This window comes from Mirounga leonina, unplaced genomic scaffold (genome assembly GCF_011800145.1).
Source record: "Mirounga leonina isolate KUSES-001 unplaced genomic scaffold, KU_Mleo_1.0 Mir_200, whole genome shotgun sequence".
Taxonomy (NCBI): Eukaryota; Metazoa; Chordata; class Mammalia; order Carnivora; family Phocidae; genus Mirounga; species Mirounga leonina.
This window is the reverse complement of record NW_023270503.1, coordinates 15,133,795-15,203,046: the sequence shown is the minus strand read 5'-3', so window position 1 is coordinate 15,203,046 and position 69,252 is coordinate 15,133,795. Positions and strand designations below refer to the sequence as shown.

Sequence of the window (69,252 nt, the reverse complement as noted above, 5' to 3'; positions counted from 1 at the left end):
TCCACTTCCTGCCTGTGCTTTCCCCTAGCGACCTCTCCATCCGAGTGCCAGAGCAGAAACAGTGTGGTTCAGCATCTCCACAGAACCTGCTCCAGCGCCGGGCTCACCCAGTCACACGGCCACAGGCCACACTGAGCGCTACCCTAGACTGTCTTCCCCACGGGAGGTGCCCTTCCTCCACCAGACAAGGTGACCTCAACCAAGTGGCTCACCGAACCTGCTCAGGCATCCATCTCCCTGAGCACCGTCAAAGGCTCAAAACACATGATGAACCTCGCCAATCACACCTCCACCTTCTGGCTGTTCTGGAATAGAGCTCAGGAACACGGAGACCCCGAGCGAAGTAATAATCTCGTGCCCCTCCCCCCCCGACACACACACACCCGCTCACGGCTCCTTGTCCCTAGCTCCACATTCCTGAGGCAGAGCCAGCACTTGCAGTCCCAGAGCCACGGCATGTCCCGGGCCCTAGAGCCCATGTAGTCAGGAAAACAGCCGGCCCGGTTTTGAGTTAGCCCTGCGGAGAGCCTAGAAGGATGGAAGAGGCCCCACAACTCCTGCGTGCCTATCTGGGTTCCCAGGGGCAGAGGTAGGCACCAGTGCGGGGCTCAGAGAAAATCTTCTCCCATTTAAATGACTTTTGTCAAAGAGAGAATCTGTGGAATGTTTTTAAGTGGCAAGCCATCATTTATTTACAGAGAAGGGTACCATTAAAAAAAAAAAATCAGGAATCCTCTGGGAGCACCAAATTTTCTATAATACTGCTTTCATGATCACAGACACAGAACACGACACTAAGTGTTACACAAAATTACAAAAAGACTTGGGTTTGCCTTTTAAGGACACATGATCAAGAATCAGGCCTACTAAACAGAAGCGAAGGAAGAACTCTAAAAAAATCTTGTGAATCCAGGACCACTTAAAAGAGCCTTGCCATAGGGGCGCCTGGGTGGGTCAGTCGGTTAAAGGTCTGCCTTCAGGTCATGTTGTGATCCCAGGGTCGTGGGATGGAGCCCCGCATTGAGTCGGGCTCCCTGCTCAGTGGGGAGCCGGCTTCTCCCTCTCCCTGAACCCTCCCACCCCCCACTTGAGCTCTCTTGCTCTCAAATAAATTAAAAAAAAAAAAAAAAAAAAAAAGCCTTGCTATATAGATGATGGGAGATGTGGGATCAGTTTCCTTTGTTGACTTTCTTGTTCCTTCTGTCCCTTAACTAAGAGCATTCACCTGGCTCAGCCCCCAACATCCTGTGTCTCTCTACACTCCCCTTGGAGAGCTTTCATTCTCCTGGCTCCAACCCTTACCCCTGTGCTAGGGACTTCCTCCCCATCTCCCAGACATCTAACTCATTCCTTTGTCTGCCACCTGGACGATGCACCATCACCTCTCAGTATGTTGAGAACTGAAGCCCTCTTCCCAACCTTGCTGTTAGTGATGCAGGTATTCTGGTCACTCAATTTGTAACCTTGGCATGGCTGCAGAGACCAAAGTCTCCTCTTCCTGCCCTCCCCCCTCCCTGCCGGCTCCGCCAACGCCGTTCTTTGTATCACATCTGGGTCAATCTTCCTTCCACACAACACTGCTTTCACTATGTTACTTCCCTGCTCAAACTTTCCGATACCCAACTGAACAACTCCAGGTAGTTACTGAGGCCACCGTGGTCTGACTCCATACTACCTGTTCAAACCTGTTTTCCACTACTCAAGAGTAATAGAAGCATCTGTCACGTATTACAAGCGGGCTTTGCATTGTCTCAATTTTCACGTAACTAACTAGAAGCCAAAGAAGCAAACATTATCCCTATTTTGTACTCTGAGACTGTCACAGGCACAAGGTCACACCAACAAAAACTGGAGGAACGAGAACTAGTCCCAGAACTTCAAACTTGTCTTTGCAAACTGCACTGTAACCTGAACACATGCCTTTCTTGGCTTCAGCTCAGCAAACCTACATGGAGGGCCCACTCCAGAAAGGCTCTGTCTAATGCGTCAGTGGGTATGAGTAAGAATTTCTGCACTTGTTTACACTCTGAATGGAAAGAAGGTAGTTCCTTCCGGAACGGATGACAAGGGTGAGGCCAGAGTGCCAACAGCGGACCAGGTGTGCCAACTGAATGACATGCATGAGTGCAGCCCGGAAGGGACTGGAGATCTGATTTGAACATCAGGTAACATTTCCAAGCATGTACCATTTTTTTCTTTTTTTTTTTTTTTTTTGTAACTGAGTTTTATGCCCATGACCTCAGGACCCTGAGATCAAGAGCCACATGCTCTACCAACTGAGCCAGCCAGGCACCCCTGAGCAGTTACCATTTGGAAACGGCAGTGAAAATAGTTTCTCAAATCTGTGGTGGCAGGGAGGGTGCTCCAGGCAGAGGAAACAGCATGCCTCCTTCAACTCCCCCTGCCTTTCAAGGCTCTCCGTGCAGTATTCCTGGACTAATCTAGAGCTGGCTCCTCCCCCCGACTCTACCATTATTTTGTATCATAACTTGAAAGAATTCCTGTTCATTTTGTTTCCAAAGTCACTCGTCTTCCCAATTAGATTTTAAGGTCCTTGATGCAAGAATGAGCTTCCACTTCCATTCTGTCCAAGCATCTCAATGCCAACGATGGCTTTTGCCCACACCAACTGTGGGAAGGGCTCTGAATTCCCCAAAACCCTTCACTTTCACTGTTTTGACTACTGAGACTCAACATAAAGGAAGTTTGCTGTAAGGTCTAGTCTCTCTCCCTTCTCCCAGGCTTAGGTTCTCCTCAGGGAAGAGTCTGTCTGGTTTAACAAGATGGAAATGGAGGCGCCTGGGTGGCTCAATCGGTTAAATGTCTGACTTCGGCTCCGGCAGTGATCCCTGGGTCCTGGAATTAAGCCCTGGGTCTGACTCCGCGCTCAGCAGGAAGTCGGCTTCTCCCTCTTCCCTCCCCCCCGCCCCGTCCTGTGCGTGTGCGTGGTCTCTCTCTAATAAATAAATAAAATCTTTAAAAAACCACAAAAAACACAAGCTGGAAGTGTACTGGTGAGGTTGCGGGGATACAGGCATCCCTGTATATTGCTGGCGGGAGCGTAACTGAGCCGCTTCTATGGAGGACAACACCAAAATCAAAGGCATGCTATTCCAGCAGTACCGCTGTAACGGATACACCCACAGCAGCACGAGCCTGTTTGCAGCCCAAGAAAACACAGAGCCACTTCTGTCATTCGGGCACTGATTAAATCACTAGGCATCCACACAAAGGATCTGAGACATATTTTTTTTTTTTTTAAAGATTTTATTTATTTATTTGAGACAGAATGAGAGAGAGAGAGCATGAGACGGGGGAGGGTCAGAGGGAGAAGCAGACTCCCTGCCGAGCAGGGAGCCCGATGCGGGACTAGATCCCGGGACTCCAGGATCATGACCTGAGCCGAAGGCAGTTGCTTAACCAACTGAGCCACCCAGGCGCCCAGGATCTGAGACATATTAAATGGAAAAATGAGGTACAGGACAGTAAGCACAGTGTCCCCATGCATACGCCCAAAATATTCCTGGAAAGGAAATGGCCTTGGGGGAGAGAAATAGGTGGCTGGAGATAGGTTTTGGAAAGGAGACCAGCCTTTTACCTTTAAATTCTGAACCATGTGTCTGTGTCATTTTTTTTTTTAATTATGCATCAGGGGCATCTCGGTGGCACAGTCGGTTAAGCATGTGACTCTTGGCTTCAGTTCCGGTCCTGATCTCAGGATCGTGAAATCGAGCCCCACGTCTGGCTCCGCACTCAGCAAAGAGCCTGCTTCAGGTTCTCTCTCCTTTTCCCTCTGCCCCTTGCGCTCATGCTAAGTAAATAAATCAATCTTAAAAAAAAAAAAATAGGGGCGCCTGGATGGCTCAGTTGGTTAAGCGTCTGCCTTCGGCTCAGGTCATGATCCCAGGGTCCTGGGATTGAGTCCCGCGACGGGCTCCCTGCTCAGTGGGGAGTCTGCTACTCCCTCTGCCTCTGCTGCTCCCCCTGCTTGTGCTCTTTTGCTGTCAAATAAATAAATAAAATCTTTAAAAAAGAAAAATTAAAAAAAGAAAAGTATGTATCAAACAACTTTCTAAAAATGTCTTCATCATTATGGCAAAAAACTTCCTTTTAAACCCCAGAAAGTCTAAAGAAGTTAATGAGTGACCCCCACCCCCCCACAATTGTTCCTCTGAGAACAGAACTGTCTCATCCCCCTGCTTAAGTCCTCCTCCCCAAGCTCGGCATTCACTAGCTGTCTCTGGTTGTTGAATGGATGAAATTTACTTTCCCATCTAAAAGTAAAGCATTCCGCAAACAAAAGGAATCGCAAACCAGTGACGGGTGGCAGGGAGATGCAGCATGGCTGAGAACTGCTTTTGCCTCATGTACTATTCCCCTTCCATTCACAGAGCACCATGTGCAAGGCCGTGCCGGGGCTGAGGTGTGGGCTCTACCCTGGGTCTACCAGGAGACGGAAGAGACTGTACACAAAGAACAGAAAAGCTACATGAGTTTTAAAATCAGGAATTTCTGAAGCAGCTTATTATTAGTAGTTGAAAACTAGTGGCCTTAGGATCACAAATATAAAGGCTAGAAACTCAGAAGATGTCATTCATTCAGGAGAAGGTATGAAAATGAAGAAAGCAGAACGGTTGGTAAGGTCTCATCACCACATCTCCACACCAGGGAGGCAGGTGGATGCCGGTGGATCACGGCATCTAAATGAGCTGGCCCCCTCCTGGCAATCCAGTTATCTACAGATGTCCTCTGAATTCAGTCTTCAGCTGGATGTAATCATTTATTCATTCAAATCTTTACTGAGCAGACTAGGTTTGGGCCTATGCTAATTGTCTCCAGCACTCTCAACCTAATCTATGAGATTAAAGCTATAGTTTTGACCTTTGTCTATCAACAATGATAGGTTCTCACTCTTACCACAAAGCCCAAGTCAACTTGACCTCTCAAGTTGAAGATCAATAGTTCTATAACAAAACGTGAAGATTATCTGCAGACAGAAAGTTGGCCCAGGGGACATACCATATGCATAAGTAAAAGCCTGATGGGGCCAAAAAAGAGAAAGATACCCAAGAATCAGATATAGCCAACCCACATGTTAACACAGAAATCCAAACAGACCTACTCAGAACAAGTCCCATTCAAACCATACTTATAAAGGTTTCTTCATGCTATTTACAATTTTAAAGTAAATTTACTTTATAAGCAGCCAGGGAATTCTTTATTTAACACCGTCCTAACATAAAAGTTCATTCAAACCATGAAACTCAGCTTTATGACAACCTAGAAATAGGAACTAAAAGAAGGCAAACATAATGCCTTAGAGACTGGGAAACATTTACACAGTCCAACTGTTAAAAACAGTTCAACATTCATCTAGTGAATACAGTTTGGATGTCAGTATACACGGTATACAAGTTCTTCAGGGAGGTGAGAGACCTTTCGGCTGTTCTTCAGATGTCTCCAAATGCTGGTCCTGTGGAACTTCTTGTAGAGGCTGGTTTTTTTCCAATACTGTTTGCGGTTTGACACCCGTGGGTTCAGATTCCCAGGAAACGTGACTACCTTCCTTTTGCTTAAAAGACCAGACATAAATACATCACACAGATGTCATTTTCACTCCACTGACTGGCCGAAGCTGTATGACTAAGCACATTCTATCATGGAGTCAAAACGTAACATTAATATCCCAGGTCAAATTCTACTATAACAAGCAATACACGTGATAAAAATCTCTGGAGAACCATAATTTCAAAAGCCCTAATGACAACTCACTTGTTCCAAGTAGCAGTCACTATCACAAAATTTTAGTGTGTGTGTGTGTGTGTGTACACATTTTTTTTTTTTTTTTTAATTTCAGCGTATTTCATCTACCAGTATTTGACCTGGTGTTCAGGGACATAAACCAAGGTTGGAGAAGGAAAACCAAGTCTTCCTTTGACTTCTAACAAATAGACAACTAACCCTAATAACAATTTTAATCAAAAAATACTCACAGTCCTTGCTTCTACTCTTCTCAAAATGACACCTGCTGCCAATAAAGCCTTCCCTGTTTCCACAAATAACTTCTCTTCATCTGTTTCTCCAAGCTTCTGTAGCTCAATGTACTTCTCCACAAACCTGGAATTCCAAGCAGACCACATGTGAGGGCTGTATATTGAGAGTCATCAAGACATGCTGTCACACCGTATCAAGCATTCCTTTAACATGTCTTCCTAGAGGAGCGGCTTTTCCCTGCGGTGGACTTCAACAAAACTCCTCAAACCAGTAACTAAATTCCTTAAAAAACAAAAAAAACTAACCCAGGAATTGTAAAATGGCTTACTGTTGACAAGTAGACTTGAAATTTGGATTGAACAGATCAAAAGCTTTCTGACCAGATCCATAGGCTGAGTAAAATTTCCTAGAAAATATAAACAACACAATATAAATCTCCATTTACAGATCACGGCCAAGAACGGAGTAAAGAAAAATTACTAGTCCAAACATAAGCTCTTTTTTTTTTTTTTTAAATAAGTAGTGCATGCACATGGCAAATAAACCAAATATTACAAAAAGGTATCCAATGAAAAGTTAACATTCCTGCTCACCTCTGCCCCCAACCCCAGTTCCCTCCCAGGAAGCAACACTAACCAGTTTTTTGTGTATCCATCCAAGAATATTCTAAAGTACAAGCATATATGCATCTATCATTCCCTGTCCCCAGCCATACAGTTTAACTCCAAGAACAGAAAACACTATTGTACATCCTGCCTCTTCTACTTAATAGTTCTTAGAGATCATTTCAAATCAGTGAACTTAGATTGTTTCCAATCCTTTGCTCCTTTAGACAGTGCTGCAACGATTAACTTTATCAATATTTCTTAGTACACTGTGAAAATGAGTCTAGAATAAATTCATAAAAATAGTATTACTAGCTCAAGGTATGTGCATTTGTAATATGGCCTTCCAAACTGCCAAATACTTCCCAAACTGGCTGTGCCAATTTACGTTCACACCAATAATGCATGAGAATGTCTATTTCCCCACACCCGGGCCAAATTCTATTTTCCAACTTTTTCTTTTGTCAATTTGACAGGTGAAAAAATATAACTCGTTTTATTTTTGCCTTTTCTTATGAAATAGACTGGACATCTTTTCATGTTTAAAAGCAAACTGAGGGCGCCTGGGTGGCTCAGTTGGTTAAGCGACTGCCTTTGGCTCAGGTCATGATCCTGGAGTCCCGGGATCGAGTCCCCCATCGGGCTCCCTGCTCGGCAGGGAGTCTGCTTCTCCCTCTGACCCTCCCCCCTCTCATGTACTCTCTCTCATTCTCGCTCTCTCAAATAAATAAATAAATCTTTAAAAAAAATAAAATAAAATAAAAGCAAACTGAATTTCCTTTTCTGTGCCCTATCCATGTTCTTTGCCTTTCATTTGGTGGGTTTTTTCTACTGATTTATAAGCAAACTATACAGCAGTATAATATAGGAAATCAGCCCGTCATACTTGTTGCAAAATTTTTTTCCCAGTATGTTGGCTGACTTTTGTTTCTGTTTGAGGTACTTTTTTTGGGCAGAGAATTTTAATATTTTCATTTATGGCTTCTGGGTTTTATATTTACAAAGGTCTTTATCACTCAGATTATTTTTAAAATTCTCCCATGTTTTCTTCTAGTACTTTTATGCTTTCATTTTTTACATTTAGGTTTTGCTATATCTGGAATTTATTTTATTGTTATAAGTTCTTTAAAAATATTAAAAACACTAAAAAGAAGCCACAAAAATAAAGGTTCAAAAAATTACTTAAATGCAAGGTATTATTATTTTAACATTAACAGTAATAAAAGAAGCAGTAAAATATTCCACATTCTCCAATGACCTATCACCTAGTTCCTGCTATTCACACAGCAGAAGCATGAAAAAAAAGCACATTTTTTTTTTAATTTTTAGAGATAGAGAGCACAAGCAGGAGGAGGAGGAGAGGGAGAGAGAGACTCCCAAGCAGACTCTCCATGGTAGAGCCCAAGGCAAGGTTCAATCCCAGGACCCTGAGATCATGACCTGAACCAAAAACAGAAGTCGAATGCTTAACTGATTAAGACACCCAGACACACCCACAAATGATTTTAATGTATAAATCCTGACCAAGTGCATGCAATGAGCCTACCCAGAAAAGCACTGACAAAGTATTTAATGCCCCCAAAGAGCTCGGGAACTACCCTGAAAATTTCCAAGTAGAGCAAAAACATACTCTTCTCCTACCTCAAGGAATGTTGGGGGTCAGGGGAGGAGATTCCTCAAATGAAAGGGGCCTAGACCTCAAATGAGAATATAATGACTTCATAAATTGTTTTCTTACATCCGGAAATAGAGAAAAGAATAAGGGGACAGGGGCACCTGGGTGGCACGGTCGGCCGAGAATCTGACTCGTGGTTTTGGCTCAGGTCACAGTCTCAAGGTTGTGAGATCGAGCCTCGCCTGGGGCTTCATGCTCAGCACAGAGTCTGCTTCTCTCTCTCTCTCCCTCTGCTCTTCCCCCATGCTCTTGTGTGTGTGCGTGCACATGCTCTCAAAAAAAAAAAAAAAAAAAAAAGGAGAAGAAGAAGGAATATGTATTACCCTGAATAACGTACAACCTCCAATCTTAATATTTAAGAAAAAAGAATCATACAAATTCTGGGTACTAAAAACTGACATCAGTATTTGAGGGAAAGAGCTGTGCCACTGAATTCCCAGTGAACTGACCTCCTTGAGCCTCAGTCTTCATGAATAAAATGGAGACAATATACTGATCTTATAGGATTAGAGTAAGGCCTAAGTTAGAGAATTTTTTTTTTTTAAAGATTTTATTTATTTATTTGAGAGAGAGAATGAGATAGAACATGAGAGTGGGGAAGGTCAGGGGGAGAAGCAGACTCCCTGCTGAGCAGGGAGCCCGATGCAGGACTCGATCCCGGGACTCCAGGATCATGACCTGAGCCGAAGGCAGTTGCTTAACCAACTGAGCCACCCAGGCGCCCCGAGAATGTTTTTTAAGGGCTTAGCATAGTGCTAACAGACGCACAGAAACGGGTAGCTATAATTGCAATTATCAGTCCATTGCTGGGCTCCAGATTCTACTTCCCAGAATTTGTTTCTGAATTCCTAACTTGGTAGATACACAAGACCTCCTCCACAGGGCAAGCCCTGGCTCGACTCCCACTAAAGTTACCAGACTAATAGCTAAATCCTTCCTTCTGAAGTTCTGCTGCCTCCTGTCCATCACGGGGGCTTTGTACTCACGCTCTAATCCTGTCCTCGGGGTACAAGATGTCCTGGATGGCAGCTTTGGCTTTGCCATATCGCAAGCGGGGCCTTCGGAAGACAGGCTCTCTCAGCGGGGGAAAGGCATTATATATGTCAAACCAGAGGGGCTTCTCATTCAACACCCCAGCTCGAATCAGGTCCCGAGTCCTTAAGGAAGGAAAAATAACGAAGGACAGTCAGTTACAACAGCCTAAGCCCCCGAATCAGTCTAGCACAGTCTGGGACATCAGTGGGATCACGGAGTCCCCAAGACCGAACCGGAAGGAGGCCACAGCAGGGGTGTTCCCCACCTACGGTTAACATATTTCCATACTCCAAACCGCCCTAACAAAGCTCAGGGGTTAAGTCCTATTTTTCTCATGTGCGTCCCACTCCCCTCGCCCCATCCCCGTCGCGTCGAAGGAAATACAAAGATGGCCCAGCCGGGCCCATCATCATCTTCCTCCCTTCCTCTTCCTAGAGAACTCCACTCGGGCAGGAGAGGTGCAATCTTGGGCGGGAAAGATACATGCAGGGAGTGGCGCCGTCAAGCACACCTATTCAGAGACAGGAGAGAGCACGAGTGGGCCTCACCCGGCTCAGCCTCCCGCACTCTGGAGAAGGCCTCGCCCTGCTCTGACCCACCCAGAAAGAGCGTGAGCTGTCGAGAGCCCCCATCCGGAGGAAGCACCCTCAGCCCACACCGGCTCCGAGCACGCACCGCGAGAAAACGCTGCCCACGGTCTCCAGCCGGCTCCTCGCCATGGCAGGCGCCTCGGACGCTCACGGCCTGGGGCTACCGGAAGCGGAAGCGCCGGCGGCAGGCGAAATGGGCGTAGGCTGCTGGCCGAGCCGAGGATCGCGGCGCTCTCTCCGCAGCCGCAGCCGGAGAGCCGAGCCAGGCAGAAGCAAAGGATGGGCCGAACTGGCGCGGCCCTCGCTCCCGGCCAGGTTCAGACGGGAGCACTCGACAGCCGAGCCGAAAGGGACGGAGCGGGTCAGAGCCGGGCAGAAGCAATAAATGACCGAGCTAGAGGAGGGACTCACGCTGGCGCTGGCGTTACCCTTTCCGGCCTGGCGGAGCCACCTGCAGTCGAGAAGGTGGGGCGGCGCGGAGGGAAGATTGATGGGGAGGAAGGAGGCAGGCGCAGCCAACTAGGCCAGGACGCACGTAAAGGCAGAGATGACAGGTCACACCGGGGCTGGGCCCGGACTACGCCTTACGTTGCTTGGAGACACAGACTGCGCAGAAGGAAACCGAGGCCGGGGATGGGCAGGCACTGGCCCAAGGTCACACTAGCGCCCGAGCCTCCGTCCTCCGTGCCCTGCTGCCTCCTGCATCCGCTGCCCTCGGGATGCTGCGGGGCAACTAGTATTTTCTCCACCGGGAGACGTCTCGGGCTCGCTCCTCCTTGGAGCTGGAAAAGCAAAAGTGAACAGAACAAATTCGGAGACGGAGACTCAGAAACCTGGGGAAAGTAACCCCTCAGGGTGACCTTTTGGTCCAATAATCATACGTTGGGTAGAGTACCCCAGAGAAATCAAAGCTCAATTTGCTGAGGATACTTGTGCAAAGATCGTCATTGCAGCATTGCAGTGGGGAAAAAAGTCAAATGGAAGGTTATGGTTCATATATCCTATGCAATCCTATGCAGCTATTACAACGAACAAGTTATGGCCCTATGTATTTACCTAGAGGCATGCCCATGACTTCTAGTTAAATGAAAAAGGAAGTTGCAGAGAAACATTTTAGTGGGATCCTAACCTGTTCAAAGAAAAAAGAAAACACCTTTATATGTGTTTGTGTTTGAATGAAGATAGAAACTGTGTGGAAGGCACACAAGACTGTGAACACTGGTTATCTCCAATCTTGAGACTGCAAGAGAAGAGAGATTTTTTTCTTTAGATATCCCTCAGAGTTTGACCTGTAAAGAGTTTTTATTCATATTTGAGCTTTTTAATCCAATGAAATGTTTTGAATCACATACACACGAAATAGCTCCTGGGAGCCCATTATCATCTTTGTCAGCCAGAAAGAGCAGCAAGTCATCCCAGAGCCCTCCCACTCTATGGGAGGCTGGTAAGGAGGAGAGAAGTAATGTTTTAGGAGCAATTACTGCTTGTTTGTGTTATCTTGGAATCCACACACCTACCCAGAAGGTAGCTATTATTAGCCTTATTATAGATGAGAAAGTGAGGCCACAGGGGGTGAAGTAACTTGTCAGATACCTGAGTGACAGAGCCAGGCTTCCAGCACAGCCTGGGCCCTTTCCAGAACCCACAACCTTCTTTAGTTATGCCTCAAGCTGGAGACAGGTAGACCTACGGAGGTGTGACAAAGCTGGCCCCAGGGCTAGGGGCCAGGGTGACCCTAGGCCCAGGGCTACACTAAAAGGTGGGTTTCACTGTTGCCACAGGGTCTGTGACACAGGGAAGAGAGAACATAGTTCTGGCTGGTGGGTCAAGTGTAGAGATTCCAATCTCCCAGTCATAGGAAGGTCTGGAAGACTCTGCTCTAGGGAGAGCAAACATGCTCCCAGCTAAATATAGTCTTCCCAGCCTCATAACAAGTTTCTAATTCTGTCTAAGTCAGAGCTAGCTGCCCGCGGGGACCACAGACACACTTCCCCTCCCCCACTCGGGCCTCCCCCCTCCCCAGGCCACTGCAGTGACCGCTGGTAAAGAAGTAGAAGGCTTTATTCCATGATCAGGGAGGTGAGCCAAGAACCCAAACCCTCAACAGGGGAGGAATTGCAAGGTGGGAATTTTTCCTCTAGATCTTCTTAAGAAAGTTCCTTCCTCTTCTGAGCTTTGAAAGTTTCCCCTCCAGCATCCTATTTAATGCCTCTGTGACTGAGACAGGGGAATGCTGGTGGGTAGATAGGAGGACCACAGGGATGTGGAAGCAAGATGAATCGGGAGCCCTCTGAGCCTGCAGCAGGAAGTGTGCGCCCCAGCGAGCGTTCATTCAGGAAAGGGAAGAAGATGTCAAGCAGCTGGGGGCAGGCAAACTGGACCTTCGAGGCTTCTGTCTTTTCACCCAGGACCTCTCAAGGCTGCAAGGGACTGATGTACTCGTGCCAAGCACTGCACCAGGAATCTGGATTGTCTTGTTCAACTGTTCAACTACCTGATGCCACAGGTAATGCCCTGGCGATCTTACACAGAAGGAAAGAGAACCTGTAAACTCTCCAAAAGGCCATATGCCTTCCACTACACTGCTCGACCCCTATAGATGTGCCCACTAAGTAGTGTCAACTGTCTGCGTGGCTTGCTGCAAGAGGAGAAGCCCCCATTCGTTAAAGCCCGAATCGTAGCCGCGGGCACTTAGTGCTGGACCGTGACAAGTCTGATCGCGGTTCCAGCATCATTGCTGCTCTTGTGACCCGTAAGCCACCGACTGCCACCTGCGACTGCAGCAGTTTCATATTCCATCAACTGCCACTGTTGTTTTATTTTCTTGTTAAATGATCCATTTCTCTCACAAGCCTTTAAGCACCAACCTGACCCTGTGCTGAGTCCTGGAGAAGCTGACTGTCCAGTGGGGGAGACAGAGAAGCAAATTCATAATGCATAAGTTAGGTGCTGAATAGCATGTGGATTATAGTAGTCGGCTAGGGCGGCCATAACAAGGTACCACGGACGGGGTGGCCTCGATACCAGAACTGTATTTTCTCACAGTTCTGGAGGCCAGAAGTCCGAGATCAACTTGGCAGGGCTGGTTGCTCCTGAGGCCTCTCTCCCTGGCCTGCAGATGGCCACCCGCTCCCTGTGTCCTCATGTGGTCTTCTCTCTGTGTCTGTGTCCTCTTCTTATGACACTGGTCATACTGGATCTGGGCCCAACCTAATGGCCTCACTTTAACTTCAATCTCTCTCTCTCTCTTTTTTTTAAAGATTTTATTTATTTATTTGACAGAGAAAGACACAGCAAGAGAGGGAGCACAAGCAGTGGGAGTGAGAGAAGGAGAAGCAGGCTTCCTGCAGAGCAGGAAGCCCAACGCGGGGCTCAATCCCAGGACCCTGGGATCATGACCTGAGCCGAAGGCAGACGCTTAACGACTGAGCCACCCAGGCGCCCCTCAATATCTCTTTAAAGACTATCTCTAAATGCAGTCACATCCTGAGGCACTGGGGGTTGGGCGTTCAACATAGGAATTTTGGAGGGACGCTGTCCAGCCCCATAAGGTTGATAAGTACTTATGCTGAAGGGCTTCCGTCTGCCCAGCCAGATCCACACCCACTCTGTGCTCTTCTTCACCCTGCTCTGTTCCCCAGGAGGCTGACTTCTATGGACCTCATCCCCCGGCCCTGTGCTTCCAGCCAGGGTCCAGTTGGTACCGCCAGTGGGAGGCATTGGCAAGGGAATGGAAGGAAGGAGGAGAGTGAAGTCAGTCTCGAGTTATTTCGCTAAGCATAATACACTGTAGTTCCATCTGTGTTGTTGCAAATGGCAAGATTTCATTCTTTTTGGTGACTGAGTAATATTCTGTGTGTGTATATGTGTTTACACCACATCTTTTTTTTTTAAGATTTTATTTATTTATTTGAGAAAAAGAGAGCACAAGCAGGGGGAGGGGCAAAGGGAGAGGGACCCTACATGAGGCTCGATCCCAGGACCCCAAGATCATGACCTGAGCTGAAGTCAGATACTTAACCGACTGAGCCACCCAGGTGCCCCCCACGTCTTCTTTATCTATCCATCAGTCAATGGACATTTGGGCTCTTTCCATAATTTGGCTATTGTAGATAGTGCTGCTATAAACACTGGGGTGCAGGTGCCCCTTTGAATCAGCATTTTTGTATCCTTTGGATAAATGCCTACTAGTGCAATTGCTAGGCCGTAGGGTAGCTCTATTTTCAACTTTTTGAGGAACCTCCATACTGTTTTCCAGAGTGGCTGTGCCAGCTTGCATTCCCGCCAACAGTGTAGGAGGGTTCTCACAAGGAGGCCTCTTCACACACAGATCTGTCCCCGGGTTCCAGTCCCTGTTCTCTCCCTCGCCCCCAGAGGCCTAGTTTCAGCAAACTGTGCCCCTCTGTCACTAGCCAAAGGCTTTAGGCCATCTTTTGTGGCTTCCCGACACTCTGCCGACCTCTTTATGAAGAGTGCCCTTATTTATATAGTGTGTCAGACAAAAAGAGAAAAAGCACTCCCACCAGCAGAACGGCCTTGGTAAGTAAAAATCCCAGCATATTGATGAAATCATTAATACTGCTACTCACCTTTGGCAGAGGGCCAGGGTCAGAGAGAAATTAGCTGCTTGCCTTAAAAAAGGAGGAAAACAATATATTCAGTACGAAGTACTGAGACCAGGGGGATGAAAGACAAGGAGGGGGATGTTCAAGGAGGAGGCACGAGAGCCATCTCCCCCCACCCCCCCCACACTGTTGTGTGCTCTGTCTTCTGGCCCAGCATGCTCCTCAGAGGCCCACCCTCCCCTTCCTTTCAAGAGTCAGCCAGCAGGGCACTTAAGCCCCCAGCACACATTCTGCCAAACTTGCTCCCTCCCTCCCTGAACTGATCCCTCTCAAAATGTGGTGTTGTGACTCTGTTTACTTGTCTTGAGTCTCTACCTGGGCCTCTCTGAGGGCAGGAACTGGGTCTCCTATCTCTGCCTCCCCATACTCAGCCTGCTGCTTGGCCCAGAGCTGACTCTCAAGAGTTTTCTAATGAACAACATGGATGAATAAAGCCAAGTTCGCACAAATGAGGATGGAGCCATCCCAGCCCTCCTTCCTGGAGGCCTTCCTCAGATACACTCTGGGTGTATGGGCAAAAGCTGTGGTTGAATGGAAATAATCCTCCACACCTCCCCCCACCACCACCACCATGAACCTAGTCATTTCTAGTTCTGGCTATCCTCTGTACCTCACTGACAGATCCATTTTATAAACCCCTGGGCCTCGGCTTTATTATCTGCAAAATGGGCATAATCGTCGCACCCACCATATAGCCTTGTTGTGAGGAGTCAGTAGGTCAGTATCTTCAGAGTATTAAAACAGTACCTAGTGTGTAGGCTCAGTAAATAAGATGATGATGTTTTCTGACCATTCCACATTTAAGAGCAACGAATCACAATTTATTAAATTACACCTAACAATTTGCAAAGCATGTTCACACAGCTGCGCATTCATTTCTTCGGCCAACAGTCTTGCCCCCAACAAGAATCCAGTTCGAGCAGAGGAAAGAGAAGCACTTTATGCTTCTACCCACTCTGCATCACCGTGGCTCCTTTTGTAGCCAAGAAAACGGGAGCCAGCTGGGCCTGAAGCAACAATCTGGCCTTTTATTATTGGAATTAAAGGGCAATTGGAATCACTCTGGAGCTTTCCCAGCAGAGGATACGACCCTTGAAGGCAGATGTTTCAGGCTGCTGTGGGCCCCTCTTTTCTTGTGGAAGGCAGAGCAACTCCATCCTTAATGTGCACCTGAACCTCCCAAGATCTTGGAAAATGCAGATCGTGACTCAGGCGGTCTGGGGTGAGGACCCAAACTCTGAATTTCGAACAATCTCCCAAGTTGGTGCCAATGTTGCTAATCTGCAGCTAGGGCAACCGACTGGCCCAAGTCCTGGGACTCTCCCAGTTTTAGCATTGAAACTCAGCACATCCGAGGGACGTTTAGACCTGGAAAACCAGGACAGTTGGTCACTGTGTCCACAGAGCACACTTTGAGTAAGAAGGACGTAGCCAGCTGAGTTTGTGCTGAGCTTTGCAGCCCCTCACTCCAGAGTCCCTGGAATAATCCTCTTGACCTGATAAAGAATTGTGACTCTTTAATCTCTAGAAATGACAGGGTGGCTGCTCATTTTGTGGGGCCTCAAGCTTATGTAATCTTAGTGGCTCTTTTAAGGAAAAAAAAAAGCACAAAAATATCTTTGTTTTGCAAAATTTGCAAAACACATAACCATGAAAATAGAGTAAATTCCCTTCTGTCTCTTTGGTCTCTGGCCAAACAGGTGCTCACTTCCTTCTGAGAGAATGATGTTGGCCTCTCAATGGCCAATTCTAAGAGAGACCACCAGGTGGCAGTAGATTTACACAGCCCTCTTCAACCCCTGCCAGGCCCCCACCCATCTCCAGAAATTTCTAAATCTTCCTCCAGATGGCCTAGCCAGCTAATCCAACAAATTAATCTGTGCTGTGATAATGGGCAAAAGAGTTCATGTGCTTCTCTCTAAATAGCATATTTTCCATTTAATGGAAATGCTAAGAGATTGTTTTTAAAACCAAATAAAGGGTGCTAATAGGTGAGTTCCAGGCACAGTGTTGGATACACATCACTATGGAAATGTTTTTAATCAGGGAGACCTTTCTGTGCTCAGCAGATTGCATCTACGGAGGAGTTCTAGGTCTTATCACCTGTTCCCCCACCCCAGTATAGAGCTTAGTGTTTAGGCACCAGTTTGGGAGTTCAACTGCCTGGGTAGTGAGTACTACCACTTACTGAGGGTCATGTTGAGTAAGGACCTTAACATCTCTGTGCCTCAGTTTCCTGATCTGTGAAATAGGAGTGATAATACTGATTTCACATAATAGTTGTGGGGATTAGGTAAAATAATGTATATAAAGCACCCCCCAAAATTTGCATACAGAGGGCACTCAATAAGCCGCTATCATCTTCATCACCCCATGCCTTGCCTGCCTTCTGCAAACCAAATTCTCCATCCTTCCTCCAACCTCAACCCCCTACCAGCTGCCTCAAGAGAACAGAGGGAGGGTTGAGCCCCCAGCATGGTAATAACCAGGCCAGTTCTGGGCACAGCATTCTCCAGACCCATGATCTCCTCGGAAGTTGGGGCTCCCCTAGAGACACTGAAGCACACAAAGCAGGAGGGGCACTGGCTGGGCCAGAACTCCAGATAGCCCAGCCCAGCACTTTTCCAGGAGGTAACTCTCCAAGTATCGCCTTGTGGGTACCAGGAGCCCAACATCTGCCGATGAGCCTGGCATGTGAGGGCAGATGGATAAGGGGGTCGTCTGGCAGAGCCGGACTCCCTCCTAGGTCCTAGGAGGACACTGCTCGACACGGAGGGACTCATCGTGGAGCAGAGGCTTCATCTGCTGTGCATCTTCATCTTCCTGTTGGATCTGGGAAGCTCTCTTTGCCTCCTCTCCCCACATCCCCTCTCTGGTTACAGTCACCTTCAGTCAGCTACACTAAAAGGCAAAAGGGTGAATGGTTATCAAACTTTGCTGCATATTAGAACCACCAGAGGAGCTTTTGCAATCTGATTCCCAGATGTACAATCTAAATCCCAAACCAATGAAATCAGAATCTTTTGAGACTGAGACCCAAATTTCAGAAATAATTCCAATATGAAGGACCTGGCTGGGTGAGTCAAAAGAGTGTGCAACGCTTGATCTCGGGGTCATGGGTTCCAGCTCCATGTTGGGCGGAGAGAGAGAGAGAGAGAGAGAGAGAGAGAAAGAGAAAGAGAGAGAGAGAGAGAGAGAGAGAGAATAATTCCAATGTACAGCAAGTTTGAGAACTAGTATTCTAGAGTGGTGTTTCTCCAGCCTCAATGTGCATTCAAGTCACCTGAAGAGTTTGTTAAAATGGACATTCTAATCCAGTAGGTCTAGGGTAGACCCTGAAATTCTGTTTCTATCAAGCTTCAGATGATACAAATGCTGCTGGTACCTAGCACAATTTTTTTTTTTTTAAGATTTTATTTATTTATTTTGACAGAGAGAGACCATGAGAGAGGGAACACAAGCAGGGGGAGTGGGAGAGGGAGAAGCAGGCTTCCTGCCGAGCAGGGAGCCCAACGTGGGGCTCGATCCCAGGGTCCTGGGATCTTGACCTGAGACGAAGGCAGACGCTTAAGGACTGAGCCACCCAGGCGCCCCCCTAGCACAAATTTTGAGTAGTAAGGTTGTAGAACTGTGCTTCCCAAACTTGGCATGTATCAGAATCATCTGGAGGGCTTGTTAAAATAGTCACAGTTTCAGATTCAGTAGATCTGGAGTAGGGCCCCAGGTATCACTGGTGCTGTGGGCACATGAGCCCACTTTGAGCCGCAGGGCTAGAGAGCATGGAACAGAGGCTTTGGAATCAGGCTGCCCGGGGCCCTGTTTCTGGCTTCACACCTTGCTAGCTCTGCAATATTGCCAGTTACTTAACGTTTCTGAATTGTCATTTCATCACCCATAAAGTGGCCATTATTGGGTAAGATTAATTGAGCTAATATGAAACACCTACCAGACTTCCCAGTGTGCTGGTCCTCCAACTTGATTGCAAATTTAAATGACCTGAGGAGCTTTAAAATAAATCACTCCATGGTTGTTGATTTAATTGGACTGGGGTACTGAGCATCAGGATTTTTTTTTTAAGCACTCAGGTGTCCCCCAAACACAAGAATCAGATTGCTGGGCAACACTCCCTGAGTCTCCGACTCAGTATGTCTAGGGTAGGGCTGAGAATTGGCATTCCTAACAAGTTCCTAGGTGTCAGTACTATGCTCTGGGGATTACACACCTATCAGCATAGGGCCAGGGTGCCTGGCGGGCTCAGTCAGTAGAGCATGTAATTCTGGATCTCTCCGTTGTAAGTTCAAGCCCTACGATGGGCATAGAGATTACTTAAAAATAAAATCTTTTTTAAAAAAATGCACAGAGTAGGGTTAGGTTAAAGAATAAGCTTGGGGGGCGCCTGGGTGGCTCAGGTGGTTAAGTGACTGCCTTCGGCTCAGGTCATGATCCTGGAGTCCCTGGATCGAGTCCCGCATCGGGCTCCCTCCTCGGCAGGGAGCCTGCTTCTCCCTCTGACCCTCCCCCTCTCATGCTCTCTCATTCTCACTCTCAAATAAATAAATAAAATCTTTAAAAGGGGAAAAAAAAAAAAAAAGAATAAGCTTGGTTTGTCCACGTGCAAACAGTAGCTATGGAGAGAGCATCACCAGCTGTCCCCCCTTGGTCCGCCTGGGAGTGAGGGAGAACCTCTTTCTAAGGAGGGCAGGAGGGACCCGCATTGTTCCTCCAGACACTGAGCTCAAATGTGGCATGGGGGTAAGAGCGGTGGCCTTGGCCTGGGTGACTGGGAGCCCAGAAACAAGATGTGTGGGTGGAAGCCACAAGGAAACCTTTGGGCTCAACACAAGAACTTTTTAACCTTGAGAACTGCTGTCTGGAAAGGGCACCAGCTTCCTCTTTTGGCGGTGAGTTCCCTGGCATGGGAGGTAGTCCGGCAGAGCTGCGGCCTACGGGAAAGCTAGAGGTACTTGCAGGGGAAGATCTCTGCGGGCCTTTGAAGTCTGACATTGCACATCCCTGCAGCCTCCCCTCAGCCTTACTCCAGAAGCTTTCTGTTTATTTGGGGAAGTGACCGGCTGGAGCTTTCCGGACAGACCGGCTTTTCCCCTTGGTGTTTTCCTTTGCCTATCAGCTAGCGGTTTACTTTCCCAGGGCAAACAGGAAAGCGCCTGCGCTTAGCAAAGCCAGGTGGGGGAGCCTGCTGGGCGGGTAGCAGGTGTCGCCTCCTGAGTGCACTGCGGCCAGGGATGAGCCCTTGGGGCCTTACACGCGCTGCGGGCTAACCGGTTGGGGCCGGGGCGGGGGGGTGCGGAGAGGGGGGCCAAACCCTGCCCAGGGCAAGAAGAGAAGGGTCCAGCCCACACCGCCGGCCGCATCAGAGCACCAAGAGAACACCAAGTCTTTATTACAGGAATTCCTATGAAACAGCTCCAAGAAAAAAACCCACACAGAGGAGAAAAAACGACTAACAAAGCAACACACACAGACTTGGGGCTGGGGCGTCCCCGCCATGCGCTGGGAGGGGTCCGGGCCACGGCCCGGAGGCCTCTCCTCTGCCCCCGGGGCCGGACCGTCTGGAGCTCGGCCTGGCGGCCCGGGGGCTCCTCGGGGGCGGGGGACGGGGAAGCACGGGGTCGGATCGCAGGGAGCAGCGGAGGGCGGGCGGCCCCGCGCCAGCGCCCCAGGCCCCGCGCGGCCGCCACACTTGGTCGGGCTCCGCGGCGGCGCGTCCCGGCCCCCCACCCCCGGGGGCCGCCCCTCCGCCGCGCGCGCCGGGGAAGCGGGGCCTCGGCGTGGGCCCGGGCCTCAGCGGGACGAGGGGCCACGGCGCCCGCCACGCCCTCATTATCTCGGGGTGACGGCCGGGCTCCCGCTCCCAGCCCCCCCCCCGCGCTTGGGCTGGGCTGGTTCCCCGCTGCTGGGGGCGCGGAGGAGGGGACCCCCTCGTGCCGGCCCAGGCTCCCCGGCGCTCCTCCGGAGAGGTCAGCGCGCTCCCGTCCCGGAGGCTGGCCGCAGAGACCGGGCCAGCCGCCTCCCGCCGGCAGCGCTTGGTGCCCGCTAAGGCTTGTGGAAGCCGAGCGCGCCTCCTCACGTCATTCCCCTTCTCGTTCTCGGCAAGAGGCACCCAGCAAGCCCGTCCGCCCCAGGCGCCCCCACCGGGGCTGGCAGCCTCATCTCCTCGCCCCTCAGTCCTGCACTTTCTCAAGGGTCACCTCAGAACCTGCTGCTGCCCACCCTTAGTGACAGCAGGACTTCTACTCAGAGCCCCCCCACCCCACCCCACCCCCGGGAGCCCCCACCGTTGAGTGACTGCAGGGTCCCATCCAGAACTGCCTTTTGTCTTCTGCCATAGTCAAGAACACTCCTGGCTAGCCAGCCTCCTCCAGCTCCGGGGTGGCCCCCTCCCCATCCCTGCTGGGGGCCATGCCAACCCCTAACAGAGGCAGCTGGTGGGGCCCTGGCAGGGTGGTCGGTCAGGAGCTAACTCCACAGTGGCCCATCACTCCTCAGAGGGAGCCTGAGTGACTGCCCGGCGCTCTCCCACCCAGGGCTCTGTCCAGGGCTTGTACCAAGGGTCTGCAGCCCTACGGGGGGAAGGCTGAGATGCAGGAAGCCATGGGAATAAAGGGCCCAAGGTGCCCAGAAGGGAGCTGGGGATGGGGACAGGGGGTCAGGCAGTGTCTGTGACCCAGGAGAGATGGGGAAAGGGGAGGGGCAGGGGCTCCACCTTCAGGGGCTTCACCATCCTGCCCTTTTGGGTACTCCAACCTTTGCCTTTTTTCTGGGATTTTTTTAAGGTGGCGGAGGTGGGGACAGTGGGGGGGCGGGGAACGGTGGTGGGAGTTCCTGCACTTCCACTCATTGCCCATAGAACAGCCTGGCTACAAAAGGGGCTAGGACGGGCAGCTGCCCCTGGGGCCCCAGGTCCTTCCTCCAATCACAGCACAAAACTCCAAAGTTCTAAGTCCCCTGGAAAGTGGCAGTGACAGTGGCAGTGGCGGGGCTGGACGTGGCTGAAGAATCACCAGGCCTCAGTCCTCGGCGCCATCTGTCCGGCGGCAGCTGGGCCCTTCCGCCGGGGGCCGGTTTGGCTCTCCGGCTGCCCCCACCAGGTCAGACCATCTCCGGCAAGGAGGAAGCACTGGCATCTGCTGGGGAAAAGAGAGGGAAGAAGCCTTTTTCAATAGAGCCCAGTGGTCTTTCCTTGTCAGCAGTCCCTTTAGAGATGGTTTTAGGCAGAAGGTCCCAAAGACAGGAGCCCTCTCCTTCTTCCAGGGACGCTATGCCAGCCTTGGAACTCTGCCCGAGGTCATGTCCCGCCCCCCCACATCCAAGCTCCAGGAACAGCAGGAGCAGGGCCTCTGGCAGCCAGAGCTGGAGTTGGGGGCTGAAGTCCAGGCGAAAGCAAGCATATAGGGAGGGCTCAGAGGTGGGGAAGTGGCCAGCCCGTTCTGGGATACAGCAGCAGCTCAGAGGGGCTTCACCAAGGGGACCCGTAGGGGCAGAAAATAAATTAGGGTCCTAATTTGGTAGGCCCCACACACCAGGCCGAGGAGTTTATAAGCCTCTACTAGGAGGGCTCACTCCAAGAGCAAGGGAGAAAGGGCAGAAGAGTGGTGTCCTGGGGACGGGTGAACAGAGTCAGGGCCATGAACCACACTAGCAGCTGCGAACCAGGCGATGCGAGTCTACCAGCGCAGGGTGGAAGGGAGAGGAGAAATGAAATGGGCAAGTCCGGAGAAGATGCTGTCTGGCTTCCAATGACTTCAGGCCCAGGGCTGGAAAGATGGTCGTGGGCACAGCTGGGATGCAGAGTGGATGCGGAGGACTGCCTGAGAGGGAGGGCCAGAGGGAGGGGCCCACTGCACAGGGGTCTTGCTGTTGCTAGGAAGGAGGGTGGTGAACTGCCAGAGAGTGGGAGCGAGAGGGTCAAGGGCAGAGCTCCCGGGAGAGCTGGGACTGTGGCACTGGGAGGAGCCCCGGGAGCAGCTCGGAGGATAAACAGCAGATAGGAAGAAGGCCCAGGACTCCTGGGCCACAGGGGTGGGCGGGGAGCAGTTTCAAGAAAGACAGTGGGCATGGCATGCAGAAGGGAGCACCAGAGGATGCAGAACGGAAGGACCTGGCCCTGGGGTGACCTTTCTGCATCAATCCGGGGGTGGTGGGAGGGCTGCCAACCTGCAATGGGTGAAAGACGATGCCATTTTTTCCCAAGTTGGGCAATGAAGGAAAATAGTGAAACCTCTTGGTTTTGAAGATGGGGAGGAGGAGGAGGGTGTAGACTTGAGGAAGGAGCTAGAAAGGGAAAAGCTGGACGACTCAGGAGAGAAGGAATGATGGCAAGGTCCTGATGTGTGGGCGGCTTTGGCGCAGACACGTTTTCCTGGGGGAGAGGGGCGGTGGAAAGGGGAGGGAATGGCAGCAACCGAGTGGGAGTGGGGGCCTTCACCCCAGCCGGCTGTATGGGGGCATCCTGGGCCAGTGGGGATCGCGGGTGCAGCTCCGTGCCTGAGGACGGCCCCAGCTTCGGCATCCTGGGGGATGTGGGAGGCAGTCAGCTAGGTGTGAAGGCCAGCCGCCCAGGCTGGTTGATCCACCTCCACGACAACTATCCCGAGGGCAGCAGCTAGCCATTTCTTCATAGTGTGAGACAGGGCCACACCTACCACACCGTCCGCTCGGCAGGGGAAAGCCCTGTAGATGCTGGCCCCTGGGACCAGGACAGCAGCTTGGGGAAGGGTGGGCGGGTTGCCTCCTGATGGGGAGGGGGGTCGGAACAGGGAACAGGTTCTCCTGAGCCCCGGAGGGGCTGCTGACATTCCCTGCTTCGCCCCCAGGGATGCACAGAAGAGAAGGAGAAGCCCGAGGGCCCACGGCTCCAGCCAGCAACAGAGCTGCCTGGAGGGAGACTGTTTCTTCATGTGGTTGGGTCAGATCCTACACCACCCAACCCAAGCAGGCAATGGGACAGTTCTGTGTGTGCACGGCTGTGGGGAGGCCACTTCAAGTTTTCCTAAGTCGTCCCCTTACTGTGCAGTATATGTCCTGTCTTTCAAATGGGCTGTCAACTCTCAAGGTCAAAGCTGACTTTTTCCCCCTTGTTCCCAGGATCTGGCACAGGCAAGTGTGATTACTTTGCTAAATGAATAACCAAAAAAAATAAGGAAACGCAAAAGGCTGGTTTTCATGCAGAAGACCATGTCCCCTGCCACAATGACAAGGGAAGAAAACCCGGATCTGTGCCATCCAGTTGCCTGAGCCCAATGCCTCTGGATCCCTGGGAAAACCCCCGGGGTACGGGACATGGCAGGCTCCAGGCCTTACCTCTTACTGTCCTTCCCTTAGGGCTTCCTCCACCTTGGGTGCCTCGTGTCGCCGTCCCCGGAAGTCTTCATCTGAAAAGCAGAGGGAAGTTGCCTCATGTTCCACCATGCAGGGCCTCATCAGGCGTGCCCCTGGGCTGGGCAAGAGCTGACCCAACACTCTCCATCCCCTTTGTTTGCTGGGGCACATGCTGAACCTGGGGTAGGGTGGGGTGGGGACATGTGGGTGTGCTGAGAGGCACCAGGGCACAGTGTGGGGTTAGGACACCTGGCTGCTGGCCTGGCTCCGTCACTGAGCTCGGACGAGTTCTTCCCTCAGCTTCCCCATCTGTAGAATGGGTGGGGAAGTGGTACCCTCCACATGGCCTCTAAGACCCTCCTAGCCCTTGTTTCTGGATGTCTCCTGACCACCAAAGGGCCCTTCTGCTCTGAGGCACGAGGATCAGCTTCAGCTATGGGCCTGCTAGGGTCTAAGGCAGTGTCTTCTGGCCCACATGGCCTTTGGGAGGAACTGGATGAACGCTGAAAGGCCTCTGGGCCCAGGGACTGAAACTGTGTAGCGCTTGGTTGTCCAGGTGAGGCCCCTCCACGTGGGTAGGCCTGACTGCCCCCTCCTACCCCAGAGAAGAGACCCAGAAACAGCACCTGACACTTTGTGCTCCAGGGAGAGATCTAGGTGGAGGTACAGCTGGGGCCCCCTTTTGGGAGTGGAAGGAAGGGAGAGGCAATATGAACCAAGTGGGAAGACCCATTTCTTCGGGTCACCTGCCCACCTACCCACGATGTGTCCCCCAGGTTGGGTCCACCCACAAAACACCCGGGCCCTTCTCTTGGGAGGGTCACCGATGACAAGCAACTTAGAGCTCAAGCTCCCCTGCCCTCCTGGCCTCACCACAAGTGTGGCCCTCCACGTCGTCCAGGAGATTAGCCGTTGACCCCGCAGCTCCCAGCCTGCCAGGCCATTCAGGAAAACGGTCTCGGGGATGGGTGGGCACTGCCATCCTCCTCCTACTTCTACCAGTCCCTGTCCCTGGCCTCTACCACCCACTCCCAGCTCAGGAGGCTTCTAGCATTATCCCCCAACCCTCCCCAAAGCCTCCTTTCCTCGGGATCAGGTGAACAGCCAGGTCCTGACTTTCTCACCCAGCTCCCATCTCTGGGCATGGAGAAGGGAGTTCCTCCCTGTTCCCCTCTGGCTGTTCAGCTTCTAATATCCTGGGCCCGTGTAACAAGCATGGGTAGGAGTCTGGGTTAAAAGGTGGAGAACCTTATTTTTACTCAAGAAATGAAAGCAAGAAGGCAGGTCCAACGTGCTTGAAATGGGGAGGCAGCAAGATCTATGGATCAATTCAACTCAAGAAACTAGTGAGAGGTTTGCCGATTTCATTGGAAGAACCACGTCTTCTACCAAGAGTAGATGAGCCCAGCCAGAAAGTGAAGATGTCGTGGGACAACTCGGGAGCCCACAGAAGGGAGTGGGAGACGCTGGCCTGCTCCCCAGCCGGGTCATGCGGCTCCAGGCTGGGCGGTGGGCTGGCCTCGGGGCGCACGGAGGAGAGGAGGCAGGTGGCTGCAGAGCCCGTCCCAGCCCCAGCCCCTGGGGAGGGAGCAGCCTCGAGAGTCGGGCCAGGGGGTCAGCGCCCTCAGCACCCACGCCCCTGCCCTGCGCCAGGCCGGAAAGGATACGACTGGTGCTTGGACAAGTGTTTCCTCTTTGACTTCCTCATCCTGGTCTTCTCGGAGAAGGCCCTGGCCAGCTCGAACAGCTTCCTCCGGGTGGCTGGGGCAGAGAGACCCGTGAGCCGCAGCTGCAGGGCTGGCCCGCGGTCGGGGCAGGCGGCGGGGCGACAGGAATGCAGCGGGGAGGGGAGCGCCCCGCCCCCCGCCCCCCCAGCAGGGGGGCTGCCATCTGGGGCCGGCCTGCAGGGGCAGCATAGGCCACCGAGAGCGGGGCCGGCCGGGCAGGCAGCCCGAGATCCGGGTATTCCTGCCCCAGCGGCGACAGACAGCAACGCGTCCTGGCTGTCTTTCCCGCCGCCTCCCCCGCCCCCCTCGCCACCTCCAGAGCTGGTTCTGGGATTTCCATGACTAATCCGAGATTTTCCCTGAAATGGAGCCTGGAAGGATGGCAGCCTCATTCACACATGGTTGTGTGGTAGGGCGGGGAGGAGGAAGGGTAGGTGCGGCCCGGCTGGCAGGACTTTGTGGGAAGAGGTCACAAACCCTCGGGCCTCCTGCCCACAGAAAGTGGGCTTAGCACGGGCCTCCCCACTCATCAGGCCTGGCCAAGTCCCCTCAAGCCACAAAGGACGTGAACTCTAAAACGGGGGTGGGAGTGTGGGGGGGGGTGCAGCACATTATTATTTTTCTGCAGACAGCTGGCTCAAGAGGATTTAAAACTGAGTCTGTATTCAGACTTGGCTGCAGAGGGAAGTGAGGCAGGAAGGCGGAGGGAGCCAGCCTGCGATTAAAATGTCACTTTGGTTCACCCAGAGTCCGCTGTGTATTCAAAACTCCTGGTGGCTCCCTCCCTCCCATGAGGCCACAGGGCCCGTCTTAGAACAGATGGGGAGGGGGCATAGGCTGGACTCACATTTTCCCATGTGTTTCAACTTGTCCCTGAATAAGGCATCTTCAGACACAGCAGGATTGGTGTCACCGGCTCCTGAAAGGGGAAGACACCCCTGAGGGCCGGTTGAAGAGGGAGAGCAGCTGCCCAAGGCCCTCCCGGAGTAGGGGGGGTGGGAGAGTGGGCCAGGGCTGGCCCCACCAGGACAGGGGTTCGGCCCAACCGTTCCATCTGAGGAAGGGGGCAAAAGATCAGGCTTCTTCCCTAAAGACACTAAGGATTTGAGGAGTACTTCTTTCTCCACCAAGCCTTGCTTGGCTTCTTTGTGTCAAAAGCAGGGCCGTGGTATGGTCCGCTGTATGCATGGAGGGCCGGCTCACACCGGCTTCCAACTCTCCGCTTCTCTGACCAACTCCGAGTTCCATGAAGTCATGCTGGTAGCTTGGAATCAGTCATGGTGGGAGTATTTACATCATGAAGCCACCCGATGCTAAGCACTGGGGCTTCCCCTGCACCCTGAACTTGGCTGGTATATATTCATCAGCACGCAGTGACTGGCCTGCACTCCGACCCAGCGTGAGAGTTAATACGGGAATGGAAGGGAGGTGTGGGCACAGAGCAGGCCTTTGCCCATGACAGTTCCCTTCTCCTTCCTGCCTGGCTCAGCCCCTCTGATACTCCCTCCAGACATGAAGTTTCTGACTCATTTGACAGAGGAATGAGAATAAACCCAAATGGCCCACCTAGAGTCTCCCCGCTCACTCAGCGCCCACTTACGTCTCTAGCCGCCCTTCTAAAGCCCCTGCTCCCCACCCTGCAACTCGGCTAATCCCAAGTCACCTTGCCTGCTAAGTCCCCTGTGAGTCATTATGATCCATCTCAGCAGCCCTGGTGTGTCTAGTTCACTCAGGATCAAGGATGAGAGACTATTGTTAAAACTCCCAGATGCACATCTGGTGGGGCCTAAGCTCCAAGCCTGTTGCTTATGAATCAGTTCCACGGGATTTTCTCTCTTTGAGCTGGGATCAGCTGAGCTCCCCATCCTTCTGCTCCTCCACCCCACTCCACTACGTGATGTAAGGTCTGCTTCAGGCAAAAGCTGCCCCTGCTGCTACCTTCTCTGCGGTGAGCAGCCTAGTATGGATGGAAGCACTGGCCGGCTAGGGGCCACGAGGCACACACAGGGACACGGGGGCAGGGATCAAGTATGGAACCCAGGCCTTCTGGCCCTCTCTGCCCAGGTTCCCAGCTCCAGCTTAACCCTTGTTTGTGCATCCCAATAGGCTGCTGTCCATTCCTGGCCCTCCTTCAGTGGGTTAGGGCTCCTGGAGGGGCCTGGCCCTCTATTGAGGCAATTCTTGCTTCTCACCATCTTGAACGTGAAGCTCAAAATTCTCTTCCTCCAGCACTCGGGTGGGGCCTGGCCAGGGCAGATACAGCCTCAGCTAATGAATGAACAAACCCTGCCCTTCTCCTCACCGTGAGCAGCTGTTATCATCAGTAAGTATGTCCTCAGCTTTGCTGGTTTGTTCTAGCCATCCCTTGAATGTTTCTCCTGCATTCCCCAGAAGACCATAAGCTCCCCCAGGGCAGAGATCAAGCCTTGGAAGTCTCTGAGTCCTTCCTGAGCCCACCCACCATGGGACATGTGTGCGGTGGCATGTCCCCTTCTTGCCCATGCTCTAGGCGCTTTATGAGCAGTTCAGCCAGGCTTTAGCCAACCCCAAGGGGGCTCCAGCAGCTGCTGGATTGGCAAGAGTCCAGGGCTGCCAAGTGGAGGGGCCACGTCACTCGAAGGAGTGCGGTGGTGGGCTGGGTGGTGGGCTCAGACCCTGCCCCTCCAGCCTGTTTCCCCTCCCTATCCCCAAACTCCAAATATGCAAAGCACAAAGGGGGCCGGGGGGCGGGGGGGGGCCGGCGTGAGCCTCTCTGCCCTCCAGGCCTCTCTCCCAGGAAGCAAGGTTACCTGGGGCAGGAGAAGGAAAGCCAAAGTCGTTTCCCACAGCCACGCTGCTGCTGGATTTGGATTTCTGGGACTCGTATTTCAAACGATCTGGAAAAGGATCACATTCCTGTCAGGACAGTGAGCTCTCTCCCAGTGGCACCCTGGGCCGAGATGCAGGAGGCTGTTGGAGGCCAAGCCCCCAAATCTCACATGACGCACACAAAATATGTGCACACGTGTCTCGCAGCTCTCCAAGAACCAGCTGTACCATAGAAACTACGGCCTGACAGGCACCTGGAACGGTAGAACATCACACTTAGAAGGACCCTGAGAGATCACACAGTCCAATCCTTCATTTAAAAGGAAAGGCCCTGGGGCACCCAGGTGGCTCAGTCGGTTCAGCATCTGACTCTTTCCACTAGGGTCATGATCTCGGGGTTGTGGGATTGAGCCCCATGTCCGGGCTCCATGCTTGGCAGGGAGTCTGCTTGGTATTCTCTCCCTCTCCCTTTGTTCCCTCCCCTGCACTCTCTCTCAAATAAATAAATAATCTTTAAAAAATAAAATAAAATAAGGGGCGCCTGGGTGGCTCAGTCGGTTAAGCATCTGCCTTCGGCTCAGGTCATGATCTTAAGGTTCTGGGATCGAGCTCCATGTGGGGCTCCCTGCTCGGCAGGGAGTCTGCTTCTCCCTCTGCCCCTCCCCCCTGCTCCTGCTCATTCTCTCTGTGCTGCAGAGCTGGGGCCAGCCTTCTCCCTGCACACCTTATTCTTCCCCAGCTATACACCATCAGTCGCATACACACACATACACACTCCCACCGGGACCCTCACTGTATCCCCCCACCCAACACACTCCCACCCTGAAGGGGAAAGGCAGCCAGGCTGGGGAGTAAGGTCCCCAGCCAAAGACAACCGAAACTGCCACAACACCTTAGAGCCCCTGTCCTGACATCCTCTGCTCGGGGAGGCACCCACGGACCCAGCTCCAGACACGTCGGGGCAAGGCCAGTGCCTGGCACACAGCAGATGTGCCGGGGCAAAGGAGAGGGCCCACGAAGGCACACCTGTCTTCCTCTGGGTCCCAGGGGAGGGAGAAGGGTTGGCTGGTGACTTGTGTCCCCGCTGGCAGAATTCTGGGGTTCCCACAGGGTAACTTGGTGGGGGCCGTGTATCAACAGGACCGAGGCCACGCTGGCCTCCAGCTCAGTGCCTCTTCTGAGCCCCAAGGCTGAAGCCGACTCCAGCTCCCTTCCCCAGCCACAAAGGAGTGGCCGAAGTGCCCCCACCCAGGGCACCACCTCTCTCCAGGGCCAGGAGGAAGTCCCGGTTGCGCTGCAGCTCCTTCATGAACTCCTCGTTCTGCAGGAAGAGTGCAATCCTCTCGTCCTCCAGGTACTGCTTCCAGCGGTTTTCCTGGTCCCGGGCGCCGGGTCCAGCCACAGGGGGCAGGCCTCCCTCTCTGCTCCTGGGCTTGGAGCCCCCGGGGTTACCCTGAGGAGGGGAGCAAGGGAGTTGAATGGCTGCTCACCAGGGCACGTGCGGCACAAACATCCCTGCATATCTGGGTGCACATGTGTCCTTTCCCAGGATCCTCCAGCCGCGCCCTGGGGCCTGCACCTGCTATCGGGCTCTGGTGGTCAGCCTCAATCCAACTCAGCAGGCCAGAGCCCTCTCTGCTGGGGAAGCAGTAGGGCTTAAAAACGATGCTTCCTCCCCCTTGGACCACCCCAGCCCTCATCTACAACCTGAACAGTCCTGGAAAGTGATCTGCAAGCCGCGCAAAACCTTGGCTAGCGCCACATGGAGGCCCAAACTCAAAACTCTCCCTGTCCTAGCTGTCTCGGGGCGAGGTCCCCTTCCCGCAAGGGCCCCTCAGGCCCTGCCCACATCAGGGGGAGAAGCTGCCCCTGGCCATGGGAGGGCGGGGAGGCGGCCGGCCCCTCTGCCTTTGGCTGCCCCTGTGCCCGCCTCCCTCCAGCCTGGGGTGATGGCTCTAGCCACAGACTCCTCCGGGCTGTCCCCTTCCCTGGGTGGAACAGGAAACCTCCAGGCCCAGACAGGAAACGAGGCTTTCGGTTCAGCATTCTTTCCCTGCGAACCCAGGGCAACAGAAATAGCCCGGCGCGGGCTTAAACATCAGGAAGTGAAACGGGCTGGCACAAACTGGGGCCAAGCAGAGATGCCGCACAGGCAGCCGGGGGCTTCCCCCATTACCTGTATGCTGTCCAGCTGCTGGGGCAGGATGCGGAGAAAGTCCTCGGGGAGGTTGCCCAGCAGGGGTGGGTTCCAGTTACGATAGCGCCTCTGGCTCGACACGGGTCCAGAGCCCAGCACATCGATGCTGGGGGGTGAAAGGTAACAACGAAGAGGGAACAGTCAGGCCCAAACTCAGGAGTCGCGACCCATCACACCAGGATCCTGCTCAGAAGGGCATTTCTGCTCTGAAGCTTCCCGCGGCCTCCTCGGCCTCCAGGACAAAGGCCCAGCGCTCTCTCTCATCTTCCCAATCAGGCCTCTGCTAACCTCAGCCTCTGGCCGCAGGGCCCGGCTCCTCCAGCCCCAGGACAGTCACTGCTCTCTGGCTACTGCGGGCCCTCAAGGTCTCTAGGCCTAGAGCCCTCAGTGTTCATGGCGCTCGAGCTGGCTGTCATGGGTTTACGTGCAGATGTTTACAAATGTCCTCTAAAGACAGCAGGCGTGTCCCTAGAGCCCAACACAGTGCGAGCTCGCGGCTGCTGAGGAACAGGTGCGCTCCCCACGACCAGACCCAGCAGCCGCCAAGCCCGGCCTGCTCGAATGTTGGTTTGCTGGGGTGGGGGGACATGGGGATGGCGGGACCCCTACAGAGTAGAGCAGATCCAGGCTCTAGTTCCAGCTCAGTCACAGCCAGCAGGGTGGTCCTGGGCAAGACCCTGCTCCCCTCTGGGTCGGAGCTTCCTCATGGAAGGAGGGAGCCCCTCGTGAGGCTGTGTCTCGGGCACTGAAGGTGGGGATGGAAAGTTTCCTGTTGCAAGGGGTGCTCAGGAGCAGCTCTTCATAAGCAAGGTGCCTGGCCGGAGGTCCGTCGGCCACAGGCAGAGGCCACCGGGGCGGGGGGGGGGGGGGGGGGGGGGGGGAAGAGGAGGGGGGGGGGGGGCCCCCCCCCCCCCCCCGCCCCCCGCCCTGCCATCGGGGCCAGGCCGGGAGCTCCCCACAGCGCCTCAGCAGCCTGAAGCGTGGCAACCCCAGGACACGTGTTCCGCTGAATCAGGGAAATGACACACACAGAAGGCAGCGGGGCCGGGGGCGGCGGGCCTGCCGCTCTCGCCTGGCTTTGATTTGTCTCCAGCTCCAGGAATCCCGCCCGCCCCCTCACTGGAGGGGAGCTTTTCCGGGCTGCCGCTGACTGTGGAAATAACTTCCTTTCCTTTTCTATTTTGGGCGGGTGGCCTGGCAGGGCGAGGGGGGGCGGGGGCGGCGGCAGACGGGGATAACAAGCTGCTAAGTGCACGGTGGGAGCCAGGGGAAGCCGCCCGCCTCGTCCACCCTCCCGGGGCACAGGTGAGGGAAGGCTCCAGAAGAGCCTGCATCGTAAACCCAACCGGGACTCTGTGAGTCCTAGGCAGATCTCTCTCCACATCACTCTGCCGCCTTCTGTCACTGTTGGAGGCTTCACTTCTCCCGAGGGCCGAAGGCGGGGGAGAGGGTGCCCCCTCTCTTAGGGACTCGGGGACCACCCGTGGCTGGCCCCAGCACAGAGAATTCCTCTCCAGGGTCTTCCCCTAGGACCCGGGTACCCACTCCAACTCAACCACACGTGGAGCCACCTGGGAAAAGTGCGGAGGGAGAACCCCAGAGCTGCACTGGGAGCCCTCTAGCCATTTGTTACTGAGCCCAAGAGGGGAGGGGGACAAGGAGCGGGGGACCCCTCCTCACCGTTTCCCTGGCGGCTGGGACCGTGGTCCCGAGGAAGGTCAGGCCCAGCCCCTCCCGGGCCCTGGCGCGGGCAAAGGCAGAGATGAGGTAAGCCGCAGCTGCAAGAGCCAGGGGGCCCTGAGCCTAGGCGGCCCAGGCAACTCCATTGTGGTCGGAAAGGAATGTCAGAAATGAGCTGAGAGGCAAATAAAAAACTTCCAAGGCTGTAATTTCAACGGGAAAACGGCAGGTGGCCTGTGCTGAGGGGTAGGTAGCTCTGGGTCTCAGAGACCTCCTTCATTCCAGAAAGAGAGGGAAGGGCAGGCTAGAGGAGGGGAAGGAGAGAGAAGGCTGGGAGGCTCTCCTGGCCCACAGCCTGGGCACCAGGACCCCCAAACTAAAACTTCATGCCCATCAGACCCCCGAGTTTACCCATGGCACATCAGACCCCAGAAGGATTTCAGACATGAACCTTCTAGGCAGGATTTTTGGTAAAGACTGGACACTGAGGCCCAGAGAGAGTTAGGCCCTGTCCAGGGACACACAGATCGTGCAGGCAAAACCTGGGCCCAGGGGTCCTGACTTTTCAGGCACTCACGCCTGGGGTCACCCTGGCTCTCTATTGTCTCAGCAGGGCAAGCTCCCAAACCCCACCCCATCTGCAGTCCCTGAGGTGGCAGAGGGGCCTGGCCCCCAGTGGCCAGGGATTCTAAAACACTATCCGGATCCTGTCACTCTCCAGCTTAAGCCTGCTGACTGCAGGATAAGGCCAAAGCTCCTCAGAGGACCCACAAGGCCCCCATGATCAGCTCGCCTCTCCAGCCTCATGGCCATTCCATCTCCTGGAGTTCCCCAAAGCTCCCAGATGGTTCCCCCTCTTCTGCCTCCTGGCCTTTGCACATGCTGTTTCCATTGCCTGAAATGCCCTCCTGTCCTCTGCTTCACTAGGACACCGTGTGGACATGAGTTCCTCATTCCTCTAGGCAGACTTACTTTCTTGCCCCCAGTTCTATGCCTCCCCCAGCCTCTGATGTCCTCAGGGGGGCAGGGTAGTACTATATTCATCAGTACTATATTCAACACACATCGTTCAGCACCTGCATACTGCAGGAGACTCAGTAAATGCTGGAAATGAATGTTCTGGATAGAGAGACTGAATGAGGCCCTGGAAATGGCCTACGGGTGGACCTGGCCTAGCAGGGCCATCCTGGGGCAAAGGGGCACATGCTCAGAGCCTGGCCCTGCTTCTTCTGAACACTGGCCTTTGAGGGAAGCCTCACCACTGGTCTCAATATTCCATGTTAGAGCTCAGAGGCCAGCTGCGCAGCCTGGGGTGGGAAGGAGCAGTCAACCACAGAGGACAGGTCTGATCCCTGCCTGGGACTATGCTAAGTGCTCCACGCATAGTGTCTCGTTGGATCCTCACAGCACAGTACTGCTGAGCTGGGGATTAGTATTCCCATTCCACAGGTGAGGGGAGCAAAGCTCAGAGAGGCTAAGTAGTGAGCCAGAGGTCACACAGCCAAGCACCTAAAGCATCAGAAGCTTGGCAGCTGAAAGAAGGGGGTAGGAGAGCACTTTTCTTTTTTCTGACTCTACAACTCAAGTTCTCTGTCCTGTATCCTCCCCAGGCCCAGCAAAGCCTTCATTGCCAGGTCAGGGCCCTGAATCTCAGGCCTCTTAAGCCTTGATCTAGAGCTGAGGTCACCCTGCCCCCAACGGTGGCTTCCATCCCCGAGCTGCACTGCGCCTGACCTCACAGCAGCTGTATACCCAGCCAGAGGGGCAGAGGGAGGATGGGGCCTGGGTACCCACGCCAGGTTCACCCTGGGATTCTCTCTCTTATGGCCTCAGTTTTCCCTTCTAAAAAACAGGCAGAACCACTTTGCCTAGTAGACACTGGAGGTTTTGCAAAAGCATCTTGGAATATTAAAAAAAAGTAATAATAAGTCAAAGGTAAACCACTTAGCCCTGGGCTCCATGACCCATGCCAGGCCGCAAGTCCTGCCAAGGCCTCACCCAGACCAACCCATGCCCTCCTTGCCTCCCACCCCACTGGAGCCTCCTGGTACCACCGGCAATAAAGGAAGGACCCCAGGTCTGCTCCTGTCTCCGACTTAAAACATTGTCCCCTCTGTCCTGTGACCTTCTAGGCCTCCATCAGCTCCCTGAGCTGCAATTGCAGAGAATTTTCTCATTAGGGAGGTGAGAGACACAGCAGCGAAGACATTGGTTTTGGAATCAGAATGGCCTGAGTTCACAGCTCAGCTCCATGGTGTTGGGAAAGTTATGAAACCTGGCTTAGGCTTAGTTTCCTCCTTTGTGAAATGGGGACGCGGACAGTGCTCTCACAAGCCGTTCGAGGATTAGAACGTGACAGTGTATACATAAAGAGCCTCACTGGTTCCCAGCACTTGGTAGCTGGTGGCTGGGGTCATTACCCCCTACCTGCACAGCAGAGGTCTCCACTACCACGGCCTGAGGTGCCCAAGACCCCCAGAAGGAAAGATCCACTGGGACTAGTCCCCTGTCCCATCATCTCCCCCCCAACTCCTCAGCACCCGGGCGCTGAGCCATTCGAAGGAACTACAGCTCTAGGACAGAGACGCCCGGGCTCCAGCAATCCTACTACAAACAGGAAGCACAGGAAAGCACCTCAGAGACCGTGGGACCCGGCTGGCAAGCGGCTTCGTGTAAACCCTCCAGACTACAGAGCCCCTCACCTGGAAGAAGTCTCCCAGGACCCTGCAGTCTAGTCCTCTGCCTCCACTTATCAAACTATCCCGGAAAAAAAGACTTACTTGCTCCCATTGCCTAAAAATCCCCGCAACATCCCTAGACCAGGGATGGCAAATAGGTATCCATCCCCTCAGTTACTGCTGACTGTCTGGGAGCTGCTGCGTGGAAGGGAACTCTGAGGTTCTGTCTCCACCGAGCGGGAAAGAGCCCAGTGGTCAATTAGCAATGTGTACCATGGGCTCAGCGGGGGAAGTGTCTACACACTCCCTGTGTTTACTTCTCCCACTTGCACGGGCCTTGACTGTGAGATCCCAGAAGGCAGCGCCACGCCTTATGTAACTCCGTGTCCCATTTCATGTTCCGCGCAGCACCTAGCCTAGAGTAGCAATTCAGCGAATGTTTGCCCTGGTGATCCTTCCCATGTGGAAGTTCTTCTTGGTATCTAGCTACAGTGTCTCTTGCTGCAGTAGAAGCCTGTTCTTGCTAGAATAATATCCTGAGGGGTCCAGCCAAGTTTTCCACGGCGTTTGTACTCAACCCCAGCCCCTGATCCCTTTCCCCCACCGCCCTGCGCTCCGAGAGGAGCGGGTTCTCACCGGGGAGGTGGCGTGGGGGGAGCCAGAGGGTAAGGCCTGTCGAACATGTGCATGTGATAGGCTGGCGGGGAGTAGACAGGTGGGGGTTCTTCATCAGAGCTGTCAGGCTCCAAAGTCCTTTCCAAGATCTAGAGCAGAAACAACAACAACAAAAGACATGTTAACAATCCTTCTCTGAATTTAAATAACATTCAGACGAAAGCCAGGGGGGCAAGGGTGCGTCGTAAGGGAACGCTGTGTCACTGGGGGAGTGTAAACGGATAGGGCCACCCCTTTGCCAAACTGTTTGGTTTTCTGTAAAGCTGAACGCATGGCTGCCTCTGACCCTACAGTTCCAACATACTCAATGGGCATGAAAGCACACGTCCCCAAAAGAATGTTCAGAGCAGCATTATCCATCTGAGCAAGGTTTAAAAACAGGCCAAACAAATCACGGGGCTAGAAGTCAGAGCAGGAGGACCTCTGTGGGGGTGCAGCAGGCCGGGACGGGACACCAGGGGGATTCCAGGCTCTGTGGGTGTTTCCTGACCCTGGGCGCCGGGGCAACTTCATTGAGCCGCACACGTATGGTTCGCGTACTTTTCGGGACATGGGTTATTTCTGATAAATAACTTCAACATCATTCGTACTCTCTCTCCAAGTACCTCCATATCAATGATCTCACCCGAAGTCAAACAACTTGGCAAGGTAGAATAGAGTTCGTTACTCCCATTTTATAGATAAGGAAACTGAGGCCCAGGCTAAGTGACATGGCAAAGCCGTATGCTCTCTTTAGAACTGAGTCTTCAACTTGGACATGGTCTCCACAGCAAGGATCCGTCCTTCAAGCACAATGCCCACACGCCCTGGTTGGATTCTTAGGGCGGACAGTGACAAGGGGAGTACCCAGGATGCCTCTCCCTCCTGGATGATTCTCTTCATCCAGAAGCCAGATAGAGGGGCAGGGAAAAGCCAAGGGCTGGGCAAGGCCCAGAGTTCCTGCTCCGTGGACTGACCTGGATCCTTCCCCAGGGATCCACAGAGGAGTCTGGGGCAGGAGGCAGGAGGTGACCATCAACCAGGAGATCCCAGGTCGGACACACCCCAGCTGGCCTACACCTTAGCTTCCTGCTCCCTGTTCTCTGCTCCCCACTTCTGTTCCATCTCTTCCAAGACCAAAGAACACGGGAAGGGCTCAGAGGCTGTCAGTGGGCCCCAGAGTCCCCAGGCCCTGCATCTTAACCCCGAGTGAGTTTGCAGAAGTCACGCTAAACAGCTTCTGCAAGCCTGGGCGGGGCCGGGCGGCACTGGCACTTGTCCGCCCTGAGCCCACCCCGCCCGGGCACCCAGGGTCTCACAGGGACACGCTGGCAGGTGGGCAGGTGGGCAGCACACACACAAGTGCGTACATGCTCTCACACACACGGCCACACTTTGTGCATACACAGCCAGCCCAACCCGAGGAGGCCTCCCGCCCTGGAATGCACGAACGTTCTTTCCTTTCAGGCGGAAAGTATTTAAACAGATGCTTTTGCAGAAAAAGAAGAACGTAGCTGCTTTGTGGGCCACTGCTCTGCTTAGCCCAAATGTCCACAAGAAAAAAAAGAAAGAGAGGGAGAGAGAGGGAACACTGCAAGCTCCAGTCTAGCTCACTGGGGAACGTCGGGTGCCTGGCACAGGACAGGGGCTCAGCAACTGCCTGGCGCACCCAGAGAACAGTGTTGCTTCTGCTCCCAGCCCGCACTCCCTGTCCCTCAGACCCTGCTGCTCTGAGGGACAGGGTTCCCGACTGGGGCCTTGAGGCCAACTTCTCCTTCAGGGGCTGGTGTGAGGGACACGGGTGAGGAGGGGAGAGCTGTTTCCTGGGTGAGGAGGGGAGAGTTGGATTCTTAGGACGAAGGAAGCTGCTTGAGGTTTCCTAGGCCACGGCCTGTAGCCTCCCGCCTCCAGACTCAGGGAGATCAGGCCTCTGTGCAGCTGCCCCAGGAGGCCCCCCTCCCCTCACGGCCACTCCTGCTCCTCAGAGCAGCCTCCTGGGCTGCAAGAACCAGACGTTCATCAGAAGCTCCTGGAGCAGAATGAGGAACCGCCAAGGAGGCAGGCAGCGGGCCAGGCACGCTCCAGAAAGGCTGATCCCGAGCCTCCAGGGAGAGTAACCCCAGCCGTGTTCCTGGCCCCCCTCGGCCTCTCTCCCCACAACCCCGCCAGCCACACTGAGGTTGTTCTTTGGGCTGTAAGGGCGCTGAAGTCTTCGGCTCTGTGGCCCTGCGGCTTCACTCAGCGTGGGTGATGGATGCCTGCCAGGTGCTCCGGGGACCAGGGTCCAGGCCACTGATCTGACAGGAGCTGTTTCTCTGTGGCAAGGATGCCCCTTGGGCCAGCCCGCCATCCATCAGCCGCCAGCGAGGGGCTTTTTCCAGTCAGCCGTTAGTGTCATTCCAGCTGCTCATAAATCTTCTGAAGCACTTCCCGCTGCCTCAGGAACTGCCTGCCGATGCGCCAGGCAGAGCCCCAAAGGTGGGCGTCTGGGGCAATAGCCACGGAGGGATGCTGAGAAGGGGCTCGATTTGGAAAGCAAGAGTCTCAGAAAAACAGGAGCACGCCCAGTGCAGGCCTATCAAGGGGATGGTGAAGACCCGTGGAGATTCACAGGCCCACGGGTGCCGTGGACAAAGGAGGAAAGATTATTCTACCCTACCTGCCAGACTGCAGAATCAATGAGACCGCAGAAAGGGTCAGAATATGCAGAATACTTTCCTTCCAGCTCACACTTAAAGGATGTATTTGCCCCTCTCTCTGTCAAATAAATAAATAAATTTTTTTAAAAAAGGGGGGGTGCCTGGATGGCTCAGCTGGTTAAGCATCTGCCTTCGGCTCAGGTCATGATCCTAGGGTCCTGGGATCGAGCCCCACATCGGGCTCCCTGCTCAGCAGAGTCTGCTTCTCCCTCTCCCTCTGCCTGCTGCTCTGCCTACTTGTGCTCTCTCTCTCTCTCTCTCTGTCAAATAAATTAATTAATTTAAAAAAAAGGATGTATTTGCAAAGACACACTCACACACACACTCTCACACACACTCACACACACTCACCCCTCCTTCCCACAGAGAGGATCTGGGTTTTCTGAGACCCCTTCCACTGGCTAATCCAGGCCGTTCGAAGGAGCGGTCTCCCAAAGAAAGAGACTAAAGAAATCTGTGCAAAGACCGGAACAGCACTTATTCACTCAGTGAGCGTTCCCTGGGTGCCTGTTATGTGCCAGGACTGTCCTGGGTGCTACAGGTGACACGGGGAGGAGGCAGATGTCATCGCCCACGGAGCTTCTCCTCCACCTGGAGTGAGAAATCGCAGGCAGCACCAACTAAAGGAAGAAGGGCCAGCGGCCTCGCCCTGCAGAAGGACTCGGGCTGACAGGGTCCTAGATGCCGGCAGGGCGGTGTGGACCAGGAATCTGAGGGCATATCTGGGCCTAGGTTTTCTCTGTCAACCAGGGTAATAATAATAATAATGCCGCCTCACAAAGCGCATGAGGACTGCAAGGATGGATACATCTGAAGCCTGTAGGATGGTGCCTAGCACAGGATGGGACTCAGCGAAGAGCAGAGTTAAATGCCATCTGCTGGGCCCTTCCGTCCTGTCCCTGGCCACGTGTCCCACCACATGTACCTTCTCGCTGCCCTGCAGGCAGTGACCCGATCACAGAAAGACTCTGTGCGCCCCTTCTGCACCCAGCACAGCAGGTCCTGCGGAGACCGGGGGTCACACATTTACTGGAGGGGCCAGGTGGGCCCTGAGGCAGCAGGGTGGTCCCTTCTCCCCCAGTGACCTCGCTGAGAATGGAGGGAACTGCTCGGGCACTGCCTGCTGCCGCCTCCATCATGCCTTGGTCAGAGGAATTGAACTAGTATGTCGGAGGTCCCTCCTCTTTGGTGGCTCCCCATGCTCTCTCTCCGCGGCCTGGCCTTCTCAGCTCCCGGTCTCTGCCACTCCAGAGGTCCTGACAGATGGTCCCGCTGCGGGCTCCCTAAGTGACCCGTGCTCTGTCTCACCTCTGAGCCTTTGCAGGAGCGCTTCCCTCCGCCTGCACACCCTGTCCCTCACTCCCCACTCTTTCTTTGGGCCTCAACTTGGCTATCCCTTTCTCTGGGAAGCCATCCTCCTCTCCTGCTCCCACTTCTCCCACCATAAGCATTTATCGCTCTCCCAGCTCCCACTGCCTGAGTCTTGTGAGCTCTGCGCCCGCAGAAACCCGGTCTGACTTGGCCACGGTGGACACCCAGAAGTGCAAAAGGAGCCTTTCCAGGAAAACACAGGCTAGAGGGCCCCAGCCTGGAACTGGACTTCAGTAGGTTGGAGTAGGGCCCGAGTGTCTGCATTTTTAACAAGCTCCTCAATTCTGATGGCCCCTGAGCGGGGTCTAGTGCCATGCCTGGCACACCACCCAGTAGGTGCGCCGTGTTTGTTGAATGACCGCATGACTTCTGCCCATAAAAGGCCACTGACCGGCTTGGGTACGGGGTTCCTACGAGAAAGGGGCTACCGGCAGTTAGAAGTCAGACAGGTCTAACGACCCAAGTCCTCTAAGAGGTTCAATCAGCGGTGAATGATGGGGGGGCGCGCCCCTACCTCCGGGGGGATGCTGTCCTCCGAGTCGGAGCTGTCCTCATAGACGCTGCCGCCTCCGCCCTCCAGGTTCATCTGCAGCAGCTGGTCGATGGTGGCGTCCACGGCGCCGCTGTTGGCGCGCAGCACGCACTCGATGATGTCGTAATCCATGCTGGGGAACATGGTCTTGAAGTCGTCCATGGCCTGGTTGAACTCGAGGCGGCGCACCTGGCGGGCGGGCCGGCTGTTGTTGAGCTCCTGCGAGGCGGCCCCCGCCCCGGCCCCGGCCCCGGCCCCGCGCGCCCCCGCCGCGCCGCCCCCGCCGCCGCCCCCGCCGCCGCTGCTCCGGCGGAACAGGCTGGTCATCTTGCCGAGCCGCTGGGGGAGAATGCTTGCGGCCGGCGCCGAGCCCCTGCCCCCGGATGCCTGCGCCGTGGCCGCTCGCTCGGTGGGCTCGGGAGACTCCCTGCCGCGGCTCCCGCTCCCCTGGGCGGCCAGGCGGGGGCGGGGCGCGCGGGGTCGCCGGGTCGGGAGGCTAGGGCGCGGGGCCACCGGCGGCCCTCGGGGAGCGGCCCTCGCGGGGCGGCGGCATCCGGGCCTGGGCCTCTGGTCATCCACACCCCCGGGGCATCCTGGGGCCGGCGGTCCCACCTGAAACAGAGGGAGGCAGAGTCAGGGGCGGGATGCCAGGGGCATTAGAGAACCCGAATGCACGGGACAACCGCTTCTTTGTGCTTTCTCTCCAGCTGCGACAGTCAAACGGCCAGGGTTCTGTGCTGGCACAGGACTGCTACCTGCTAGCCAGGGCTTACTCGGGGCCGGGTCCTCGGTGAGCTGGGTGGGCTGACTCCTGACACCGCTATGAGGTAGATGCTAGTATCCCCATTTCGCAGGTGGGAAAACTGAGGCATAGATGTGGAGGAATTAGGATTTGAACCCAGCACTATGGCCACTGGTCTCAGCCACTACTCCTACTGCCCAGGAGCCCTGACGACCTGAGGCAGGAGGGGCTCTGTACAGGCCCCAGCCTGCCCTCTAGTCTCCAGCCCACCCCAGTCTCTGCTTCCCACATCACCGTCCCAACTTGGTGACGCCAACATCATGGCCTCCAATTTGTGGAGAGTGCCATTAAATCTGCGACAGAAAACTGTCCAGCCCGCTCACAACCAAGCACGTAAATCACTGCCAAGGTCACATTTTGTTAGTGCAGTCAACTGAGAGTTGAATATGTCTAAAAACCTCAAATTCTGACTTTCTCCTGCTTATCCCAAAATTAGTAATTTTGTTAATTGTAGAAAAGTGGCAGCTTTAAGGGACCGTTCCATCAAAGGATGTTTCCGAAGTTCCTAAGTTTGACACAATAGGTGCAAAGCTATTTTCCCTTTTCTAGGACTTGGGGTTATCATCTTAACAGCTGACACAGAAACATCCGTGTGAGCAAATCAGCATGATGCTCTTGCTTGCCGTGATCTCAGCCGTCAAACAGCTGATGGTGTAAGAACGAGAGCAGAGGAGTGTGGAAGGTGCTGTAGATGGGCTCTCACTCACCCCAGGGTCAGAAGATCCAGCACTACCATTGATTCCCTCTGTCTCTTTCGGTCAGTCCCTGCCCAGGTCGAATGAGACCGCATATTGTTCCCCAGGGCCACCAGGCTGAGATTCTAACCTCCTTCAAACCTCTGACTCCTTAGATGGATGTGGAAATTGCCCAGGGCTCCTGTTCTGGGGCTTGTTGGGTGGGCGTCTGCCCAGTCCCAGAAAGGTGGGCTATATCGAAGAATGGAAAACCAGGGGCGCCTGGGTGGCTTAGTGGGTTAAGCAAACGTCTGACTTCAGCTCAGGTCATGATTTTGGGGTCCTTCAATTGAGGCCTATTGGGCTCTCAGTGGGGAGAAGCAGACTCCGTGCCAAGCTGGGGCGTCTCCTCCGCTCGGCAGGGAAGTGCCCCTATCCCCGCTTGTTCTCACTCTCTCTCTCAAATAAATAAATAGATAAAATATTTTTTAAAAAAAGAATGGAAAATTAGAAGCACTTGGGCCCCATGCAGCCTCTGGACACTGATGTAACAGAACTACAATCCCTCCCAGCTTCTGGAAAATACCTATTAACACTCTGGTTTATCTGTCTACATCTAGATACTTTCTCTATGCATCCACTACCGTATGTATGCATTTTTTTACGGAAATTCTATGCAACTTGTTTTTCCACTTAATAATTTATTGTAGCCATCTTCTTACGTCAGAACATATAGATCTACTGCACCATTTTTAATGCCTGAGTAGTATTCTGTTGACTGGGTGAAGCATGATTCATTATCCAACTCCTTCCACCCCCCTGTCTTCCCAAACGAGCAACTCACAGCCCAGCGAAGCCAAAGCCATTTTACAAGGAGACATAGAGGGGTGACCTCAAATGGTCAGTCCAAGAACTGTGATGAAAATGAGCACAGGAAGGTAGCCAAGTATGACACGGCGTTCCACAGCCGGCTTTAGACACCCCACCCCCCACGTCCACACCCCTCCACCACCCCTGCCACATCAGAAGGTCAGAGGATGCTCTGATTCTGCCGGAACTCTACCGTAGAGCCGCCGCCTTTGTCCCGGGCTCCGGAAACCTGCGCTGCGGCCTCTGACAAAGACCTCGGGGGCACGAGGCCCCAGAAGCCAGGGCCCCGGCTGCCATCTGCTACGCTGATATCATCATATATACAGGTCAGTGCCTTGTGCTAACTAACACCCTCTCTGGAGTAAAGCCACCTTCTCGCTGCCCCGCAAATAATTTATTAAGAGATAGAGGGATTTGGCTCTCACTTTGCCAAGGGCAGACCCATGGGGAGTGAAGCCAGCACCTGACCCCCCTTCTTCCGGATGAAGAAGGAAGATGATGGGGTCCAGATTGCCCCCATTAGCAGGCCCCTGGATCGGCCCCTCGGGCTGTGAGTGTCAGGAAGGTCCCGAGGGGCATCCCCACCCCCTGCCGTTTACGGGAAGCGCAGGGGTTCAGAGCCAGGCTGCCTTCCCTGCTCTGCCCCTCCGCAGCTGTGGGACTTCGGAGGAGTGTCCTCCCCTCTCTGGGCCCAGTACCCTCACCTGTACTTATGGGACTTCGATGAGGATGAAACAAGATCATCCCCCACGCAGTGCCTGGAACATGGCGAGCTACCTGACTGGCGTTGTCGCCGCCCCAGAAGGCTGGCGAAGAGCCAGGAGCAGTTGGCACACCGGCCAAACTCTTCCCCAGAGTGGCTGGGGTGGGCGAGTCCTCCAGGCCTTAGAAGAAGTACTGATCCTCGAAGCCCCAGGGGAGGCTGGCTGGCCTGGGCAGCTGGAGACACCACAGGTCAGGCCACCTCCTCTTCCATTTACCCCAGGTGCGAAGCCTGGAAAAACAGCCTGTCCTGTGCGCACCATGATATGGCATGGCTGACAACTCTGGGCCAGCCCCACAGCCTGCTCCGCACGTCAGACGAAGGCGCTGACGCCCAGGACCTGTCAGAATGGCTCAAAGACATATGGCCCGTGGTGGCCAAGCCTAGACTTTCCCATCGCAGCTCGTCCTGTGGATGAGGAGCGAGTGGCTCAGAAACGCTAATGGGAAGTGCGGGGAAGCAGAAATACCATCTCCACAGGACTCCGCAAGAACGCCCAGACCCCAAGGCCAAGCTGCCTACAATTAGCACCAGGTGGGGCGACACAGGCCCCCCCACCCCCACCCCGTGAGGGCCATCCCTCGCTAAGCTCAAGTGCAGAGTGTGAGGCCAGGGCTGAGGTGGGCCAGCACGGCTGGGAGCAGGGAGGAGGGCTGTCCTCGGGGCAGTGTCGTCCATGCCAGGCTGCCTTTTGCAACCAGCATGGCTCAGATGAAAAGCAATTTAAAACACATGGAAGAATTAAGGCAGGCGACTTCGGTTCACAAGCTTGTGCCAGGCGCTTTCACATTCAATCCTTATTACAACTCCAGGGATAGACGCTATCGTCTCCATGTCATAGCTATGGAAACCAGTTCAGAGAAGTCAGGTAACCTGCACAAAGTCACACAGCCAGTACGTAGAGAGGCCAGAATTAGGAACCCAACTCCTAGGAGCCAAAAGTGCCCAGTCAGGCTTGGAGGGCTAGGAGCCAAGGAGCCTCAGAAATGCAGCCACGTGTGGCCTGGGCTTAGAAGACTGGGCACAGCCTGGCTGACATTCCAGCAGAGGGGATGTGACCTAGACAGCACTGGGGGAGGGGTGTCTGTTGGCCAGGCCCCAGAGCCGGCTCTGTGACCTTGGGGAAACCGCTCCACCTCTCTGAACCCCAGCTGCCCGGTGCTGGCAGGACAACAGAGGGAGATAACCCCTGACCCACTTCTGAAAAAGGAAGTGAATGAAACCCGTTGAGCCTGTTAGCTGTCTTGGTCTTGGAGGCCGACTCCGCAGCTCTCCCAAACTCTGTGCTGTGAGTGACCTGGGGACTCGGAAGCAGAAATTCCACACCTGTCCACCCCCAGGTCCCAGGGATCCCAGCCTTCTGCTTCCCCATGAAGGAATCCGGGCCCGGGAGGACGGGCACAGCAGCCTGCCAGTCCTCACTCCAAGTGTGAGGAGACCGCCAAGGCCTGAGTCACTCCTGGCCTGGCCCAGGGAGGTGGGCCAACTGCCCGAGTTCTGTTCTCCTGACCTTGCCCAAGGTCAGTCCAGCCAGTCTACTGCAGGACCAGGTAGGGTCCACCCGGGAGATGTGAGAGCCTGGGAGCCAGAGTCCTGGGCTGCCCTTCTGACTGGGCCCAGTAAAGCCCAGTAAGGCTGTGTGACTTGGAGAAATCACTTCGCTTCTCTGAGCCTCAGCTTCCTCGTTTGTAAGAACAGGTGTAATACCACCTACAAGGGATGTTGTGATGGAACTTATTTTTATTTTTATTTTTTTTTAATTTGAGAGAGAGAGAATGAGAGACAGAGAGCATGAGAGGGAGGAGGGTCAGAGGGAGAAGCAGGCTCCCCGCCGAGCAGGGAGCCCGATGCGGGACTCGATCCCGGGACTCCAGGATCATGACCTGAGCCGAAGGCAGTCGCTTAACCAACTGAGCCACCCAGGCGCCCTGTGATGGAACTTATATGGGGGCCCGGAGCTAGTAAGCACCCGAGGAAACAGGTTGGTGTGGCCTTAGGCACAGGCCTTGGCCCTTGGCTACCCTCACAGCCTGAACGATCTTATCCAGTCTGCTTTAAATACCATCTACACGCTGAATAACAGGCTCCCAAATTTCTCTTGCCCTGAGGCCTCCGGGGAACACGCCCTTCAACTCTACAGTTGCTCCGCTGAGGCTGCCCCCTCTTGGATGTCCAAGAGCAGCTCTGACATACTGGGTCATCCGACTTCGTGGTTCCTTCCAAACCCACCCTGCTCCTCCCACCTTCCTCATCTCTGTGAACGGCAGCTCCACGTGACTCAGGCCCAAAGCTCAGGCGTCTCCTTGAGTGCTCGAATTCTCTTACACCCACACCCAGTGGCAGCAAATCCCATTTTTCCTATCTTCAAAACCATCCCAGAACCCGGCCGCCCCTCACCACCTCCCCTGCTACCGCTCGGCCTGTCTGTGTCCCCCAGCCTTCCTACAGAAAATTCACCGTGGCGGTCTCGTCATTCCTCTGGTCCAACCCCTACCTTCCCCCCCCCCCCCGCCGGCCCCCCCCCCCCCCCGCCTGCCCCCGTGGCTCCTCATGTCCTCAGAACACAACCTAGAGCCTTACTGTGGTCTGCCAGGCCCCACACCGTCCTGCCTGGGCCACCTGCCTTTGCCGTCAAACCTCACTCTGTCCCCTCCCCTCACTCTCCCTGGGCATCCTGGATCCTTGCTCATCCACTTGCAAGCCATGCGCGCGCCCATCCAGGGGCCTCCATCTCCTCCCAGATATGGACATGCTGCCTCCCTCCCTTCCTTCGGGCCCCTACTCAAGCATAATCTTATCAAGCACCAGCCCTACCTGCCACGTTCCCTCACCTCCTGCCCTGCTTTGTTCTCCTTAGGGAACAGACCACATGAGAGATTATTATATATTTCCTTGTTGTTGACCATCTCCGCCACTGAGAGGTAAGCTCCACGAGGCCAGGCCCAAGCTTTATTCACTGTGCTGAGTACAGCACCTTCACAGTGCCTGGCACTGACAATGGAGATTTGTTAGGGGGATAAAGAAGGGAAAGGAAGAGGCAAGAGCACCATGAAAGGGAAGCTCCCTTCCCTTCCTCCTCTGGCTCATAGCAAGGCGGGCGGTAGCCCTTAGTTTCCAAAGCCCTTTCTCCTCTATGGTCTCACTTAGTCCTCATGAAAAAGCTATCGTTTCTATAGGGGCATGCATTATTACCCCACTTCACAGATGAAACAACTGAGGCCAAGGCAGTCAGTGCCATGGTTAAGGTCCTGGGAGCCTCCTGCTGCCCAGCCTGAGGGCCTCCTCCCTTGCGAGGCACAAAACGCCGATGGCAGGATGGTCCCCTCGCCAAGTCAGCATCAGCTCCAGGGGACAGGAAATCAACTCCCTCCAATATCTGACTTAACACTCCTCCTGCCACCCCAACCCTGAAAGGTAGGGGTAGAACAGAAGGCCTCAAGAAGAGACAGAGTTAGGAGGCCAGAGGTCCCAAATTGCCGGCACTTCCCTTTCCCCGGCACTTCCCTTTCCCCAACCCTCTCTCGTCTAGAAGGAGGAGGGACTGCCCAAGGCCAGCTCTGTCTCGGCACACCTCTGGCTCCCTCCTCTGAAAATCCCCCAAGGACAAGCCACACACCGGAGCTTGTGATCAGTCCGTAATTGCTGTGATCCCGCCCTGCAGAGGGGACTCACTGTCCCTTCTCACCTCAGGTCTGGGCCCAGCCCAGTGGCACCACCAAGCCAGGCCACTAGGTGGTGTCCCAGGGCTCAGGTCCCTGCTGGTCCCAGGGAAAGGGCAGGCGAAGCAGCTTCCCTCCGAGAACCCAAGAATCTGCCCCACCCCCACCTCGGACTAAAAAGGAGAGGAACCCCAGCAGCCCAGGGGTCTCAGAACCCAAGACTGGAAGGGTCTCAGAAGGACTTATTGTCCAAGTGGGAAACACAAGGCCCACACGTGCCACCAAGTTCTAGTCCCCGGCCTTGGCGGACGCGGGGATCTCTGCAGGTGTTACCCCTGTCCTGTGGAGCCCACAGAGCCCGTTAGCGGATGATTGGAATGGGCAAGCTACATGCACCCTGCTCCCCAGCCCTTTCCCTCCCGTATGAGAAGGCGACCGCCCGGCTTGCTTCGTCTCATCAGGAATCCGGCTGCAAAAGCCAGCGGGGCCAGAATGAGGCCATATGGCCCCTGGGACGCTTGTGTCGCCATGGCTAAGTCCTGGGCAAACCTCAGGTGGGTAGTGGCAGCGCTAACGGGGAGGCTGCCGGGCCAAGGGCAGCTGCATCCTTGTCCAGTTGTCACCTCAGTCGCCATGGGGGCAGGGCGCAGGGAGGCCGGCTGAGCCGCTGGGCTTCTGAGCTGGCGAGGCCGCAAAAAGGGGGAGAAGGGAAGGTGGGGGCCCCAGAGACAGAGGCCCTGGGGAGTCTGCGCGGGGGGGGGGGGGGGGGGGGCGGGGGCTCGAGCGGCCGGGGGGGGGGGGGCGGCGCCGACAGAGGCTCCTTGTCCTTCTGCCCCTGCACAGGCCTGTTCTCTTCCCAAGCTATTCATGTCGCCGCAGCTTCAAAAGCCAGGTGACCTTTAAATGCCGAGCCTCCTGCTCCTGCCCAAGGCGCGGAAAAGGCTTAATGGAAAACTCAACCGGCCACAGCTGCTGGGGTGACGGCGACAAGGCCAGCCTCATTCTGAGGGCACCGGGCTGCCGGGCAGCCACACCTGTGCCCACCTCTGGGGGCACGATGGGCACAGCTGGCGGGGAAAGGAGGCCTGGCCGGGCCTGAGAGGAGCAGGAGGAAGAGGGGGAGACACAGTCTCAGCCCTGCCGTGTCCTGCTGTGTGACCTTGGGTTGCCCACTTAACCTCTCTGGGCCGTACCCCATCATTTAGTCCAATCTAAGCCTGGGGCAGAACAAAAGTCCCCCTTCCCAGAAAAAAAAAAAATCTTTAAAAAATCTGTAGAAGAAAAAACAAGGAAAAGAAAGACATTTGCTTTCCTAATTTTTCTCTCTCTTTGCCTCGACGTCCAAGGCCAGGTGTGTAGGCAACGGGAGCTCTACGGTAGGGCCTAGGGCAAGAGGTCTCGAAGGAAGTTAATAAGGTTCCTCATTCCAGTTGAAAACGTCTAAGATGAAGCTCCTCGAACATGAGTAACGTGGCATTCGTTTGGCCCCTCTTGGTAGGATATTGGTGATAGTGGTAATAACCTAACCCTGTTGCCCGCTTCTTTCCGAGCCAACCCTATTCCAGTGCCTTCTGCATGTTAACTCTTCTCATCCTCTCGTTGCAGCCCTGCAAGGGGCGTACTGTCACTGCGATTTCTACTTTGTGGATAGAAAAATGAAGCACAGAAGAGTCCAGGGACTTGTGCAGGTCACACAGCTAAGTGGCCAAGGGAGGTCTGACTCCAGAATGGACGCTGTAAATCCATCCAGCTCCACCAACTCTCTGTGTTCCTCGAGCTGTGCACAGAGCCAGGCACGTGGCAAGAACTCAGGTAACCGTGTATTGAATTGAGTCCTCCACGGGGCACAGCTGCCCTGGGGGAGGCTGGGGGTGCGTGGGGCCCGTGTTGGGGGAGCAAGGGAAGAGGAAGGAGAAGTTTGCGGGCAAAGCCTCATCCTGAAGGAGGGACCATGGCAGTTTCCTTACAAAAACCTTTTCCCCACCCCACGAAGGCTGTTTAGTTGCCTGGACGACCAACTGTTTTCCACTTTGACCTGAGCCTCTTCGAAACTATTTCCACAACAATCCCTCTCTCCATCAACACATTCTATCAGCTCAGCCAAAACGCTCAACCCAGGAGCCTGTGAGGAGATCAAACGTCAGTGGACAGAAGGGGTGCTGCTCCCCACTGCCCTAACCCAGGGGCCGTAGCCCTGAGGAGCCCCTCTGGGCTGGCAGCAATGTATGTCTACCTGGGAGCAAGTCAGGGGCCCAGACTCAGGCAAGGGAGTCCCTGGCAGCTCAGGTGCAGGCCAGTAAAGCTGGGCTGGCTCCAGGTGTGAGCTCATGCTGGCCCGGGGCCAGCTCCTTGGGAAAGGGGGGCCAGCGGCCCCTCCCTGGGCCTCTCCTTCAGGCAGTTGGGCTGCAGGTCCCTCCAGAGGCAGGGCCTGCATGTTCTGGGGCTGAGCTCTCAAGTCTGGATAGTTCCAGATGTCTCTGGGCCCCTGGGACAGGTGCTCGGTCAATGATGCCACACACTTTAGTATCTGAGCATGCCCAGGGAATCCAGGCCAAGGAACCAAGATTAGGGAGGGGTGCTCAGGGTAAGCAGGGGAGGGTCCTGGGAACAGAAGTCCGACTCCTGCCCCCTTCCCCTCACACTAACACGTACTGTGCACCCACCCACTGATCCATGAATCCCACTTCTATGGAATTCATATAATATGTATCATGGAAGACTATACAACAGAGAACAAAAATGAGGCCTCTCTATATGTCTCTCTGCCCAAGACCTATGGCCAAGGAGAGCAATGCAAGGCAGTACTGTACTATAGTACGTTATAGTATGTGTGTGTCAGTATGTATGGAGAGAACATTCATAAGAAACTGATCCTATAGGTTTCTGCTGGAAGGAATTAGGTCATAAGAGACAGATCAGGGAAACCTTTCTCTGTAAATCTTTGTATATCTTTTAAATTTTGATTCATGTTCATTATCAATTTAAAAGTAAAATAAGCAGATAGCCTATAAAGAATAGCAAAATGAGAGCAATGCCAGTGATTTTTTAAATCTTTTTGCATGTGTATATTATCTACAACAGACATGAATCACTTTTGAATAATCATTATAGCAAACGTCTATGAGTGCTAACCATGTGCCATGTACTTTCTAAGCACTTGGCATGCATTATCTCATCCAAGCCTCAAAGTAAAGCAATTATAATACCCATTTTACAGATAAGGAAACTAAGGCCCAGAGAGTTTAAATAACTTACGTGGGGTCACACAGTCAGTGATGGAGCCAAAATGTGAATCCAAACGGTCTGGCTCCAGAGTCCATGCTCTTCTTAACCTCCTCCTTATACTGTCGCTCTAATTAAAACAAAACAAAACAAAACAAAAACTGAATGATGACAAAAAAAAGTCTTAAACAAAAAGCAAACTACAGAGCCTCTAGGCCTTTAGAACTTTTGTAATCCTCAGAGTCCCAACTCCATCCTTCCTGCCTCTACTAGTCCAACAGGCCTTCGCCAGTCCTGCTTCAGTGGGAGCCAGGCCCCACTCCTCTCCCAGTGCTCCCTCCTGCTCAGGGGCCTGCCCACCTCCTGGTGGCCTCGCAGGGGAGAATGAAGGGCCATGGGGAAGGTGGTGGCCGATGCCACATCTGTTCCAGAGGTCAGACCGCAGCGTGTGGGGTCCTCCGGGGCAGGGCAGGGCTGGGTCTGGCCAGGCAGCTCCTTGCAGAGGGGAAACCACACGTTGGTTGTGAATGGTGTGGAGTCTGGGCAGCCTCCACATGGAGGTTCCAAGTAGAGCTTTAGCTCTGGGCCAACCTCAGCTTACATTCTGATCACTACTGCTTGGGTGAGTGGAGCTTCTCTGAGTGAGTTTCCTCATCTGTAGAATGGGATACCTGTTCCTCTGAGGACGGGTTCCCCTCCAGGGGGATTCATGAGCTGGGCACACACAGGCTCCACACAGATGCCCTCAGCCTGGGGCAGCTGTTAGCAAGGCCCTAGGGCCCCACACTTCTCCGCGGCTGAGTCTAGAGCCTGGCCCAGGAGTCAGGCCTGGGGTTACGATCTTGAATCCAGCCCTGAAGGGGGACAATGTGCAGCACAAAGGCCTCCCATCAGGGGCCTCCAGGACCTCAGGCTGGGGGGCTCTGGGGCCCCTGAGTGGAGCAGGGAGCTGGGCCGACAGCCCCATTCCTGCCCATATTCTACTATGCATCCTAGCGGAGAAGGGACTGGAATATACTGGGGCCTGGGTCGCCCAGGCCTCCCACTCCTCCTGGGGGCCTGCCCTCTTGGGGAGGGGCTCCCCGCCATCCCCAGGGGTGAAGGAGCACAAGCACATAAGCCAAGTGGCCTTCTCAGAAGTGCCGGCCTCTGGCAGCTGAGGAATGCAGGCCCAGGGCTGGGGAGCAGGGCCTTGGGGAGGGGGTGGTTGGCCCTGAGCTTCGAAAGAACAGGCAGCAGCTGTGGCTGGGAGGGCCTCGGCCCTCCCCGTCTGGCAGCCAAGACCCCATCAGAAATTCCACCCCAGCAAGAAGGGCCAGCCCAGACAGCAGATGGGATTGTTTAGAGCCACTTACCAGGCCAGCTCCTTTCCCCAACTGCAGGCTGCTACCCCCTCCTCGCCCCGGCCCCTTCTCAGTCTGTACGGCAGCAGAGCCCCCCCTCCACAGCCGGGGGCGCCCCTAAGCCAGCCACCAGGCACCCCCTCCCGGCCTGAGGCCCTCCGCTGGCCACACCGCCTCACCTCCACACAGCCTCGTGCCCACCCGTGCCCTCTGGAGAGGCTAGGTTAGGACAGCAGGAAGAAATGTTCTCACTTCCAGATAATGCCTATTGCCAAAGGTCATAGAGCTCCTTGGCCTGCGATTTGATCCCAGCTGGGATTTGAACCCAGACTCCTGGGCCAGTGCTCCCTCCCCATGTGGTGCGCACACTAGCAACTCCAAAACAGCTCGTGCGTCTGTGTGTGCAACACGCACCAGCTCACTCAGACCCGTTCACTCGCAAGGCCACGGGACACAACCAACCTTCATTAGGTTTTTCCTGAACACTCCCCTCCGCCCCAGGTCCTCAGTCCATTCCTCTCTCCACCTAACTCCAAAGCTGGGTTTTTAAAATTACAGCCACGCTCTCCTCCACCCACTGACTGCACTAAGTGTGAGCCCACCGTGCGAGCCACGCCCTGCACTGGGCTGACGGCAGGGCCACGGGAGGCCCGCAGCCCTCTCTCTCTTCCCCATCCGTGCCCAGAATGGCTTTTACAGTGTCTGGGGCAGCAAAGGTGAGTTCAGGTTGACCTGACCCGCAGCAGTGCTGGCCAGAACCAGAGGCACCGCCTTCCCAGTTGCTCGCAGGATCAGCGCCTGGAATGGAGCGCAGGGAAGGGCCTCGGGCCGGCGGGGCTGCCAGCTCTGGCCCTCAAATCGGACAGTCAGCGGGAGGGGGCGGGAACTCTTGGGGGTCCCATAACCAGCCTTCTTTGCCTCCAGGAGTCTCAGTCTCCGCCTCTAGAAAATAGAAACAGCCCCTAATGAGTCTCACCCTTCCCATCACTGAAACCCCCCAGGGATGCAAGGACATGGTGGGGTGGGGTGGGGTGGATAAGGGCCAGAGAAAGGCACCACTGTACGAGGTACAAACCCACGACGTCTGCAGAAGGAGGTGGCCGTATCCCAGTCCCCCCGGGCTGGAAGGACTTGTAGCCTTTCTTAGCTACAGAACCAGAACCCTTTCCACCCCTTTCCTCATATGAGACCCTCAGCAGAGGTCCCTCAGCCCTCCCCTCCCCCAGAAGTTACACATAATCAGAGAACCTGCCATTTACCGAGTGCTGGGCCATGCTGCCCGGGCATGGTGTTGGTTAATCCTCACGAGCTTCTAGCACTGTCCATCACTGCCTTCTACCAGTATCAGAGCCATTTTACTGAGTCATGTGTGACCTAGAGGTTGTCCAGGGCTGGGCCGCATCCAACCCCCATGGCCTTACATGGCAGAGACCAGTGCACCTGTCAAATCTCCCGACCCACTGGTTCCTCGCAAGGGTTTTAAAGCCTGGGTTCAACCTCCATGCTCTTGTCTCCTGAGCTGTTTGTGTCTCTGCCTGTTCCCCCTCCTGCTACCAGCCTGCTCTTGGGAAATGTTAATGTGCTTTTCTATCAGTCTCAGAAGCAAACATTCTTTGCATTCAAGCCATGTATCTCAGAGGGTGGTGAGACTTCATCAGACTCCCCCGAGGTGTTGCTAAAAACACATATTCTCCACCCCACTATTAAATCAGAATCTGGGGGGGGGGGTGTTGGGAATCTGCTTTTTAACAAGCTCTCCGGGTCATTCTGATGCCCAGTAAAGCGTGAGGACTCCTACCTCACAGGATGATGCAATATAAAACTCTGGATTCTAGTTTTAGCTCCATCACGAACCAGCCGGGTGACCTTAGGCAGGTCATTTTACCTCCCAGGCCTCCAGCTTCCCATCTGAAAACTGGGCAAGGAGGACTAAAATGATCTCCAGACCCCTCTCCCCAGTGACAGCCTCTGTGTCTGCCCTAAGTCCTCAGATGGTTCCCAGGAGTATAACTGAATTTCACGGCCTGCACACCATAGACACACATTAAAGAGAGTCCACATCAGACTGATTTAGGGAGAGCTGCACAAATACCTTCTCTCTGGCTCCAGGCCCTAAACAAATGACTTTTGGATTACCCACAACACTTCCCCCTCCCCCGAGCATCTACTTGCTTCATTCCAGCCCAAGACGACCAGGATTCTATAAACACTGGGTCTGCACACCTGGGCTTAGTCAACAGTCAGCAAACAAAGGCTCTGCCAAATCACCCCACAAGCCCAAACTCGCACCCGCTCTGTCTCTCAAGGGGAAGCACCCAGCCTAGGATGTGTGGACCCTGCATGCCCTTCCTCCCATCACAGAATGGGATGAGGGGCTGGGTCGGACAGAAGGTATGGATAGAACGGCCCCAGCCTACAAGTGGGTTGCAAGGTTTATCCAGACTTAAGGGCTGTGAGGCACGGGAAGCCCCCAGCAATCGCTGGGACGTTCGAAAAGCAACTAGACATTCCTTAGTCCCTGGGTTCCTTGATGATCACCCCTTAACACACAATGTACCTAGCAAGTGCTCAAGCATTGCTTGCTAGCGGTAAACATTTGCTTGATTCGTCCTTCAAGGTCTATGTATACTTAACAGTGGAGCTGTGGGGATTCTCAGGCCCACAGACACAGGGTGACTTCAGATTCCTGTTACCTTTGCGGATGGTGAAGCTATGTGTGCTCCTGCCAAATTAACCAAGGGGGAAGGACGAGCCCGAGGGGCAAGAACGGAAACCCAACGTCTACGGTGGGACACAGCCGGGAGTTCCAGCCGTGGTCTGCTGATCCTACTCATTGAAGGATACTGAAATGGATCATTTCCTCACTCTGAGCACGCCGACTGGCCCGAAGGATGGTGCTTTACGTGTGCACCGCACTTGACGGTTTACAATGCCGAGGGAGGGGGGCGGGGGGTGGAGTCCACCAGCCCTTTCCATTCAGCCAAGCTCCAGGCCGGGCACGTCCCCTCCGGCAGGGACCCACTCTGGCACTGTGTGAGGGCACTCCCCCTACACGGAATCCTCGAAACAATCCCACAGGCTAGGAAGCAGATTATTTGGTAGATGAAGAGACTGAGGCAGGCAGAGAGGAATTAACTTCTCTGCGGTCTCACAGCCAGGAAGTGGCGAGTCGGGATTCTTCCCCAAAGCCCACGCTCCCAACCTCTTACTGCACTGTGCCTGCACTTACGTTGGTGGGCCTCTGATCTCTGCGTGGGCAAAGGGAGAAACTGAGGCTCCAGAAGAGCTGGGCCCTGGAGTCAGCCTGGCAATGGCCCCCCCCACCCCCCGGCCCATCCAGGTCTCCTGGAGCAGGGGAGTAGAACAGAGGTGGGCACAGCCCAGCTCAGAGCTGAGCCAGTCCCGCCACAGGCCTCCGCCGCCACAGCAGCCCCAGGCCCGGAGGGGCCAGCGCCAGGGTCCCTCTCCCAGCCCCAGCAGGACCTCCCTGTCGGGGCCTGGGCTGTCCTCAACACTCAGTTGCAGGCCCCACAGGAGGAAGCGGCCACACTTGAAAATCATTGCCATGCAGGGCCGAACCTGGGGCTTTTGTTCTTGAGCAAGGACGGTAACATTTCACTTTCAGGAAGGAGCTGGGAGGGTGGGGCCGCCTCAGAGTTGCACAACCGAAAACACAGGCTCAGACACACACGGGGCCCACGTGGAAGGCTGCTTAGACAAGCCCCCTGCGGACTTGCGGAAAAGGCCTCTCAGCCACGGCGGGTCCGCACAGAGGCCGGAGACGGGCCGAGCCCTCCCCCTGCTTTTTAAATCAGGGCTTTGTGGTCAGTCATCTCGGCAAGCCAAGTAAAGGAAGGAATAGCAAGGCGGCAGAGGCAGGATGGGAACTCAGGCCTCCAACCACCCTGGGGGGCGGAGGGGGGAGCCTCAGGTCCGAGAGAGGGACCACGGGGCCACATCTGGCTGGGAGGGGCAGCCCCAGCGCTGGGAAGCCTGCCTACCCGCGCCTCCTCCCCTTCCCGGGGCACAGCATCCCTCCTCCAACCACGCAGGTGCCCCGTGGCCCCTGCCGTCCCCCAGACGCAAGGAAAGGACAGCAAACAGCCCTCACAGGCACCCCGGCAGTGTCTAAAGCAAATTTGTCAGGTGGCGGCTTTTCCTGAGTCACCTCTTGCCCCCCCTTCCCCGGGGCGGTGGTGGGAGAGAAGGGAGAAAAGTCAGTCAACAGGGAAAAACCTGTTTTTTAAAAAAGTAATACAAGAATAAAGCAGGTTTTGAGCAAGTCCCATAGCCCTTGGAACCAGGGCTGTCCCTAGATCCCCGGGAATGGGCCCCTGCTCTCCTCCCCACCTTGCAGGGGTCAATCAGAGGCTAAGCCTTTCACCTGCTCCCCTCCTGCACCTCCTCAGGGCTTCACTTCCAGGTCCCCAAGGAAACTGGTAGAAATGGGATCCTCGTCCTTTGTCAATTACAAAGTAAACAGCTCTCTGGCGGTTCGCCCTCCTTGGCGGGGAGGGGTCCTCTCACTCTCAGGCAACCCGGAGCTCCCACCCTCCCTGAGCTCCTCTGGGGGCGGCAGCAAGGAGTACGAGAGAATGGGCTGGTTTGGGGCCGGCTGGCAGGGGCAGGCCACCCACCAGGTCCAGCTCACCCCCCTCAAAGCCGCTCTGTTTGTAAAGGGCTTTCGGGGACAGGAAGCAATAAACAGAGTCAAGCGGCCAAGATGCAGGGGCTGATTATGCAGTTTATGGATTTTCCAGGCCGCTTTGTACTCTCCCACCAGCTGCCTGGGGCTCTGCAGAAAAAGGTGCTGGCAAAAGACCGGTTGGTCCTTGGCTTGAAAGGTGGACCTCTGCCAGGCCTAAACTGGGTCTTTCCCAGTGTGGCGGGGGCACTGCATGCCTTGCCGGCCCCACAAGCACCTTCTCGGTGCCACACCACCAGAGCCCAGACCCTCTCTCTCTCCAGCTCACTGCTCACCTCTCCATCCCGCTCTAAGTTACCCGACCCCCAGGAATTCCCAGAGGAGAGGGCGTGCCTGACCAAGGCTGCCTCTGCCGGAAGGTGGGTGGCCCTCCTTGACAAAGCCGCTCACAGCTCCGCTTAGCTTGGCTTGGCTGCCCTGCGCGTGGAGAGCAAGTTGGGAAAAGTTGAGCCTGGTGGGGAAGGGGCTCTGGGCGGCAGGGCCTCCCCAGTACCAATCTCAGCTCACATTTTCCCCCAAACAGGCTGCGATCTGGTGAGATGGTGGCCCACGTGTGCAGGCGGTAAGTGCGGGGTGGTTCGCAAGAGCGACAAGGGGGAGCGCCCCCACTCGTCTCTCAGTACCCACTAACCAATAAATAACACAAGGGACACCCCCAGAATGGAAAAGCACGCAGCCGAGACCTTCAGGGGCCAACACGGAATGACATGAAAAAGCCAGATGAGCCGGCGCAGCGCTAGTTTTGCTGAGGCGTCTAAGTGTGTACTCGCGTATCTGGACACGCGCACACACCGAATCCTAAGTAGCCGTTATCTTAGAGGTGGGGCTGCGGGAGGGGTTCTGCTTCTGATCGCTGCCTGCTGCTCTGCATCCTTTGAAGTTTTTCCACAAGCAGGCATTATCTCTGTAGTTTAAAATTAAGAATTAAAAAAAATAATAATAAGGTGCACTGCCGGTGGGAAGGTGCGCGCGTGGGGGAAAACAGTTTGGTAGCTCCTTACAAAGTTAAAGACGAAATTACCCTGTGATCTAGCAATTCCACTCCTAAGGCGTATACCCCGAAGAACTGAAAGCAGCGATTCGGACAGATACGTGTACACACCCATGTTCATAAGAACATTATTCACAATATCCCAAAGGCAGAAACCACCCAAGTGTCCATCAACGGATAAGTGGATAAACAAAATGTGGTGGATACATAAGGGAAAAGGGGAGTATTCTTCAGCCATAAAAGGGAATGAAATTCTGACAGATGCCACACCATGGATGAGCCTCGAAAACACGCTGAAAGCCAGACACAAGAGGACAAAGGCTGTATGATTCCACTTCTCTGAGTTCCCTAGAACCGACAAATTCCTAGAGACAGAAGCTAGAATAGAGGTTACCAGAGGCTGAGGGAATGGGGGAGGGAAGTCTTTGTTTGATGAACACAGTTTCTGTTTGGGATGATGAACAAGTTCTGGAAATGGATGGTGGTGACTGATGATCATACGACGCTGTGAACAGACTCACTGCCACCGAATTGCCCCCTAAAAATGGTTAAAATGGTAAATTTTGTGTTATATATATTTTTTACCACAAGAAAAAGAACTAAAGGGGCGCCTGGGTGGCTCGGTCAGTTCAGCGTCCGACTCTTGATTTCGGCTCAGGTCGTGATCTCAGGGTCTGGAGATCAAGCCCTGTAGCCTGCATTAGGCTCCACGCTGGGCATGGAGCCTGCAAGGGATTCTCTCTCTGCCTCTGTCCCTGCTCCCCCCCACCCCAGCTCCATCTCTAAAAAAGAAAGAAAAAGAACTGAAGACTTAAATCAGGCAGGAGGAGGCACTGAGGGGTAGAATCACCAGAATCACCAGACAGAAGGGGGCGCTACTTGGGCTCTCCGGACAGAGGGCAAGGAGCACACAGGAAATCCTGCCTGCACAGGGGGGCTCTGTCCCCACTGGCACGGAGCGGCCAGGGGACAGTGACACCCCTGTTGATGAGGACATGTGGCCTGCAGAGCCCCACAGGCCATGGGGCTGTGGGGAGATGGCAGTGCAGGGGTACTTTCTGGAATGTTCGGAAGAGGTGGGTTATGGCACACTAGGAAACGGTTAGTGTGCTGAAAAATGAAGCACGCATCTGAGAGCCTGGTCTAGAAAAGGAGCGGGGAGGAGAGATGGCTTGCCGGGACTGCAGGGAGAGAGGAGGAGAGGACAGAAGGAAACTAGACACAGAGAATAAGGAGAGGCCTGTCCTGCAGGGTGCTCTGGCAGGCAGAAATGACTCATTCAGGGGCGCCTGGGTGGCTCAGTCAGTTAAACGTCTGCCTTCGGCTCTGGTCATGATCCCAGAGTCCTGGGACCGAGTCTCACATCGGGCTTCTGGCTCTGCAAGGAGCCTGCTTCTCCCTCTCCCTCTGCCCGCCGTCCCCTGCTTGTGCTCTCTCTCTCACACCAATAAATAAATAAAATCTTGAAAAACAAAGAAAGAGAGAAAGAAAAAGAAAGGAAGGAAGGAAGGAAGGAAGAAAGAAATGACTCATTCATTCATCCAGCAAACATTACAGGGCTCTCCCAGGCGCTAGACGCTGGGGCAACGGAGGCCGGGGGTAAGGGGGTAAGAGAACCATCTCATCTGATGAATACCTAGTGTCCCTTCAGCGCCACCGCCCATCTTGCTCAAAAATATATACCTATATAAAGCCAAGAAACCTAAAACTACCCCCAGCCTCCACCTGCTTCCAGAAAGTAAAAATGCTTCTTACTTGAGGCCAAGCTGTTCAACTAGGAAGTAAGATCAAAACTGCCAGTGTGGGCCGACCACCCCGGTGCCCGGGCCTCATTCACACCAGTGTGCCCATCGGCGAGCTACCAGGTGTCGACTGGGACCGGACTCTTTCCCCCTCGAGGGGAGAAGCAGGGAGCAGCATGGGCATGCCAGGGCGGGACCCTGGGCTTTGAGGCCTGTGATGGCTGGACTCAGACTGCTCAGGCGCAGGGTTTCCAGACGTCTTACCCCACTTAGCTCTGATGGCGCAAGGACAAAGAGAAGCCGTGCATGGGGGTGCATTTGAGGTCAGCGGCAGCTCTGCCTCCCTCGAGATAAGAATATTCAAACAGTGGACGTGGTTAGAAAAGGGCACTGTATCTAGGGCCTTCCTGAAATGTGTAATGTGGGTATGTGGACGCGGAAGAAGGAGGGTGGCAAGCAGTTCTGAAACATCTCGACTTGGCCGCTGTGCCCTTCTCAGAGACCCACTCCTTCTAGAACTGTGCTATCCAATAAGGTCTAAATTTCAACTGTAATTGATCGAAACGAAATGGAATTGGAAATTCAGTTCCTCGGTCATACTACCACATTTCAAGTGTTCACTAGCCACTTAGGCTAATGGTCATCACACTGGACAGGACATATTTTGGAATGTGTCCAACATAGCTGGAAGTTCTATCAGACGGTGCTATTCTAGAACCTAAAGGGGAGCCCTTCCTCCTTGGCAGTATGAAGCCCTGGAGTGCTTTATGACAACTGTCCGGGGGAAACCAAGGACTGCGGGCCACTGATCCCCAAAAGAGGAGCCCCTCCACATCCTTCTGGGAAAGGTGGGTAAGGGCAAAGACCCTTTTCTCCTGAGCAGGAGTGAGCACCAGTACCTCTCCTCACTGGGGTTCTCTGCCTCTGCCAAGACCAGAGCCTTGGCCCGGTTCTATGAAACCTGCCAGTCAAGGCAGAGAGAAGCAGAAGCCCAGCTAGAAACCCAAGTCCCAGTTCCAAACCTCACAGCCCGGGCCGCGGAAGACCAGGTTCAGAAAAAGCCCTCCCATTTGTTTGCCTGCAGAAACTGTGTGCTGAGGTCACAGGGCTCCTCCACAGTCCCCTTTTCTGGGTTTGCCCCGTGGTGGCCCTGGCACCACCTCCTTGGGCCTGTCCAGAGCAATGGGAAGGAGTCAGAGGAAAGAGGGGCCATGTCGTGGGGGTGGGTGGGGAGGGTAAGGGCTTATAAAGAAAAAAAACAGTATTTCAAGGAAACGGATGGACCAGGCTAAGGAAGGAGATTCTGAGAGGTGAGCGATGTTGGGTATTTGGGTCTGGATCTTTGAACCAACCAGAGAGAGCAAGACTGGTCAAGGCAGCCCCCAGCCCTGCACACGCCGCACACGTGACGTGGCTGACACACTTGCACTCCTACCCTGACCGATCTCCTTCAGAGCCTCCCCATTTCAGGCAAGGGCCATCCATCACCGTTCTCCCCACAGCGCATCTCAGCCTGGCCCTCAAAGTCAACCAAAACGGAACCCATAAATCTGCAATTGTTGGGGCGCCTGGGTGGCTCAGTTGGTTGGGTGTCTGCCTTCGGCTCAGGTCATGATCCTGGGGTCCTAGGATGGAGCCCCGTGTCGGGGTCCCTGCTCGGCAGGGAGCCTGCTTCTCCCTCTCCCTCTGCCCCTCCCCCTGCTTGTGCTCTCTCTCTCTCTCTCAAATAAATAAATAAATTCTTTTAAAAAAACCCTGCAGTTGTTGCAGCAAGTGGCAGATTAGGGGCTGGGGAGGTGGGCGAGCAAACAACGCACAGAATGCGGGAGCAATGGGGATCAGAGACCCAAGGGGAACCTCTGAGCCTGGGTTCAGCCCCTGGCTCTGCAACATGGATCCTTAAGCAAGATCTTCTTTCTCTTGAACCTTTTTTTAAAAAAATAAAACTGAGGGGCGCCTGGGTGGCTGTCGTTCAGCGTCTGCCTTCGGCTCAGGTCATGATCCCAGGGTCCTGGGATTGAGCCCCGCATCGGGCTCCCTGCTCAGCGGGAAGCCTGCTTCTCCCTCTCCCACTCCCCCTGTTTGTTGTGTTCCTTCTCTCACTGTGTCTCTCTCTGTCAAATAAATAAATAAATAAATCTTTAAAATAAATAAATAAATAAATAAAACTGATAGGGGCGCCTGGGTGGCTCAGTCTGCCTTCTCAGAGACCCACTCCTGGAGCCCCGCATCGGGCTCCCTGCTCAGCAGACAGTCTGCTTCTCCATCTCCCTCTGCCCCTCCCCCAACTTGTGCTCTCTCTCTCTCTCTCTCTGTCTCTCTTTCTCAAATAAATAAGTAAATCTTAAAAAAAAAAAGAAAAAGAAAACTGCTCTAAGCAAATGTAAGCTTAATGAATTATCATAAGGCCACACCCCATAAGCATCCTGTCAAGAAAGGAGACGTTGCCGGCCACTCCACAACCCCTCCCCGTGCCACACGCTGATTTCTGTCGTAATAGCTTCCTTGCATTCCTTTACTGTCCAGATGGACATCCCTGGACACTGGACTTTAGTCGTGCATGTCGTTTGTCCTTTAAGTTTACCTTAATCTACGGCTTCGCCCATCATCTTCTTTTTTTCCTTATAATTTGTGAGTTGACGCACCCAGCCATGTGACTCTTGCCTTCTCTACTGTCTGAAGGTCATGGACCAAATTCCCTTTTCTCTCGGGGCCTCACTTACTCCTTCCTTACCAGCACTCCCTGGCCAACTTAAAGAGCTCCTGTGACAAGAAGAAGAGACAGCCTGAAAGCACATCAGGAAATGCTTATGATATTTTGTCAAGCAAAGAATGCAGGACGCAAACGGATACAGAATGCTCTGCTTTCAGGCCCACCAAGAGAACGTGCATAGGAAAAAGGGCCGGCAGGAAACGCTCGGCCTACCAGTGGTCGTCTTGGATGGTAGAATTCTGCCTCCCTCTCTTTGCTTCTGTCTTACCTTTTCCCACGATCAGCATATAACAATGTGATGGGGCGCAAGTCATTTTTAAACATTTTAAAGAAAAGGGTGCACGAGACCAAATGTGCCACCAGGCCTATCCACTCTGCCGTCACAGGACCACTTGGCTTTGCTCTCTGTTCCTAAGGCCACCACCAATCCGGCTGAGATCCGCAAACCTCAAGCTCATCCCATGCCTGCTTCTCTGATGCCTCCTAGCCGCCCTTCCTGTCCCCGTCCTGTCTTCTCTCTGGTGCCACCAACAGAAGAACTCATGTAAAACATGCTGGGTCGGGGCCACCTGGGGGGCTCAGATGGTTAAGCGACTGCCTTCGGCTCAGTTCATGATCCCAGGTCCTGGGATCGAGCCCCGGGTCGGGCTCCCGGCTCAGTGGGGAGTCTGCTTCTCCCCCTGCCACTTCCCCTGCTTGTGCTCTCTCTCTCTCTCAAATGAGTAAATAAAATTAAAAATAATAATAAAATAAAATATGCCAGGTCGCTTCCCGGCTTGCCCGCTGCTCATGTGAGGCTCAGACCCCTTCCTTTGCCTGCATTGGTGCTCACCACATTCAGTGGGCATCAGGATCACCCGCAATGCTGGCTGAACACGCACTGCTGGGCTCCAGCCCCAAAGCTTCTGTCCCCTAGGTCTGGGGGTGGGGGAGAGGGCCAAGAATCTGTGTGTCTAACGAGTGCTCAGGTGATGCTGGTTCAGAGAGCATGCTCTAGAACCCTCTCCTCGGTCCTCCTCAACAAGCCCTGTCCAGCTTTCAAGAGCTAGTCCAAGTTCCCCCGTCCATGTGGCAGTCTCTTCCAATGGCCAATATTGATCTCCCTCTGTTCTTCCAGACCACCCCTAGCACTGACCATGTGCTGGTGGTCTGGAAAAGGGGAGAGAGCCCTCAGGGACCGTGGGCTGGGCAATGTGACACTGTACCACTCCCTGCCTTCCTAGCGGCTCTTACGGGCAGAGCCTGGGAGGAGCACTTCTTTGGCAGCCCTACTTACGCAGGAGGTCTTCTGAATGTCCCAGGTAAACGGAACCTTTTCCTTCACACACAGACTTCTAATTATTCACTCACGCATTCACTATCAGTCAAAAAAAAAAACAAAAAACAGTGAGCACCTACTGTATGTCCGGGTGCACAAAATGAAAATCTCTTTTCTCTACGGAAACCAAGAATTACAATAGCATTAAGTTACCAGAGAAGGGGCGCCTGGGTGGTTCAGCCGTTAAGCGTCTGCCTTCGGCTCAGGTCATGATCTCACATGGGGCTCCCTGCTCGGCGGGAAGCCTGCTTCTCCCTCTCCCACTCCCCCTGCTTGTGTTCCTGCTCTCGCTATCTCTGTCAAATAAATAAATAAAATCTTAAAAAAAAAAAAAAAAAAGTTACCAGAGAAGCCTGCAGAAAGGGCTCCTTCCAAAGGCAGCCAAGGAGCCCACCCTTGCAGCCCCGGGGACGGCTACCCACACACAGCCATGCGAGCACGCACGGTTGTGGTCACATCCACGTGTAGCCATGGTGAAGGTCTGGTCGCCAGTTGCAGGCTTCATTTGTCCTCAGCTAAGCCACCCAGGACTCGGAGACAAGATTTATGGGCAGATATTGTTAGGAGAACAGATGTCCAAGTAAGGGGGCAGGGCAAATGGGAACAATGGTTGTGAGACAGGGAAGCTGAAGGGACTCCATTTTAGAAAGGCCCCATTTACTCACGGTCTAAATTTCTTTTTTTTTTTTTTTAAGATTTCAATTATTTATTTGAGAGAGAGAGAGAGCACCAGCTGGGGGAGGGGCAGAGAGAGAGAGAGAGAAGCAGACTCCCGAGCTCAGCTGGGAGCTCAATCCCAGGACCCTGAGATCATGACCTGAGCTGAAATCAAGAGTCGGACGCTTAGCTGACTGAGCCACCCGGGTGCCCTCGTGCTCTGTAGTTCACCTTGCATCTAGGTAAACCCAAAGAAGCTCCTTTCCCACTCCAAGGGGGAAGCAAGGAAGTGAATTGCTCTCTGAGTCTCGTCCTGGCCCCAGAACACCTGAGAATATCTAAGAAGAACGGGATCCCAACCATGTTCCAGGACATTAGCTTCGAACAAACCTCGGCCCACACTGGCATGGATACCCCTACCTTCGGTGATTTATGGAGGAACACCTATTGTTCAGCTGACACTCCCTGTGATTGATCCCTACCCTGGACTCCTGGAGGAACACCCCGGACCCTTTCCCTGTATAAACCCCTAACTCCAGCAACAATGAGACAAAGTCTCCTCTCCTTTCTGAGTCTTTTAGATACTCCGTTTGCTATACTCTATCACTTATGCTATTCAGTAAGCTCTGCTTTCATTTCCTCCTGGCTTACATTTGATTTCTATTCTGCACAAAGCCAAGGACCCTCTTGGCTGGGCCTGTGGGGCCCCCTCTGTGTCCTTGGACCCGCCTGCCTATGTCACTTGTGATGGTTGCAGGCCTGGAACCCATTGGAGGGAGGCGAGAAGACACCACCTCCTAATGAAAAGGCAGCAGACCCTTGTCCCATTTCTGCAAACATCTGGGGCTCTGGACACTTGGGTCTTGTGCCCCAGCAAGACATTCTGGGCAGGCTGAAGACACCAGATTCTCCACTGGGGCTGTTGGCTTCTCTGTGACCTTGGGCAACTTTTAATTCTTCGTGCCCCCATTTCACTATCTAACATTATCTTTTAAAAAGGTAGTAAAGCCCAAAACAAGATGATAGAGGTCCCCACTGGAAGAATAAAAGGAGAGATTTAAAAACAAGCAACAGGGGTGCTGGGTGGCCCAGTCGGTTAAGTGTCTGACTTTTTAAAAAGATTTTATGTATTTATTTGACAGAGAGAGAGCACAAGCAGGGTGAGCGGCAGGCAGGAGGGAGAGGGAGAAACAGGCTCCCCGCTGAGCAGGGAGCCCTATGACCCCAGAACCCCAGGATCATGACCTGAGCCGAAGGCAGACCCTTAAATGACTGAGGCACCCAGGCGCCCCAAGCGTCCGACTCTTGATCAAGACTCAGGTCTTGATCTCAGGGTTGTGAGTTCAGACCTTGCATTAGGCTCCATGCCCAGCATGGAACCTACTTAAAAACAAAACAAACAAACAAACAAACAAACAAACAAGCAACAATAATGCCATCTGTAAAAGTAAAAGAGAGAAACGGCAAGGAGACCAGGCAGGGAACACCCTTCAGTGCCTCAGTGCGGAGAGGCTACATGCGTTCGGGCCCCCTGGAGCAGGGATTCTGGGCTGGAGGGGTGCAGCAGGGTCTCTGGGAGCTTCTGAAAGACAAAGGTCTAGGGCCCCCTACTGAATCAGAGTCCCCCCACCCAGGAACACGCCATTTCCATTCCCTGCCCCCTACAGCAAGTCAGAGAGGCTCAGGGTATTCCGGGGGCTTCCAGACTTGAGATACCACCTCAGAGGTGAGAAGCAAATCATTATCTAAGAGGGGAGGAGGGAGGGACAGTGGCTGCAGGGAAAACACCAAGGGAACCTAGAGACCAGCTGGAGAGGAGAAAGAATGTCAACATTGAGGTGCCCTTTGTCCACCCCCCACCCAGATCTGATTCTGGAGAAGGGATACCACCCTCCCAGTTCAGGCCAGCCAGTCCTCCAGGGACCTGCTGCTTTAGTCAATGCACGTCTGAGTCCTGGGCTGGGCTTTCCTCTGACCACCACCGAACCTGGCACATTTGCCTGTGCTCTCCACGCCGTGGCCCCAACAGCCTCATGCTGACCAGCTGCGACTCTTTATTTCAGGATTCAGATCGTGGTCCTCCTCCTCCAAGAAGCCTTCCCAGAGGCACTTTTTGGCACACCCCCACACAGCCTTGGCCTGTTAGATTCTTGCCGTACCATCAACGTGGCAGCATTGATCACCTCTCACAATGACCGGTGTGCGGCCGGTGGCCCTGGCAGACAGTGGATTGTTTGGGTCTCATTCAGTTCTTCGACCCCAACACCCAGGTCAGTGCCCAGCATAAAGCGGGCGAGCAATACAGATATTTATGCTGACCAGGAGAAAGGGAGGGAAGGAAATTTTACATCAAACAGTTGCACTAGGCAAATTTTTCAAAACTCTAGAGAAATTACAGCAATTTTTTTTTTTTTTTTTGGCACTTCCTTTGTGACACGGAGAAGCCCGAGACCCAGGGAGTCAGAGATGGACAAGCACCCAGGCAGAATGGCTCCAGGGTCCTTGTTCTCCACTAGTCGGCTACGGTTGATGTAGTCCACGCAAAGGAAGAAAGATGAACACCTAGAAAAAAACTAGCTCCCTCTGAAGCCCTTGCTCCCTGTGGTTGAGGGGTCCCAGCAGCTCTAAGCATCACATGCTTTTGGACAAAGCCGGAATCCAGGTTGCTGTCCACAGGAGCCATTTGTCCCTGCTGGTAGCCCCTTGCAGTCAGGTACCAGGGACACTGCTGCAACCATCGGGGAGAGCCCAGCAGTCAGCGGTCCCCACTGGGGGCAGAGCTCCGTTGAGAGACAGTGACAGGGACAGTGCCACTCAGGGCCTTGGCGTGGAAAGGCTTTTCTCCCCCATGCCCACGTCTCTTGGCCCACTGGCTCGGAACAGCAGAGGGGTGGCCTGCACCTGCCCCACCTGGCCTGTCTGGGCCTGGGAACAATGGGGAGGATGTTCTACGAGCCCGGGAGCTTTACTCTGAGAGACGCTGCAAAGAAAGCGTCACCACTCAGGAACTGTGAGAGGTGTCACGGGAGGCGGGGAATAAAATGTATTCAGGGTCAACTGAGGTGACTAAAAATGAGCCATATGACAGGTACGTGGTGAGGTGTATCCCCAGAGCCTTCATTTGACTTTCACACCAACCCAGTGAGACGGCTACCATCCCCCTTGTCTTACCAACAGAAAACTCGGGCAGTGTTCAGCTGGAAGGAGAGGGAGCGAGAACACAACCTCAGAAATGGGGTGTGTTTGGCCAAGGCCGAGCAGAGATTGAAGGGTCTTTGAGTAAAGCATTAAAGATACTTGCTCTCTGTTTTCTCTCTTTCTTAAGTCAGGACAAAATGAAATGGGACGTAAGTTAGATTCCAGAAGAAACTCGTGAACTATAAAGAGGCGTGAGAGAGTTCACTTCCCAGGATAGAAACCCAGAAGTTGCAGCTCCATCACGTACCCATTCTGCAGGCAGGAGACTAGACAACTTGACCTTTATCACCATGAGTGTATCACCTATCACACTCAGCGGGCTCCTCGGGCAATTTTGCTCCAGGTCCAGTCTCGAGGGAGGCTCTCGGACAATGCAAACCTGAGGTTAAATACATCCTTTGCTGCACTTAACAGACAGATGGGGAGAGAGTTCAGATATTAAAATGAAGTTTACAGTCTGCTGATTTAATCAATGAGGTTAAAGTGACTGCATTAAAGTTAGCACGAGTGCAGTATTGCTAGAAACCTACTGGGTCGCCGGTCGGATAACGGAGTTCGTCAAAGCTGCGGTGCCCGAGGTGACTATATTTTCCAAACACGGCTGCTTCGCCCCCAGAAGCCCTGTCCCTCGGGGGCTGCCCTCACCCACTCACCAATGAACTTCTTTGTGGGAGCACCACAGGCCACAGAGCAGATCTGCTGTTGCCCCAGGCTGCTCAGCCCAACACTTGTGCTTTGGCCTGGAACAGAAGGCTCCCCGAGCAGACCGTGATCAGCCAGGGACGCAGGATAGCCTGGGCCAGAGGAGGGGGCACCTGGAAACAGGAGCAAGATGCTCAGTCTCAAGAGAGGTTCCTGAATCTGAAGATTCTTCTCAAACCAGGTAACCCACTGGTTGGAATCAAACGCAGGGTGTACTAGTCACCATTGAACAAGTTTGTGACAATAACTTAGCAGAGTTTACCCAAACGTGGGGTTTCCTGAAGGTCAAAGGAGTCACAGTACCGAAGAGGTTTAAAACCTCTCAGGCCCTCGGGAGAAACCAGGGCCCAGAAAAGTCAGAGTCCTCCCCCTCAAGGTCTTGCCAAAGGATGAGCGTGGATGCCAGCTTTTCCGACCCAGCCCCCGCCCCCGGGGGCCAGCAGCTGTCTGCGAAAATGCAGGGGCCCCAGGAGGGCTGAGTGTCTACAACCCGCTGCGCGCTCCCCTCCATCTGATGGCCTCGCGATGTACGCGGCGCAACCCCGAAGGGGAGGCCAGGCCAGGCACCCTGCCTCGGGGTCCCGGGCTGGACGACTCACAGTTGGCTCCCCCACCCGGGCGCCCCAGGCCACCAAAGGCCTCCTGTCGATTCCTGCGCTGCCCCCACCTCTCTCTTTGATGCCAAATTGGGGAGGGGGGAGTAGACAGCAAAGAAAAATCCCCCACTAGGCATCGATTTGCCCAAAGCAAAGGCAACACAAAGGCTGCGCCTGTTTCCATGGAGACACGACTGGCGAAGCGAAGGAACGAAACAGAGCGAGAAACACAAACCCGTCAGCACCTTCCGGGGCCGGCGTGATCGATGTTGGCGGGCCAGAGCCCTGACAGGAAGACGGTGGAAGGATTAAAGGTAATCAGAGGATCTAGAAGCCAGAGCCCGAGCCCTTGCAGTTGGTAGAGCAGGAGGCGAGGAGCCTCCCTATCCCCCGGGCCTACAAACTAGGTTGGCCCCACTCCTGAGAAAGCTCCTGAACAACAACAACAAAAATCCTGGACAGAAATCCAAAGTGAGCAATTATTCACTTTACAAAAGGATTCCCTGCTTGACAAAGGAATTCCCTGAAAGAGCAAAATCCCATGGTGGATTGGAGCGTCTGTTTTATTGTTTACTTCTCTGAGGCTGAGGACAAGGACAAGCGAGTAGCTTCCAGTTGAAAGTTTGTAAGAAAAGATGACAAAATTCCCAAGAGGAAGGAATGGAGGGGTGAGGACAAGACTCTTGGTAAAATATCTGCTGGGGCGGGGGTGCACCTGGGTGGCTCAATGGGTAAAGCATCTGCCTTTGGCTCAGGTCATGATCCCAGGGTCCTGGGATCGAGCCCCGCAAGCCCCACGTCGGGCTCCCTGCTCAGCGGGGAGCCTCTTCTCCCTCTTTCTGCCCCTCCCCCTGCTTGTGCTCTCTCTCTCTCAAATAAATAAATAAAATCTTCAAAAAAATAAAATATCTGCTGGGAGAGGCCCACAGGAAATTGAGACAGGGCAGCTTTAAGACAGAAAGGTGAGTTAGCTGGACATCCGTGGCCTGTCCACCATGGAAGAGCACAGGAGCCCACAGTGGGAGAGGCTGGGCAACAACAGGTCTCTGACGGGGCCCGGCAGGGTGGACCCCAAAAGCAGGGCACTC

At 54.2% G+C, this 69,252-nt stretch overlaps 2 protein-coding genes across 5 annotated transcripts in view; both read right to left on the bottom strand.

Annotated features, from left to right (window-relative positions):
* Positions 1 to 10,193, bottom strand: part of MRPS23 (mitochondrial ribosomal protein S23) — a 14,708-nt gene extending 4,515 nt beyond the window's left edge. The window contains exons 1-5 of one of the 2 annotated variants that reach the window (XM_035026766.1): positions 9,985 to 10,180; positions 9,261 to 9,431; positions 6,323 to 6,400; positions 5,994 to 6,117; positions 5,172 to 5,572 (exon numbers count right to left, since the gene is read on the bottom strand). In XM_035026766.1, the coding sequence (XP_034882657.1) occupies positions 5,420 to 5,572; positions 5,994 to 6,117; positions 6,323 to 6,400; positions 9,261 to 9,431; positions 9,985 to 10,028 (570 nt within the window). In that variant the 5' untranslated portion in view covers positions 10,029 to 10,180 and the 3' untranslated portion in view covers positions 5,172 to 5,419. Of the gene's footprint in view, positions 1 to 5,171; positions 5,573 to 5,993; positions 6,118 to 6,322; positions 6,401 to 9,260; positions 9,432 to 9,984 lie in introns of those variants that run through there. The other variant, XM_035026767.1, reaches the window with a different exon arrangement.
* A 9,712-nt stretch (positions 10,194 to 19,905) lies between these two features.
* On the bottom strand, positions 19,906 to 68,025 carry CUEDC1 (CUE domain containing 1). 3 transcript variants are annotated; one of them, XM_035026762.1, is made up of 12 exons: positions 67,520 to 68,025; positions 50,233 to 50,329; positions 40,192 to 40,821; positions 35,590 to 35,717; positions 30,575 to 30,701; positions 29,659 to 29,851; positions 28,380 to 28,466; positions 26,438 to 26,509; positions 25,531 to 25,624; positions 24,737 to 24,795; positions 23,846 to 23,916; positions 19,906 to 21,672 (listed from the first exon to the last, which is right to left on the bottom strand). In XM_035026762.1, exons 3-11 carry the CDS (start codon positions 40,534 to 40,536, stop codon positions 23,849 to 23,851), a joined length of 1,173 nt encoding a protein of 390 aa, XP_034882653.1. In that variant the 5' UTR covers positions 40,537 to 40,821; positions 50,233 to 50,329; positions 67,520 to 68,025; the 3' UTR covers positions 19,906 to 21,672; positions 23,846 to 23,848. The 3 variants fall into 3 exon arrangements, with proteins under 3 accessions (XP_034882653.1, XP_034882656.1, XP_034882654.1); XM_035026765.1 differs by having other exon boundaries at positions 19,906 to 21,669; XM_035026763.1 differs by lacking the exon at positions 67,520 to 68,025 and adding an exon at positions 67,114 to 67,500.
* Between the last annotated feature and the right edge of the window lie 1,227 nt (positions 68,026 to 69,252).

Bases quoted from the DNA above. Each gene is read 5' to 3' on its own strand.
- CUEDC1 (XM_035026762.1), bottom strand. From the start codon at position 40,536: ATGACCAGCCTGTTCCGCCGGAGCAGCGGCGGCGGGGGCGGCGGCGGG. The intron at 35,718-40,191 runs GTAGGGGCGCGC...TTTCTGCTCTAG, and splicing joins AGGACAGCATCCCCCCGGAG to ATCTTGGAAAGGACTTTGGA. The intron at 24,796-25,530 runs GTATCCTTTCCG...ATGGCCTGGCAG, and splicing joins CACTTGTCCAAGCACCAGTC to GCTGGGAGCTGCGGGGTCAA.